Source organism: Hibiscus syriacus, unplaced genomic scaffold (genome assembly GCF_006381635.1).
Source record: "Hibiscus syriacus cultivar Baekdansim isolate YM2019G1 unplaced genomic scaffold, ASM638163v2 tig00112285_pilon, whole genome shotgun sequence".
Taxonomy (NCBI): domain Eukaryota; kingdom Viridiplantae; phylum Streptophyta; class Magnoliopsida; order Malvales; family Malvaceae; genus Hibiscus; species Hibiscus syriacus.
Window position 1 is genome coordinate 2,740,617 of NW_024063293.1, and position 72,089 is coordinate 2,812,705.

At 32.3% G+C, this 72,089-nt stretch overlaps 1 protein-coding gene and 1 pseudogene across 3 annotated transcripts; both read left to right on the top strand.

Moving 5' to 3' along the window:
• The first annotated feature begins 22,375 nt into the window (after positions 1-22,375).
• On the top strand, positions 22,376-28,458 carry LOC120177174 (annotated as a pseudogene).
• On the top strand, positions 27,451-55,692 carry LOC120177175 (serine/threonine-protein kinase 19-like). Of its 3 annotated transcripts, XR_005521389.1 has the most exons (11): positions 27,451-27,455; positions 32,674-32,675; positions 51,201-51,226; positions 51,325-51,398; positions 51,598-51,678; positions 52,299-52,391; positions 52,616-52,735; positions 54,001-54,072; positions 54,512-54,589; positions 55,101-55,365; positions 55,447-55,688. XR_005521389.1 is itself a non-coding variant. In XM_039183397.1 (9 exons), exons 1-8 carry the CDS (start codon positions 51,145-51,147, stop codon positions 55,290-55,292), a joined length of 792 nt encoding a protein of 263 aa, XP_039039328.1. In that variant the 5' UTR covers positions 51,087-51,144; the 3' UTR covers positions 55,293-55,322; positions 55,447-55,692. The 3 variants fall into 3 exon arrangements, 1 of the variants encoding a protein (XP_039039328.1); XM_039183397.1 differs by lacking the exons at positions 27,451-27,455; positions 32,674-32,675 and having other exon boundaries at positions 51,087-51,226; positions 55,101-55,322; positions 55,447-55,692; XR_005521388.1 differs by lacking the exons at positions 27,451-27,455; positions 32,674-32,675 and having other exon boundaries at positions 51,088-51,226; positions 55,447-55,691.
• The last annotated feature ends 16,397 nt before the right edge of the window (positions 55,693-72,089 follow it).

Sequence of the window (72,089 nt, forward strand, 5' to 3'; positions counted from 1 at the left end):
GAAAATTAACATTTTTTTTATTTCGAAAATTTTAAAAAAAATTGGAAAATTCTTGTGTTTTTGATGAAATTAGTTGTAACATTTAGTTTTTAATCACTAAACAATCAATGCCCGATCACTATTTTAACCTAGAACTAATTAAAACTAATACTATGTTCAAAATCAATGTAATAGAGAGTTTAGAAAAAATTTACCTTGAAAGATGAAGATTGAGGGGATTTTGATGTTGTTTGCACGATTTTAATGATTCCAACAGGTTTAGAAGATGATATTTGAAGCAAATTCCGATTAATATCGTTGATTTGAGGCAAAAATGGAGATTTGAGAGATTTAGAGGTGAAGAACGGCGGAAGAAGAAGAAAATGAGGGTTTTGGGGTTTTTGGGGGTGTTCTGCCCGATTTAACAGAACCCCAGGGGGTATCGATTCCCCTGTGGGGGGAATCGGTTCCCCTTCAAAGGGGGAATCGGTTCCCTCATGGGGGCATCGATTCCCTCTGTACCAAAATGCTAAAATCTGACTTTTAAGCACATAAAATGCTAAATTAATCTTTTCTAGTGGTATAGGCAACTCATATATTGAAAAATAATCATGTTCAAACAATTAAATTAATCTTTAAACATTATTTGAACATAAAATTAATTTTCACTTAGAATCATAAACTCCCCCTAACTAATAGCAAGAATGCAATCAAAAATTATTATTATAAGCATTTTTCAGTATTTATTAAAAGTTCTAAATTATTTTAAACACTAAGTGAAGATAGGTTAGTTAAACCTAATTCTCTTCTAAGTGTCCAAAACCTTTCCTTGTCTAAGGGTTTTGTAAAGATATCCGCTAATTGATGCAAAGTATCAACATATTCTAGAACTACATCTTCCTTAGTGACATGGTCTCTAATGAAGTGATGTCTTATTTCAATGTGCTTAGTTCTAGAGTGTTGGATGGGATTTTTAGTGAGACAAATAGCACTAGTATTGTCACACTTGATAGGAATGGTACCTACTTCAATTCCATAATCAAAAAGTTGTTGTTTCATCCATAAAACTTGTGCACAACAACTACCGGCTGAAATGTATTCTGCTTCAGTGGTAGATAATGCCACACAATTTTGTTTCTTTAAAAACCAAGAAATCAGCATATTTCCAAGGAATTGGCAAGTACCGAAGGTGCTTTTCCTATCTAATTTGCATCCTCCATAATCCGCATCAGAAAAGACATGCAAGCTAAAGCTAGAGTCTCTAGGATACCAAAGTCCTAAACTAGGAGTGTCCTTAAGGTATCTAAAGATTCTCTTAACAGCTAGTAAATGTGATTCTTTAGGACATGATTGAAACCTAGCACACAAGCAAACACTAAACATAATATCCGGTCTACTTGCGGTTAGATAAAGCAAAGAGCCAATCATTGACCTATATAATTTAACATCTACACATTTACCTCATTCATCTAAGTCAAGCTTTGTTGAAGAGCTCATTGGAGTGTTATGAGGTTTCCCATTTTCCAGTCCAAACTTCTTGAGCATATCTTTGACGTACTTAGCTTGATTAATGAAGATGCCATCTTTTCTTTGCTTGATTTGGAGTCCCAAGAAAAATGAGAGCTCCCCCATCATGCTCATCTCAAACTCACTTTGCATTAGCTTAGAAAATTCTTGGCAAAGAACATCATTAGTAGAACCAAATATTATATCATCAACGTAAATTTGAACTACTAATAAATCTTTACATTTTCTCTTTAAAAACAATGTAGTGTAAACCTTTCCTTTTAAAAAACCTTTTTCAATTAAAAAATTTGACAATCTTTCATACCAAGCTCTAGGAGCTTGTTTTAAACCATAAAGAGCTTTTGTCAATTTTAAAACATGATCCGGAAAATTTGAATCTTCAAAACCTGGAGGTTGTTCCACGTACACTTCTTCTTTTATAAAACCATTTAAAAATGCACTTTTAACATCCATTTGATATAATTTAAATTCATTGAAACATGCAAATGCTAATAACATTCTAATTGCTTCTATCCTAGCTACGGGAGCGTATGTTTCATCATAGTCTATGCCCTCTTCTTGAGTATAGCCTTGAGCAACAAGTCTAGCCTTGTTCCTCACTATATTACCACTTTCATCAAGTTTATTTCTAAAAACCCATCTAGTACCTACAGTAGATTTATTACTAGGCCTTTCAACTAATGTCCATACTTTACTTCTCTCAAATTGATTTAATTCTTCTTGCATAGCCATAATCCAATGTTCATCTTTTAATGCTTCTTTGATGTTCTTAGGCTCTACGCATGAAATAAATGCAACATAATTACAGATATTTCTAAGAGAAGATCGAGTAGTTACCCCTTTTGATGGATCACCTATAATTTCACCATCCTTGACATAGTTATACTCTCTTGGAAAAGATACTTCCCTTTCTTCACTGGTTGAATTCTCGAGGGGATCATGAGTTTCCTCATCTTTTGTTTCTTCCTTTGATGATGATTCTCCAACGTCATGTCTAACGTCATTTGCTTGTATAATACCTACATCATCATTAACAGAAGAATCCTTCCTCGGAATGGGATTATCATCGAAAACAACATGTATAGACTCTTCTACAACTAAAGTTCTTTTATTAAATACACGATAAGCTTTAGAATTTAAGGAATAACCCATAAAAATTCTTTCATCACTTTTAGCATCAAATTTGCCAAGGTTTTCTTTACTGTTGTTTAAAACAAAACATTTATATCCAAAATGATGAAAATAGCTAATGTTAGGCTTTTTATTTTTGAGAATTTCATATGGAGTTTTCTTTAAAATTGGCCTAATCATTACTCGATTTACAACATAACAAGCGGTATTTGTGGCTTCCGCCCAAAAATATTTTGGCAAATTATTTTTACAAAGCATGGTTCTAGCCATTTCTTCTAAAGTTCGATTTTTCCTCTCAACAACTCCATTTTGTTGAGGGGTTCTAGGTGCTGAAAAATTATGGCTAATACCATTAGAATTACAAAACTCAATAAATCCAAGATTTTCAAATTCAGTTCCATGATCACTTCTAACACTAGTGATAGAGTAACCTTTTTCATTTTGGATTATTTTTGAAAATGTGATGAAATTTTCTAATGCTTCATCTTTAGTACTTAAGAATAGAACCCAAGTGTATCTAGAATAGTCATCTACCAAGACAAATGCATATTGTTTTCCTCCCAAGCTAGTAGTTCTAGTTGGCCCAAAAAGATCTAAATGGATCAATTGTAATACTCTACTAGTTGATACATCATTAATAGATTTAAAAGAAACTCGTTTTTGTTTTCCTTTAGCACAAGCATCACAGATTTTATCATTATCAAATTTAAGCTTAGGCAACCCTCTTACTAAGTCTCCTTGAATTAACCGTTGTAAAACACTCATACTAGCATGACCTAGTCTCCTATGCGATAACCATCATGCTCATCCTTAGCAACTAGGCATAAATTAGTCATATCAATAGAATCTAAATGCACCATGTAAATGTTTCCTATTCTATGACCAACAAGTATAATCCGATTAGATGCAATGTCAATGACTTTACAACCATTAATTTCAAATAAGACATTGAATCCTTTATCGCATAATTGAATAATACTCAATAGATTATGCTTTAATCCATTCACATATAAAACATTCTTAATTTGTATGGAAGAGGTATTACCTATTGTACCAATACCTTCAATGTGACCTTTTGAATTGTCTCCAAAAGTCACTTCTCCTCCATTTTTGGCGTTAAGCTCAATGAACCGGCTTTTATCTCCGGTCATATGTCTTGAGCATCCACTATCAAGGTACCATGAATTTGAATTTGTTTCCCGTGCCTTGTAGCAATGCTCCTTTCCCTACAAACATAGATTAATTTTTGATTTTTGGTACCCAAATTCTTTTGGGTCCATATTCATTAGTTTCCAAAATCCTAGTCCCCTTAGGTATCCATTTGTGTAGGATATTTTTATCTTTAGTAGTAATGAGTTCTTTAGGAACCCACATACTTCTAATGATTTTTCCATTAGAGGTTCTTTGGGGACCCCTATGATTGTAGTTTCTAAAACTTTTTCTAACAAAGTTGGATTTTGAATTTCCACCTTTTTCAAAATGTTTTGTTCCAACTTTATCAAAAGAAGTTTTAAGATCATCAATTTTCTTTTGATGATCATCATTGATCTTTGAAAGTAAATTTTGCAAATCTAAATTTTTCTTTTCAAACTCTTCTAGTTTGATTTGCAAATCTTTGATTTTACTTTCAAGATCGTTGTTGGTTTTGGATATGAGTTTGTTTTCATTTTTCAATTTTGAAACATTATTTTTATATTTTAAAAACAATTTCTCATAATCCAAAGCCAACCCATTGTACTCCTCAAATAACTCATCATAAGATAAATCATCAAAATCGGATGAGTTAGAGGTTACCTTAGAATCTTCCCCGAATGCCATCAAGCACAAGTTTGCTACTTCTTGTTCCTCTTCATCGGAACTTTCTTCATCGCTCCATGTAGCCACATGAGCCTTGTGCTTATTCTTTGATTGACCCTTTTTCTTCAATTATGGGCAATCATATTTGACATGCCCCGGCTTTTTGCATTCATAGCAAATGATTGGGTCCTTCTCTTTTGGTTCATTTTTGAGACCTTCGTTCCGTTTGAATTTTCTTCCTTGGTAAGGTCTCATCATTTTTCTGAACCGTTTGGCAAACAATGCAATTTCCTCATCATCATCATTATTAGAATCACTCTCATCTTTTGTGGATTTGAGAGCAACTCCAATATTTTTCTTCTTCTCCTTTTCCTTTGGTGTCTCTTCAACTTTATCAAGGTCCACCTCATCTTCAAGCATCATCTCATGAGTGAGGAGTGAACCGATAAGTTCTTCAAGAGTTAAGGACGATAGGTCCTTAGACTCGATGATTGCCGTCTTCTTTGATTGCCATGATTTTGGGAGGGAGTAGACTAACTTCCTCACAAGCTTTTCATTTGAGATGATCTCTCCATATTATTTGAGACCATTGACAATCGTTGAAAATCTATCCGTCATAGCTTTGATGTCTTCATTTGGTTTCATCCTGAAATTTTCATAGTTATGCGTTAGAATACTAATTTTTGATTTCTTTACCTCATCTGTACCTTCATGTGTGACTTGAAGCTTGTCCCATATTTCTTTGGCGGTTGTACACGATGAAACTCTTCCGTATTCATCTGGTCCAAGAGCACAAAAAATAATATGGATGGCTTTGGAGTTGAGCTGGAACATTCTTGTCTCTCATTCACTCCACAACCTTGGATGAGTGAGAGGTTTGATGTATCCTTCTTCTACAGCATTCCATGCTCCCATGTCACTTGCTTGAATGAAGTACATCATTCTATTCTTCCAATAGGCATAGTTAGCTCCATTGAAGAAATGAGGCTTGTTGACGGGCATCGAATCGAGACCGGAGTCGAAGTTTGAAGCGGAGGCCATTGATGACTTTAATAATCGATATAACTCTTCCCGAATCGACTCAAGAGGTGATTAAACCTTCAAATGAGTTAGGCTCTGTACCAATTGTTGAGTTAATCGATCGACGGAATCGGCCAAGAGGGGTTGAATTGGCAATTAAAAATTTCGTGGAAGCTTTTGCAGAAAAATTGAAAGTAATTGCACAGCGATTTACAGTGGTTCAACTTTCTCAAACAAAGTCTACGTCCACTACCTTAGCTATCCACACTAAGGATTTTCCAACAAATTCACTATTTTGTTCTTTCTTTTGAGGCCAAAGAGATAACCTTACAAAATCCCTCAAGAGTATACCCCAACTCTTGAGAACACTCTTTTTCCCAAAGAGAAGATTACAAATTTGCAAACTTACAAGAAAACCTCACAAGGTAAGATGTTTGCACAATTCTAGAACAAGAAAAGAACACTCAAAGATAATTACAAATGAGCACAAATGGTGTTCTTGAAAGCAAAATGAATATTGAAAGGAAAATTGGCTTGATTTGCACAAACTTGGTGTCTGATGCTTTCTCTCTTGTTTCTCTATGATTTCTTGTTGATCAAGGGCTTCAGAACTTGTTTAAATACACCTTGAATCACTTCTGAACGTTGGGGATAATTAATGAAGATAATATAGCCATTTTAGTGTGAAAACAATTAATAAAACAGCTTGGAGCGTGGGGGGGAATCGGTTCTCCCTCATAGGGAATCGGTTCCCTAAGTGTAAAATTCAAATATTTCGACCGTTGAACAGGGGGGGAATCGGTACCCCCTATGGGGGAATCGGTTCCCTCCGAGCATTCTGGAAATCTCGGAGCCAAACCGTTCAGGGGGGAATCGGTACCCCTTTGGGGGGGAATCGGTTCCCTCTGAGCAATCTTGAATTTTTGGCTTTGAAATGGTTCGAAATACTTTGAAAGATTATTTTGAAATTGTTTTAAGATTAAAACTTAATTTTACACTTAAGTAAGGATTAAAAATGATTTTTGAAATATTTTGAGTAATGTTTTGATATTCGAATAATTATATCGAATATACTTAGAAAATCATTTTGGAAAATCTTAAAATTCATTTAACTTAATTTGTTATATCGAAATATCAAAATGTTTTCAACAGAAGTGACGATACTCTCATGGTAGTATTGATATTGTCTATTTGTTTTAAATGTGTTCAGATTCTAGTAGACATGTTTGGTACTGATACTCAAAGGAGTATCGATAATACTTTGTATAGTAGTATTGATACCATGACCTTAGTACCGATACTCCAAGCCCAACGGTTAAAAAACAACTAGTTTTTATTAGTGCAATATCGATACTCCAAGCCCAAATACCGATACTCCCTAGTATGAGCAGTTTTCCAAAACATATTCAATGGCTAGAAATTGTCACAAACACATTCCAACATATAAAATGAAGTTAAAGACACTTAAAGAAGGTTACACAACACTTATCCAAGCATTGATCTCAAGAGAAAAACTTTCCTCTTTATTCTTCATTTTCTCTTGTAAATAATGTGTTTTTAGAAAGCTTAATTTGTAAACACCTTCCTTTGAGAGGTTTCTTTTTTATATTTTTTTATCCTTTTGAAAAAGAGGTTGGTTTCTAGTTTAGCCAATGAAAACTAGGGAACTGTAAAAGGTTACTCTTGAGCCTAGAAAAAGAAAAAAAATATTAGTGAATTTGTTAGAAATCCTTAGTTTGAAGCTAAGGTAGTGGATGTAAACTTCATTGAGGAAGTTGAACCACTTTAAATACTTGTGTAAATTTTCTATTATTTCTCTCCATACTCTAATTTTTTTATTTAACAAATTCACCCACTATTGGCATATTTTCGGTTAATCGATAAAGCATCATAAATCTCAATAATTGGTATCAGAGCAGGTTACAAATTGATGATTTAACAAACTTGTGAAGATCCTTGAAGCTCTCTATCAATTCTCGACACAATCGATCAGATGACTTCAACATTTGGCATATACTACCTTGAAGACTCACACTCCATTCATTGTCCTCCTTAATTCAATGGTGACAACTACTCCTATTAGAATAATATGATGATGTTGTTCATCCAAGTCACCACCTTGCAGTTTGGGATGCCATCGTCGACGGTTCTCATGTTCCTCCAAGAAGTTGTCCAACTAAATGCCAAAGCCATACACATCCTCTTTTGTGCTCTTGGCCGGGATGAATATAGAGTATCTTCATGCTCTAATGCTAAGGAGATTTGGGATAAGTTGGAGGTTACTCATGAAGGAACAACCTAAGTGAAGAAATCCAAGATTTGTATTCTCACTCTCAACTATGAGAACTTCAAGATGAAACCCGATAAAGACATTAAGACGATGTCTGATCGGTTCACTTCAATCATAAACGAGTTGAATAACTTTGGGAAGGTTTATCCCAATAAAGAAGCAATGAGAAAGATGTTTGCCTCATTTCCTATATCATGGGAAGGCAAAGCAACTGCCATTGAAGAAGCCAATGACTTGGAGTTGTACGCCTTTGATGACCTAATCGGGTTTTTACTCATTCATCAAGTGAAACTCCAAAAGAAGAAGAAAGAAGAACAAGAGAAGAACGAGAATAATAAGGAAGTGTGAATCGCCTTTAAATCAAGACTCAAGTGAAGAGGTGGATGAAGATAAAGAGATGATCAAGCTCTTCAAAAGATTCACAAAATTCATGTCTTCTAAAGGAAAAGAAATAAAACATGAATCGATTAAGAAGAATGGTCCCCTGGTGTGCTTTGAGTGCCAAAGAATAGGACATGTCAAATATGAATGTTCTCTTCTAAAGAAGAAGGGATCAAGCAAAAATAAGACATTTGTGGCAACTTGGAGTGATAAAGACAACTTTGATGATGAATTAGCCAACTTATGTCTCATGGCCATCAAAAAGATTCAAGGGTAACTTCTAGCTCTTGTGAATTAAATTATTATTCATTTAAAGAGTTACAAGATGCCTATGATGAATTATATTTGGAATGTGAAACCATGAATTCCAAATATAATAAATTAATTTCAAAATTTAAAGTTGAAAATGATTTTCTTTTGAAAGCAAAAATAGATTTTGAAAAACAAAAATGAAATTTTAAAAAATGATTTTGAGATTTCAAAATTCAAAATCAATGATTTAGAAAAAGAAAATATTGATTTAAAAGTTAATCTTAAATATTTAACAAAAGAAAAAGAAATAATTTCTCAAAACAATTCATCATGCTTAAAAATGGAAAAATGTTCACATTGTCATTTTCATGGTCTCTTGGAACATACTTGTCCTTTAAAACTTAGCAAACATTTTAAAATTAGAAAGTATGGGTTCATAAGGGAACAAGAGATTTTTTCACTAACTTTCAAGGATCCAAAACAATTTGGATGCCCAAAGCTATATAAATGTCTCTTGTAGGTGTGTGGGAGCAATGATGTCACAAGTGAAGAAATTCAAATGCTCTTACCACACAATATGAGGAATGGGTAACCTCTAAGCTTAATGTTTTTGTATATTGGTTGCCTATTTTGTTTTATTAATGCATGAGTTTTGAAATATATGATTATATGTTGTTTTCCATCTCATGAATGTTAAAATGTGCTATGGTGAACATTTTAAAGTTTTAATAATTTTTTATTTTAGTTCACCATAATATTGTTTTGGTTAAATTTGCTTTTAATGTTTTGATTTTACAAAATTTTACTTTTGACCTTAAATTTAAATGTTTATGCATGTGGTTTTATTGCAAATGATGTCTCTCTAACAATTGATATCAATTTTTCAAATGCATAACATTTTTGGATTTATTTATGCATATGAACTTTAAATGTCTAATGTTAATAATGCATAAAGTAGTATAGACTTGGATTTATTGAATTTCATGTGTTACTGACATGTTTTCTCATCTTTGTTGAATTCAATGGTTTTAAGTGTCAAGCTTTTAAAGTCATTTTTTCAATGCATTTGTTCAGGGGGATCTTTTGAATTTTTTTTTCAAATGGTCTTTATGTTAAAATTTTTACTTACTCTCCATTATTGTTCTTGAACTTAAATGTTTGAATTATTTTTATATAACCAAAAGGTGGAGAAGTATATGTTTGAAAAATTCAATTTCAAGAATGAAAAGGGAGAGCTTTAATATCCTTCCAACATATTACTCTTTTTCATTAAATGTTTTATTAAGGTGAAGTTTTGCTAAAACCAATTTTCAATTGTTTTGTTATATCAAAAAGGGGGAGATAATTGAACTTATTTTGATATAACAATTTTGAGGACAAACATGTTTTTAGACTAAATTGAATTTATTCAAAGTTTTCAAAAAAATAATTCAAAGCCCATAAAACTTGAGTTTGAACACAAAAATGATTTTCTAGAAAAGAAGGATCGATATTGCTCTTACAGTATCGATACCACATGAACAGTATCGATACTATTCTTGTAGTATCGATACCCAAGGTAAGGGAAGTATCAATACTCTCATGGTTGTATCGATATTGCCCATTTGTTTTAAATGTGTTTAGATTCCAGTAGGCATTTTTGGTACCGATACTCAAAGGAGTATCGATACTACTTTGTATAGTAGTATCGATACCATGTCCTCAGTATCGATACTCCTAGACCAACGGTTGAAAAGCAACTAGTTTTTATTAGTACAATATCGATACTCCAAGCCCGAGTATAGATACTCTCTGGTCTGGGTAGTTTTATTTTGAAGCAATTTAGTCCCCAACGAATCTAAAATATCTTTAACGACTAGAAAAGGTAACAAACACATTCCAACATATAAAATGAAGTTCAAGACACTTGAAGAAGGTTACACAACACCTATTTAAGCATTGATCATTAAGAGAAAAGATTTCATTCTTTATTCTTCATTTTCTCTTGTAAATAGTGTGTTTTTAGTGAGCTTAATTTGTAAACACCTTTCTTTGAGAGGTTTCTTGTTTATATTCTTTTTATCCTTTTGAAAAAGGGGTCGGTTTCTAGTTTAACCATTTAAAACTAGGGAGTTGTAAAAGGTTACTCTTGAGCCTAGAAAAAGAAAGAACAAATTAGTGAATTTGTTAGAATCCTTAGTGTGGAGCTAAGGTAGTGGATATAAACTTCATTGAGGAAGTTGAACCACTCTAAATACTTGTGCAAATTTTCTATCATTTGTCTCCATACTCCTAATTTTTTTATTTAACCAATTCACCCCCTTCTTGGAACTTTTTCAGTTGATCGATAGAGTATCATAAATCTCAACACGAATGTTTATCAAGGAATTTTCTAAAGAAGAACAACTGCTTTCTAATTTATTACAAAACGACAAGATATTTGACTTTAGTCTAGAATGCAAAAAGACCTTCAATTTCTTAAAGAAAGATTGATTTCAGCTCCCATTGTTCAACCGCCTAACTGGGATTACCAATTTAAAATCATGTGTGACGCAAGCGATGGGAGCGTAGGAGTTGTGTTTTAACACCCCAATTAAATTTGGATTTTAAATTAGTTTTATTTATATTATTTCGGGGTCTTATTCGTAAGACTTTAAAAACGTAAGGCCATTTTTGATAACCTTGAAAGTTAGGGACCTAGCTCAAGATTTAGCACTTTCTTGTCTGAAAAAAGGGAAAAGAGTGGTTAACACGTTTGAAACTGTGTCCTATAGAAAGCATGGGTGCTCATGACATAACAATTAAGCTAGGGCACTGTGTTTGATTTTTTTTAAATAACATATCTTTTAAATCAAACAGTTGGGATTTTAAATTTCCAAAATTATTCCCCAAAATCAATTCGAATCAAATCACTAACCCCCAAATTTTATTTTGATTTCATCACAGACCATCGATTCACTACCGTTGTCTGGTCGTCGTGACGTACATCGCCACCACCGATGTGTTCATCATCGACTCATGTTTAAAACCCTTTAACCCCTCGCCATAAATTGACACCATTAACCTTGAATTGATGTTTGAAGCTTCGACGAAAGCCCACCGTTCGTCTTATTTTTTCATGGATTTTGATCGATATTGACGCTATTTCATTACACTGCCGCCACTATTGGACTCCTCGTTGAGTTCTGGTAAGAACCCAACCTTTTTGCTCCTCACCGTGGCCTCGTCATCAAATCCACCATTGACTGTCGTGGGTAAGCTTCGAAACACTTTTTCAATTGTTTTCATCCTTTTTTTGGCTGGATATTTGGACTATTTTGAGTTGCTTGTGTTGAGGGAATACTCAGGGAGTGATTGGTTGCCTTAACAGCCTCCATTTCTATCACACGTGTCGCGCGTGGAGCTTGCCTTCCAGTTGAGTTTTCTAGAAACTAAGTTAACTCGGACTAAGTCAACTCAGACCGAGTCAACCAAACCGAACTGAGTCAACCAAACTGAACTGAGTCAACCCGAGCCATTGGCCTTCTGGACCATTGAACTGATCGTTAATCGTTGACTTTGACCAGCGTTAACCGTTAACTTTGACTAAAAAGTCAAATTTTTTAAAAAAGTCTTATTATATGTTTTTTGACGTCCTGAGTCCAAATCCGAAGTCTGTTTCACCAAATTCAAACCCAATAAGCTATTTTTTAGCATTTTATCTTTTGATTCAAATAATTTTCCCAACTAAGTTTCATTTCTGACGTAATTGTTTGCATTGAATCCGAGATTTTATGGGATGTCAAATTCAAGTTTTAGGTAGATCGAATGGTGTTTAATTGGTCGATCGATATGACTAAAAAATTGTGGTAATGCTTTACTGCCATATTCATGCTTTATGGTACATGTTTGGTAATTGATGGATGCATGATTTAAAATGTTTGGTCTAGTAGATCCCGATTAATATTCTTAAATTCATACTGAATACAAGGTAAAGATAGTAAAATAAATAAGACTCGATTGACCCATGTAAGGAACTAGAAGACTAATAAAAAATAATTTCAAGTTTAGTGATTAATTTGTAATTTGATTAGCCTCAGAATCCTTAAAATTTTGATTATTCTCGTGGAAGGTTTTAATGTTGGAAATGCTAGGTTAGAAAATTATGAAAATATCCTTATGATATACGCCAGAAGATAAATTTACTAGAAGTAATACATATGAAAAAAAATTGAATGAAATGACTAAAATACCCTTGGAATAAAAAGAGACCCAAATTTCCCTTGACATTGGAAATGACCTGAAACTCCATTCTCGACTTGATAGAACTATGAAATCGTCGGTTAAATTCATGATCTGATTAGAAAAAATTTTGGTAATTGATTCTTAGCCTTCGAGATTGCAACTTATTGGGATATTCTGATTTCAGATTAATTATCTGAAAACCAATTTATTGGATGTACTGAATGTATATAAACTATTTGAAATGACCAAAATACCATTGGACCCAAAATAACCTAAATACCCTTATGTCCTATAATTAAGTGGGTGGCATTGGATGAATTTTGGGAACATCGACAAACCTAAGTGGTGTACCACCTTCTTAAGGTTGAAACGCAACCCAAACACGTCGGACATTCTGGAATACTTCTACAATACAGAAATAAAATAAATATTATCGGAATACCTGCTCATCTCCTTGAGGTCCGATCAATGATGATTTTGAAGTTGATTAGTTCAATTAGTACAATCAACATTAAGAGGTGAATATTTGTGAAATATCTCGATCTATATGATTGGCAAGTATAGCAATGCTGGGAGCCGTTTAGTTCAATTTGACTCGGAATCTTGATAACTCGATATAAATCATGAATAATATAAATTACTATTTTACCCGTATTGGGTTAACATATTGAGAATTCTTCAAGAATCAAAATGTCTAAATTGCCTTTGATGGTCTGAATAATGGAGTCACACCTGTGATATATGAAGTTAAAATAATTATGATGTAAAAGTTCCTGAATATCTTTCTAACACACTGAAATTCTAAATGGCCCCGAAATATCTTATTAGAGATGTTATTAATCAAACCCTTCTTATAGAGATCTCGTTTCCTAAATCCAATCAAATTGTAGAAGTTTGTGTTTCCTTTCTTGATAATCACAACGTGCCTCTGAAAAATATATGAATCCTCTAATATGTTCCTTAAGCACATGAATATTTTCTCTGTTTTTAAAATTATGACTATGATATCTAAAATAAAAGCTTGATATATGATCTTTGTTTTCTGATACAAAATATATCTGTCACCTGATCTTTGAAACTACTAGTACTGTCTGAAACTATTTTACTAGGGTATTTCTGGGTAGGTGTTTAGAGTTTTTAAGTTTAGCTAGCTAGTAAATCATTTATGTTCTGATCATTTTTATTGGACTCCTATACTCATCGAGTATAGGGTAAGTCTTTATGAATGCAATTCTGGGGGACTGCATTTTGGTGTACGAATACTGGGTTTTTTAAAAAAATGTATTTTACTGAAATAAATGTAGGTCTCATTTTGTATGTATATTGGACTCTGTAACTTGTTTTGAAATTGTGCATAATTGGATTCTGAATTTAATTTGTGAATGTTTTCTGAACTAATATAATATATTTATAAATTATTTTATGATTTGAAATTATTTAACAAATTTTTTTTATTTTCTGAATTTTTATTGTGGGTCACTCCGATAGTCCTAATGTGACACCTTGGATCGGATCAGACCACCCGTATTGATTTGTGGGGTGTTACAGTGTTGGGTCAAAAGATCAGAAAAAACCATATGTCATAGCCTATGCATCTAAAACTTTAGATGCAGTTCAGCGAAACTATTCGACTACGGAAAAAGAACTTTTTGCTATAAAAAAATTATTTCTTATATTCTAGAAACAATTTTTTTTCTGATCATGCAACTTTAAAATATTTACTAAGTAAAAAGGAGGCAAAACCGTGCTTAATTATATGGATTTTACTCTTTCAGGAGTTTAATAAGGAAATTAAAGACAAGAACTGTGAGAATTAGTTATTACCCATCATGGTAGGTGATGCACCGATAAAAGAGAAATTCCCTAAATAGCATTTATATTTGGCACATGGTGTACTCTCATGGTATACAAATATGGTAAATTACTTAGTCACAAGAGTACTATCTTCAGATCTACCATATTCCGAGGTAAGTTGAATTAAACGTGAATCTCGATTCTACATATGGGATGATCCATACCTATGGAAACACTGTTCCTACAAGATAATTCATTGATGTGTAGCAAAAAGTGTGGTAAATTATATACTTAAATTTTGTCATTCTTATTCTCGTGGAGGCTATTTTGGTCCGAAGTGAACTGTATATAAAGTATTAGAATGTGGATTTTTCTAGCATACTATTTTTTGTGACACTTATGTTTTTTGTAAATCTTGTGAAAAATGTCAACGTGCAGGTAATTTAAGTAAAATAAAAAGAAAATGCTCCTTAACCCAATTCCTATTTGTGAAATTTTTTATGTATGAGAAATTGATTAAATGAGACCTTTCGTTTAATCTTTTGGCAATTGTTATATTGTTCTCACTATTGATTATGTATCTAAATAGGTAAAAGATAGAGCTACTCGTAATAATGATGCTAAAACCACTGTCTATTTTTTAAAAGTTTTTATTTTTCTGAGTTTTGCACATCGAGGGAGATAATCAATGATCGTGGGACACATTTTGTTAATCGAATCGTTGAAGCATTCATGAAGAAATATGGAGTTACATAGAGAATTAACACATCTTACTATCCTTAGAAGAATGGTCAAGCGTAAGTCTCAAATCATGAAATGAAATCAATTCTCGATAAGATCATGAAGCCAAAGTGAAAAGATTAGAGCTTGAAGTTAATTGATGATTAATGGTCATATCACACCGCTTATAAAGGTCTCATCGACATGTTCCTGTACCATTTAGTCTTCGATAAACCATATCATTTATTGGTTGAATTAGAATACAAAGCTTATTGGATTAATAAAGAATGCAACATGGAGATGGATACAGTCAGTGAAACTCTAAAACTTCATATTCAAGAGCTTGAAGAAATACAAAGGAACACTTATGATAATGCCCGGATCTACCAAGATAAGACAAAAGAATTTCATGACCAACAAGTTTCTTTTAAATCTTTTTCTATTGGGAAAAAGGTGTGGCTTTTTAATTCTTAGCTGAAAATTTTTGCAGGAAAATTACGAATGAAGTGGCTAGGACCTTTTGTCGTGACTTAAGTTTTTCCACATGACGCAATTGAAATTCAAGATGATTCGGGAACTTGTTTTAAGGTTAATGGTCATCGATTGAAGCCTTTCTATGAGAATCACCAAGTTTGTGTGATCTAAGAAATCATTCTGGAAGAACATGTAGTCTGAACCAGGTCGTTGAGCTAACAACGTTAAACAAAGACGCTCTAATGGGAGGCAATCCATTTTTTTAAAATTATTTTATTTTGTTTTTGTTATTTAGTTTTCTTTATATTTTGTTAGTTATACCGGGTATTTTCTGATCCATATTAGAATTATGAACATACCGTTGATTCGAATAAATGCCACTATTTCTATACCACCAAATAACCCATCGACACTAGACATGGGGAGTATTTATATCCCTTCTCCTTTACTTCTTTTTTTATTTCGTATTGGGGAAATACTCTTTAAGATAGGGGGAGTGGAATTGAATCAAATTTTCCTTTGTGTGTTAATATGTTTGAATTTTGGTATGCTTTAGTTCAAATTTGCTGAATTTTGTGTTAATATCTTGAGTTTCGTTGAATATCTTAGAATGCCATGAAAGTTTTGAACATATATTTGTTTGGATTGAAATAAATGAAAGTGGATAGTGTGATTAGTGTTTTTGAAATACTACAATGACATATCATGAGTTTGTTCATTGAAAATGCAATTGACTTAATGCTAAATACACATTTTTAGTAAGATTTGAGCCTATTGAGCAATTCCTTATATTCTTGCTCATTTTTCTTGTCTTGAGTATGTCAAACTTAGCATATATATTTGAGAACTTGCTTGTGAATACATGTTGAGACTATAATTTGGATTTGATGCTTTAAAATGATAGGGACAATTAGGTTCACCTATTTCTCATACTTTAAAAAAATGTCTACCCATTTATTTTGCATTAGTTAGCCACTTTGAGCCATTTTCCCTTTTCTTTGTTTTACCAAACTTTAAACCTGAAGCCTTTGATTTTATCTCTCTTTTGCTACTTTTTTCGAGACAAGAGAACAAGTTTTTCCATTAAAAATGTTCCAAAAAAATTAAAAAAGTTCTTGAAAAAAATTAAAAAAAAGAAAAAGAAAAATGAGAAAAAAATGAGAAAAAGGAGAAAAATGTGAAGAAAAAGAAAAAAGTGGTTGAAGTTTGGATGTTAAAATTCTTTTGTTTAATTGAGTTTTGTTTGATATTATTTTGTGGATCCGATCTTATAAGCATCTATTGTATTGACTATTAAGCCTATATTTTTGCCTTTATCATGCCCTTACTTAAGTCTCATTACAATCCTTGATAGACCCTTTGATTTTAGCATCATATTCATATATAGTGGTAGATATTTGATTCAATTTCAAGCCTATGGTAATATTGTGTTATGTTATGAATTTGAGAGTTGATTACACCCTAAACACCTTGAGAGTATTGAGTGAATCTATGTGAGGGTGTTAAGTCTTGTCACATTTGAAATTAATGAATTAATGGGATGTTATGATTTTGTCATAAATTTATCATATTCATACTCTTCTACTTAATTGTTGTTTTGGTTCAAATATTTGATGTGGACTTGACTTTATTGGTATTCTGAGATGTAAAGGGAGATGATGGAAGGTAAATGGAAAAGTCAATATGTTGAAGTAAGGTATGCTTGATGACAAGCATTGAATAAGTGAGGGGGAATTTGATGAGTACTTAATATTGTATATATTTGTTGTTATTTACTCCTTATTTTTTATAGAATATTACTGATTTATCTTTATTTTGAGTTTATTTTGGACAGGACTACAATACTTAAATATTTATTTTTATCTTTTGTGATAAACCTTGTAGATTTAGGATTTTTAGTTTGATTATTTTATTATTATTTTATTTAGGAGATTAAATCTAATTGAATTGGGTGGCCAAAACGAAACAAAAATTTAAGTTTAGTGATGATTTTAAAAATAAAAATAGTTGACTAACTAAAATAGAACCACATGAATAATTGAGTTACTAAATATATAATTTACCCAAATGTTTTTTAACTAAGTTTAAAAGAGATAAATAAGATAACGATTTAAACTTTAGATGACAGAATATCTCGAAAAATATTTTAAGGGTAACTCAATATAAACAATATAGTTTCGGAGGCAATAGTGCATTTAAGCCATGAGAGTATTGCCTGTTAGTGAGTTGAAGTATCCAAAGTTGAGGAGAGAGAAATTTTCAGAAATGTAACCCCCTCAGACCGATAAGGGTAACCTTATCCGATCTGGAGTGTCACATTAGGGCCACAGGAGCGACCCACTGTAAAAATAGCAGAAAATTTAAAACTTTTATCAAAACATGTAACTTATAAAATCATTTATCAGTATTCAAAAATAAAACAGATTTTCAGACTCGTATATAAAATAAAATACAATTACATGCCCCTAATCACATGTACCATACTCTGTAAGCAACGCCGGAAGAACTCCCTTATTGATGTCGATAGTTGCACTGGTACAATTCTTTTAACCTGCAATGTTGAGTAATAGAGTGAGCTTCGGAAAGCCCAGTAATACAGAACTACCAGATGATGCTGATGAACGTGCAGATACAGATAAACATATTTTCCTTATTGGTTCAGATATTTACAGATCTTTATGTTGAGCAGAGATCCTACGGATATTTCAGGTGGTAACGGACAATGAGCTTTCGTTTCAGAGAAATATTTCGGATGACTGAGTTCAGGAGATCAGAATATGTTATCTAGTGTGTTCCCGTAAAACCAGTAAAAAGATACATATCTTTTAAAACATATATATATATACCCCCATCCGTTCACATCATAATTGTGTAGGTTCCCCAGAACCATACACCCAACCGCACATGCCATTTAGACCCTGAGCACAAAGCCGAGGAATCTGCAAATAATCTTCCTCCAACAATAAACCCCCAGATAAAACATTTCTCTGTCGGTAAACGGAGATATCAAAAATCAAAACATAATTCAGATCAGATATCAGAACAGATTTCAGATCAGATGTCAAAACAGAATTCAAATCAGAAATCAGATAAAATATTCATATAAGTAGGGAAACACACCAGAGTTTTCAGATATTATTTAGAGATACAGGATAATCTTATCGGCCAGAGAAACACAAATCTTCAGTTTACCGATAGAATGCCGGAAATTAGAATCACTATTGGAAGAGTTCAATAACTGACAGAATCATCAGTTATTCAGAATATGACTTGAGCTGGTAAGGAAGAAATGAAGATCCAGGACCTTTACAATCTATGTTGATTACTCGGTTTATCGAACAACTCCAGATAAATAGCTCCCAGAACTAATATTTATCAACTTGTTAAATCATTTTCCTTCCAGGGTATTTACTCTTTAATACCACAAATTCTTGTTCATATATCATTTTTGAAATTAACGTTGAATAAATCTTCCAATGTCTTTATTTCATGTTCACGCTTCCACCATATCATGAAATACTGATGTACTTGATTAATTTGTTCATAACCCATTGTAATTGTACACTACGTAAACTCATCAGAGTTTCCAGACTTATCCAAATCACTTACTAAATCCTCAGTTATTGAGGTTACCTATTTCATTTAGCAATCATCTCCATTCCATTTACTTCAGGATTTTCCAGAGTAATTCAAACGTTCCTGAATTTCAGATACATGTTGTACTTCCATTCCATTCAATTTGGTCTTCGTGGTTGATTTGTCGAACAAACGTCCAATTCTTAGTACTGAATACAATCTAGAGCTGAGCTGAATACTTCCAAAATTTATCATCGAGCCAAACTTGAGAAGACGAACACATGTTCCAGTAATATCTATGTCATTCAGGTATTGATATAGTTTTAGGGTTGATCTACTCACTTAAATTATTTTCTATTACCTTTAAAGGTAGTCCAATACCTATGCTTACTTGGATTCCTTAATTAATCCAAGACATTTACTTAGTTTAGACCATAAGGTTATTTTGTAAATTTTTGTATTCAGTTTTATTCCATTCATTTCAGAGCTCGAGGATATCTAATCATTCCTAAGCTTGGTGATATTCTTGGGTCATTTTCATTACAGGGGTATTTTGGTCATTTTACAGATCTACAGTATTTCAATCTTTTCCTTCCATCCGGTCTTATTATTTAATTAAATTTTATCATTTACTTTAGTCATTCCGAACAATTCTGACAGCAGAATACCCCCGATAAATTACTCTTCAAGTATTTACTCATTATTCAAATATTTTCGGGTCAAGTGCCTTCTCGGATATTACAAACGGAATATCAAGAATTTTTCTGCACTAAGTCAGGATCTTATCAATCAAATTCGTACTTAATCGAATTAAGTATGAATCCTCAAAGTACTTTCTCATTCAGAGTCAACTCGGACTATTTTGCATTTCAAGGTCATTTTCGTAATTTCTTAACCAGATAATTTCGATATTAACACTTAACGAAAATAATATAATATAGAGATCTTATGATTAATTTCTTCCTCGAACATTCTTTAATCTTGAATGATTCCTTAAAAGACTTCTAGTATCTAGTATAAACCTTTTTAGTGTTAAAAACCGGTTATCCAAAATATCCAAGTAAAACTAACATTTCTTATGTACCTCAATATTTTTTTTATCAGATCAATATGTTTGTAAAAACCTCTTATCCAACTTCCATATTCCAATATTGTCTTTTTATAACACAATGGTATTTTCGTAATTTTACCCTACTGGAGTATTCTCATAATTTCTCATCCAAATACTTTTAACATTTAACCTTTGATGAAATAAATTATAAGTTATAGATCCAGGTTGATTTCTTTATCACTAAGCACATAACTTGTAATTTAATTCTAACAATCCCTTAATTTCTTATAAAAGTCATCTGGACCATAATCAATTACTGAACCTCTTTACCGTATTCAGATCGAGTGTAGAACTTCATTAATTACACATATGAGACCAAACATTTCCATTCATGCATTTACCAATACCAACATGTTCTATAAAGCATAAAGAGGTAGTAAAGTATTACCTCGATTTCCGTGCAATACTGATCGACCATAAAAATTCCATTCGAATGTCTTTGATCTTCAATTCAACTTCCAATAATTCCTCATATACATATCAACATAAATTATATCAGAAACGGAGCTTAATTGCGATAAACGGATCGAATCGGGTGATAAATCAGTGAAAACAGCTTACCGGGTTCGAATTTGGCGAAACGGACTTCGGATTCGGATTCAGGACGTCGAAAGCATAAAATATGACTTTTCGGAAATTTGGAATTTTCGGTCAAAATCTAAGTCAACGGGTATGACCGGTAAGTTCGAGGTCTTCGGGTTCGACTTTCGAGAAACGGACAGCGGAATCGGATTTGGAACGTCGAAAACTATCAAGATAAGTATACTTGGTCGAAGTCAAAGGTCGTTTAATACCCGGTCAAAGCCAGTCAAAGTTTTGGTCAACATTAGTCGTCAACAGTCGACTATTTTACACAAATAGCACCCAAACAGAAATTAATTCCCAGAATAGCACCAAAACCGAATTATTTACCAAAATAGCACCAAAACCGAATTATTTACCATAATAGCACCAAAACCGAATTATTTACCAAAATAGCACCAAAATCGAATTATTTACCAGAATAGTACCAAAACCGAATTATTTATCAGAATAACACCAATTTCGAATTATTTCCCAAAATATCACCACGAATTATTTCCATGCTACGGTTTCGGGGTCCTAAAAATCACGGAAAAATTTCTAAAAATTATTTTAAGCGGTTTCGAAATACTTACAAAGCTCGGTTCAAATTTTTGAACGGCGGAGAGTTTGATTCCGAAACGTCGGAAACTTTGACTTTTACACCCCTCCACTCGCCGGGACAACGGAGAAACGGAAAACACCGGCGGACTCGGAACGATGCAAGGAACACGATGGTGCGGGAGATGTCGTAAACGGATCATCGGATCGTCGTGAATCGATGAAAACTCAACAAAAACTGAGTTATTACCGACGATACTTTCGACAGAAATTAACGACGAACGGAGATGATTCACGATGAAAGGTTTGAGGGGTTTTGTTCCTCGGTTGACAACGAACACGATGGTAATTTCAGCTCGTCGATCGGAGGTCGGACGGTGAGTAGATCAGAGTTGAAAGGAGGGTAGTTGGAGAGGAAAATCTGGAAAAAAAATGCATCTGCGCACGGGGGAGAAGAAGAGATTTATAATTCAACATATATAAAAAATGGGTAAACCAATAGTTTAGCCACTGAACTTCCTGAACTTCATAAAACGGTCTGTCAACTTTGAAACTTTACAATTTAATCATCAATTTCTGTCCAAAATTCCAATTAAATTCACCACTTTATAATTTCTTAAATTTAACCCCTAAATTGGGGTGTTACAAGAAACATGAGTATAAACAAATTCTCCGGCAGCTAACAAATCTCGGTAGTATGTGACCATGGTGTACATTGCACTGAAACCATTTTTCAATGAGTACAATTGCGATGGTTACAGCATTGTTTGCCAAGAGACAGGAAGCCCATTGTAGTCACCAAGATCCAGAGCTCTGCCCAAGCCTCATTTTCATTAACAACTTACTCTAAATCTGAAACTGTTGGGCCTAGGCTTAAATGTCCAGGGACAAACTCCATAAATTCAACTTAACACATGGACCAATTGGGTAATTTCACCCTTTCATTTCAACTGCTTGCTTTATTTCCATAGCTAGTACAAGTCCTAACTCACTGCACTCAATCACTTTGCGCACAGCGAAGACTTTAAACGGAAAATACAATGCCGACGAATTTACATTTCGTATGTTTCCCGTTTTTCTTGATCTAAAGCCATAGAGTTTCCATATTAAATTCTTTCCAATTTTCAGATCCTACTAACAGTTTTAATATTTGCGTCAATGAATATCAGTTTTTGAGGCTATTGACTGAGTGAGTGTCGGGGTTTAATTGCAGGAAATGGCCAGCAGTCTTAGTCTCGTTGGATTTGCGGTTCTCTTACTCTTTCTATCGATCTGTGAAGCTGCTTCAATTTTTCATCCGATCTCCGATTTTCATCGATCTGCCGCTCTTGAGCTCTTCAGTCCCGACCATGGATCCTTCAAGAGGTTTCCTTGACCCTTGTTTATATTGTAACTACATTTATCCATTCATTGGTTTGTTGGTTAAGAAAAGAAATTAGGAGATAATGGGGAATTAATACCGTTGAAAGTCAAACTTATGTTTATTTCCCTTCCAGTCTGAGTGTCTATCATCATATTTGATGTGATTGATCTCACCAGTTTAGAAGAGACATATGAAGCACTAAGAACATTTGACGTTCTTGGAATTCAAAAGAAGCCTAATGTAACCGCCACAGCTTGCCGTTCAATTTCACAAGCTGTTGGGTCATCATCGTCAACCCCAAAGGATCTTTTCTATGCTTTAAAAGCAAATAGTGTGGCGAAATGCAAGATGAACGATAAAGCTTTTGAGGTATTTAATAGAATTAACAATTTGGCACACTAAATTGTCATTGAAAATATCTTAACTTTTTTTAAATCCTGGCTCTTAAATTTTGTTTTTATTCCTTTGCAAAAGGACATTATAACAAGACTTAATGCTGCTGTCAATGATGCAAGTTCATTGCTTGACTTCCACTATTCAGTAGGAGGTTTGGTGCTTGCCAAGGTAATAAATGAGTGCATGATACTGGTTATCATGATGAATCCAATGTAATAAATATTAGGTGTTTTCTAGAATGCACTATACCTGCTTTGTTTGCTATGTTGATCCATGGACCTTATTTATCCAGATTCTATAGCATTTTACTTGTTTCTGTTTCCCCCCTTACATTCTAATACATTTTTTGTCAATGCTGGATCAGAGTTCCAAAGCTGACGTTCATCTTGCTAATGCTGATGAAATTTTCCGCTCAGTGAAGGTTTGCTATTATTACTAGATTTAATTTTGTGGAGAGTTTTCATATAGAGCTTACTCTCTCCAGATCTATCCAGGCAGGTTAAGGCCTATCATTTTGGAGGGACTACTTGAACTTGATGGTATAGAGAGATTTGTGTTTGTTGAGGACTTATTACTTGAACTGCCACAACTTCTAATCTTATTTTTATGTTAACTTTTTTTTACTTCAGCCAACTTCTATAACTTGATTTTATAGCATATATGTTTTTCATGAATGGTTGATTTTATGTAACAAATTGTTTCCAGGCTTTCAGCCAGAGTGATGGCAAGTGGCGCTATAGTTCAAATAATCCTGAATCCAGTGCATTTGCTGCTGGTAAAGATTTTTCTAGCTTCTATAATTTTTTTTGAGACAATTTCCTGCACAACCATCATTTAGCAATTTTTTTTAAGACAATGTCTTCATAAATGTTATTTACCTTCTTTTTTTCATTTATCAATTGTTCAATTCAGTTGTGAGATAGTTATTTGTCAAGACGTGTCATCTTTTTGCAGGAATAGCACTTGAAACACTTGCAGGAGTTGTTTCATTGTCATCTTCTGAACTTGACCAATCTTTGGTAAGTAGTCCATGTTGTTTGCTTTTATTTGGTCCTGGTCTGACCAATTTATGAATCTGAATTGTTAATCAGCTCGAATGTATGATGAAATGTTCTCTTGTTAAACTTCATGTGTTGTAATTTATTTATTTATTTATTTTGTGTGTGTGTGTGTGTGTAGTCAACTGCTGGTTTTTAGCCATATATGTTTTGCGGTTTCTGAATTGATTATTTTCTGCCCCTAATTCATGTGTGATATCTAGCTAATAGATGTGGATCTTAATCAATGTTTGTTTAAGGCAATCTAAGGATTATTACCAGATATTCAATCATTTTTTAATTTTATCATTAAATTATCTTGTTAAGAAAAAAGTGGTTATCCCTCTTGTGGCCATGAGGGCCTTGTTGGAACTCTTGTAAGGAAAAATGGATTCCTTCTTGTAAGCATAGAACTACCTTGTTTTTGTGTAGCTATGAGCACTTCCTTAAAACTCTCTAAGCCATCTAGTTAAATTCCGTAAACCATATTAAGCTGAAGAGGGGATGTTTTGAATTCACGAATAACGCAAAACTCGTCAAGTGAGCTTAAAATAATCTGCATTTCTATGATTTTTTTTTGTTTTCATTTCATTACTTCAGTTAGCCATATGATGGTGTCTTTTGATAGTGCATTGTCTCTGCTCAAGTGAGCAAGGTTTGCTTTCATTATTTTTGTTGCTTATGTATGTCATTGTTAGTTTGCGCATTCCGTTTTATATGTCTGGTTACTGTTGGGCAGGTCAGTACTCTAAATAATGATATAAGCAAGCTTTTCGACAGTATTGAGAAATATGGTATGTATATTTTCTTCTCTTTTTTTCAAACTCCTTTTATGTTATTTTTTATTGGTTCTACTTTTCTTCAATTTTTATCCTACTTCCATTCATGATTTATCTACAAAAAAAGAATAGTTTTACCAATTTCTTTTTCAATTATTTTTCCCATCCTTTTTATTGTCTCTTATTTTTCAGACGATGAGGCTCTTTACTTTGATGATATGCTTTTTATGGACATGACCATCAAAGTCCCTTAGCAACCACCTCGTCTGTTGTTAGAGGACTAACAGCATTTGCAGCAGTGAGTTATGGAAGTCTTACTGTTTGTTGGGAGAGTTCACTCATATTGCACTTTTAGCCTTTTCTCTTCTTCTCCTATTTTTTTGGGGAGTCTGTTGTAATCCTTCTGGTTTATTTCTGCAGCTTCCAGGCAACAAGATACTCAGATTGGCTAACTTCTTCCTTGGTATTGGAGTTCCTGGTGATGCCAAAGATTTATTCAACCAAATAGACTCCTTAGCTTGTTTGGAAAGCAACAGGCAAGGTTTTCCTTTGGCCCTTCTAATGTATTTGTATTTATTTTATATAAAATTGGATGACGGTATTATATTTCCTAGACCTTAAATTCATAATGTCAATAGCTTCTTACAACAGTGTTATGGCAACCTTTTTCTTTGGTTTGTGTAATAAAGCTCTGGAGCTTAATGGATCTTAAATTTCACACTTTCCATGCAGGGTTTCCATCCCACTGATCCTATCAATTCCATCTACAGTGCTTTCATTGACCCAAAAGGACTCACTCCAGGTTTGTCCAAAGTTAAAATCCTTGACATGAATACTTAAGTTATTCTAAAGTGGTAGAGACCTATCATCCAAAGACTGGTGGTATTAACATTAGTGGCATTCTATTTTGCTTCACTACACTAATTTTTAGATCCTGAGTGTCTCATATGATGTAGTGTATGCTGACAACTGTTGGCCTTTTTTTAAAAAAAAATTATCAAAAAAGGATTTTTCCCACGTGATGCATATCTGCGGTGGATTAACTTGCTTTTCTCTCCTATATTCATTTGTATGCATAAGCCTCTTTGTACCAAATTTGGATTCATTAAATCTGGTTTTAGGGTTTTGTTACTCCTGTTTTTACTCTTTTGTTTGAATATAACAGGTTAAAGTCAACACTGTGCTTGGTTCAAATGTACCACCTCTTACTGTGAAGCTTGTGGGAGCTTTTACTTCTGTTTCAAAGGATGCATCTGTAGTTGAAAGCCAGGTTTATTGTTTTATCAAGCCGTTTTCATTTTGCTGGGCGTAATTTCTTCTGTACACAAGTTATACTTTTGCATTCCTTTTGTTTAATTTGATTCAATGTCTACAAATATTATAAATATAGGAACTTGAGTTTGATGCTGGAACTGGGCTACATAACTTGAACGACTTGCCAAAGAGTATAGATGTTGGAAGTTACACATTTGTTTTTGAGGTATTGTGGTTGTAATCAGATTCTTTGGTTTATAGTTTAAGCTTTGTGTTCATCCGTGTTTTCCTTACACGTGAAATTGAATTTTGTAGATTGTGCTCCATAAACCTGAGGATGAAAAGGTTTATGTCACGGGAGGCCAAAAGAAAATACCAATATTTGTCACAGGACTTATCAAAATTGAAAATGCAGAAACCGCTATACTTGTCAGTGATCTTGGGAGCATAGAAACACAGAAAAAGTATGTTATCTGTCTCCTTTGCTTATCTTTTGTTGGTTTTGTACTGATAATCGATAACTGTCATGGGTACTGATAAAGTGTGTTAACTGACAACTCTTTTACATGTTCACCTCTATTATGTTTGATTTCTTTTCAAATGACGTCTGACATTTGTTTTTTTTATGGTCTTACACCATATATTATAGGCTAGATTTAGCTGGACAAAGTGCTATATCATTATCAGCAAACCATCTCCAAAAGCTACGTGTATCCTTTAAATTGACATCTCCTCGTGGACTTGCTTTTAAGCCACATCAGGTTCATACTTGTCTTCATTTTTAATCAATGGTATTCTTTCTGGCAGTTTATTGATAAGTTTGGCGGTTTGCAGGTATTGCTCAAATTGAGACATGAAAGCAAGGTTGAGCACCTCTTTGTGGTTGGAAACTCTGGAGAACAGTTTGAAATAATTCTAGTTAAGTATCGGTTCTTTCATAGTTGAAATTTTAGGCTGTGTGACAGATTAAATTATTGTTAGTATCTAGAATAATTAGTGATTTCTTTATTCCACTCAGAAATGAGACATCCGTTACCTTATACTATTATCATAAAGTATTCTTCCACTAGCTAAGCTTATGCTACAGTTATTTAAGATTTGACAATAGTATTCAGATGGAAAATATTTTGTTTATGTTTTTTTATTATATATTAATCTTACCTGGCTTGTCTTGTAGAATTTTCTTATGCTGGTTGAGAAGTTCTTCTATCTCTCAGGTAGATATGACATTGAGCTCACCGTTGGTGATGTTGTTATGGTAAGTGTTGCTTTTGCTTTATAAAATTCTCAATTTGTATGCTTTCAAGAATATATTACAATAACATATATCTTTTTTTTTCAGGAGAACTCTTTATTAAGAGCCATTGGGCATATTGAGTTGGATCTACCAGAACCAACTGAGAAGGCACCCCGCCCTCCTCCACAACCTGTTGATCCTTACTCAAGATATGTGCCCAAAGCAGAGATAACTCACATCTTCAGGGCTCTCGAAAAGCGTCCTCAGAAGGAGCTTTCTCTTGCTTTCCTGGGTCTTACCTTGCTTCCATTACTTGGATTCTTGTTCGGGGTTAGTAGCTTTATATTTTGATTCAATCATAATTTTAGACTGTATAATTATAGTTAAAGATGCATATGTGCATATGTAAATGTAAGTATATTTACTTCAATAATGTGCTAATGCTATTATTTGGACTTTTTGATGGTTCTTGAATAGCTATATCAATTGGGGGTGAATTTGAAGAACTTTCCTACCAATACTGTTTCTGCGACATTTGCCATTCTCTTCCATGTAGGCATCGGAGCAGTTCTGTTACTCTATGTGTTTTTCTGGTTGAAGGTTAGTTCTTCTTCGTCTTAAACAATCTGAGCACGAGTCAATTGTCATTGTTTGTGTATGATTCCATCATTAACTGGTATGCATGGTTGTGGGTGCAGTTGGATCTTTTCCAAACACTGAAACTACTTGGTTTGTTGGGAGTTTTCCTTGTGTTTGTTGGCCATAGAACCCTTTCCTATTTGGCTGCTACATCTGCCAAGCTTAAATCTGCCTGAGTTGATTGAAGAATAATTTGAATTCCTTTGCAAGCGTTGTTTGATGCACAGCCAAAAAATGGGTTCTTTCTCTTCTGCTTAGCCAGATTTTTCTTGGGACACTTTTAATTCAAAATTTTGCTCGGCTCGGCTCGGCTCATTTTCTCAAATCTTTTTTTACGAATCCCTTTGTAATTATTGATACGCCAAAGGAAGAAAAAAAGGCACTCCCGATATAAATATTGTGTTTTATTTTGCTGCGGCAACACCAAAATGGCTTTTGACACTCGAGTCTTTGCTAATTTAATTAAAAAAATCTTTGCTAGCTTAAAATTAGAATCAACAATGTCGGGTCAGGTCACGAAAGATAAAAGAATACGAGCCCATACCCATACCCTACCCTCAGTTCTGCATACCGAAATCTTCGAAAGTATTCATTTTATTGGTTGAATCTATCAATTTATAAATATTTCTTATAATTCAAAACCTGGTATCAATATTAAGGTCATTATAAAATTTTGGATGAACTCTTGTTATAAGTTATAACCCTCTAACACGGACACAGTCCTTCAAACCAACGTGATCTGCACTTTTAATGTACAACTTCTGGTATTGCCCTCCTTGATCACGTGTGCTGGAAAAGATGTCTACATTTTAATGTATGTTTCTTAGTGTTTTTAACAAGGGAACAGCAACTGAGACTTCAAGCTGACCATGTCAACACAATTGTGTCTCTGGATAAACTAGACTTGGATGAATCTTTCATGGACTTGTAGAGCCAATACCTTTTCTTAAATCACCATTATTTCGTCAGCACTTTTGGAATATTTTTCTTCAAGTACCTATGTCCAAAGCAAATCCTTTCATAGACTTGAAGATAAAAACTAGACACACATTTCAGAGACGTGGTCGTATGATATGAGTTGTATTTGATCCTCACACTTAAATCCGAGTAGCATATATCTATCTACATTAAAATTTTTGATGATGTTAGAATTGCCTTCTGAAAATCCTACTAGCCTCTGATGCTTTGTTCTGAAGCAATAACAAATATAGGGGTCACTGACAAAGGAAATCTATCGAGAAAAGTAAAGTGTTGCTCCCTCTATTCTCATTGGCTGATCAAATTTCATCATGAAATATCCAACAACATATGCCATGAAAAGTAATGCTTTTCTGTTTCCAAAGTAAAGCATCAATGAAATGAGTTAAATCTTCCCTCTATTTCCATTGGCTGATCAAACTTCATCATGAAATATCCAACAACATATGCCATGAAAAGTGTGACTTTAGGCCAGGATTCTCACCAGTCTTTCTCCCGGTGCTGCATCGGGTGTATCGAGCTCCATCACTGACAAAGCAACGCACCCCATGTATGAAGGAACACAGGTGACTGAGGTTAGCAGTAATAAAAAAAACTCAATTTTCTTGACGGTGTTTTTTGTCAATGCAAAAGCTAGATAGAATTCTACCACAAAGTCAATGAAAAATTCCTCTTGTTTTTATGTTTCCAACCAAGCTGAAGAGAGCACTGTCCCGTTGAGCCATGTGACTGAGGTTAGCAGCATTTTTAAGTTTAGCGGCGCCGGCAGAACTTAGGGAGTTGATTTTAGGATTGTGAGTGATGATCGAAAGTTTTGGGGAGTCAAACTCAGTCACCGATTTAAAACGCTGTATTAGTATTTTGTTAATTCCAGTAACGATCATTAACCGTAAGTAATTAATTTATTATAAATCGATAATATTAGTGATCAATTTGTTACTTTTTGAAATTTTAATAAAAAATTATTCAAATATTAGTGATCATTTGTATATTTTATCCTAAATTTATCTTTCATTAATAATTAATTCATTAATGATTATATCTAAAATCATTGATTATCTATCATATAATTATTGATTATTACTCTTCAATCAAATCAAATAAATCATCTTTAAAGGTTGTCATGTAAACATTTCTAACAATATCATAATATGTAATCTAAAAGCATTCTCCCCAAATTAATAAAGAGCTCTAAGATTTTTTTTCTTTTTAAAATAATGTGACTATAAAATTAGTATACGTTCAAAAATCATTAATAATAATCATATATTTATTTTATAGATATATTTACTCGAGTTCTTAAAATAATACTTTAATTTGTGGGTTTAAATTCATCATTGTCCCCTAAAGTATATCATTTGTACCAAGATGTCCCTAAAGTATTTTTCAGAACATTTTGTCCCCTGGAGTTTAAATTGTTACCTCATTTGCCCCAAACTATTAATCATGTTAAAAATAGTAAGGGTAAATTACAAATATAGTCACTCAATTATTTTCATGAATTTGTTTTGGTCACCCAATTATTTTCTTTTCAAAATCATTATTGAACTTGAGTTTTTGTTCCGTTTTGGCCACCCAATTTGATTCAAAAAATTTAAAATTTTAATATATAAGAATTTATTTATATCACATATTTTTTATTCGATGCATAATTTAATTTATAATAATAAATGTATTTATATTTTCATTTACTTCTCATACATATGAACGACAATGCCTATTAAAGATAAAAAAAAATATGGGTAAACTACATAAATGAAGGCATAATTAAGGGTCGAGTCAAGAAATGACCACCATTTTCAAATTTGCATCAATATGACCATTGAACTATTTAAATGATTTCAATATAGTCACCCACAGTTAACATTTAACGGAAATATTTGCGATGAGTTTTGACACCGAAAGAAATCTAACTTGGGTCCTAAGGGAAACCTACATATGCCTTAACCACTAAGCTAATTCTCACACTTGTTATTGAGGTAATACATATATTATATAACTTGTACAAGTTTAAGCAAAAAAATTAAAATAACTTAATTGAATTTAAACCCAAAATGAATTAGTAACTAAACAAGAAGAATAGGCTAAATCTAAAATTTAAGAATCAATTATAAGTGAGAACTTACATCTAGGCCAATTGAGAATATGACAACACTTAAATCACTAAAATAAATCTAATAGTTTATTTATAATTGATTTAAGATTTTAATATTTTTAAACTAAATTTATTGTTTTTACATTTATTTTTTAATGATTATATATATATGAAATCATTAAAAATAATTTATTATTTAAATTATAATCATAAAAAAAATATTTAAGATTCAAAACATAAATTTATCTTTTGATTTTAAATTGTGCTCGTGAGTTCGAGTATGTTAAATAAATTTTTTATTTTATTTTAAATATAATTTCATAAATATAATCATTAAAAATAAATATAAATCAAATTTAATTTAAAAATATTAAAATCTTAAATTAATTAATAATAATATATTAGATTTTTTAGCAATTTAAGCGTTAACAAGTTTGAGAATTGGCTCAACGATTAATTTTAAAATCTAGGGGATTTAATCTATAAATTTAATACATGATTGTAATAAAAGATTTTAAAGTTAATGCTCAAATTAAGGCATTAGACGAATTAAAAATAGAATCAAGATCAAATTGCATTTAATGAAAATCCAAGGAAACAAATCATATACAAGTAGTGACCAAAATGGAAGAAAACATAGTAGGATGTCAGCGCCATGAATACATAACTTTACAAGGACCCAGCCTAATTATACCAATTTTGTTAACTGTCACATAAACACTCTCGTTAAATGTTAACGACAAGTGGTTATATTGAAACTATTTAAATAGTCCAGTGGTCATATTAACACAAATTTTAAAATGGTGGTCATTTCATGACTCGACCCTTAGTTATGTGGTCATTTATGTACTTTACCCAAAAATGTTGGGATTTATGATGCTCTATCGATCAACCGAAAAAGTGCCAAGTGGGGGTGAATTGACAAATTAAAAAGTTGTTGGAAGCTTTTGAAAGAAGTAAGAAATTGACACAATGATTATAGAGTGGTTTAACTCCCTTAATGAAGTTTACATTCACTACCTTAGCTTCCCAACTAAGGATTTCAACAAATTCACTAATTTGTTCTAACCTTTTAGGACAAGGTGTAACCTTACACAACACTAAGAATTATACCCCAAAGTCTTAAGTGTTCAACCATTCCTAAGAAGAAATTACAAATATCAAATTAGGAAACCTCACTAGGAATGTGTTTGCACATTTCAAGAACAAGGAAAAACACTCAACAAAATGAAACAAATGAGTGCAAAAGTGTTCTTTGAAAGCAAAAAAGAATATTGAAGAATGTTGACTTGATTTTGGCTCAAATTGATTACTTTAGCTTTCTCTATGATCTCTTGTCTTCACATATGACTTAGAATCTTGTTTTTACTTCATTCAATTCTAGTCATTTGGGTTACTGTGGGAGTTAATAAAGTTGTTGGGAAGAATTTTCCTGCAATAAATGTTGCCTAGATGCCTTGAGTATCGGTACTCGGGCTTGGAGTATCGGTACTACCTACATTAAATACAAAAATATAGTCGTTGGTAAGAGAGGAGTATCGGTACTCCACCTAGAGTACCGATACTTGTATCAACACTCATAGAGTATCAGTACAAAAATAGCCTACTGAAATCGAGTTTGCCAAAAACATAAAAGGGATATCGGTATCAATATCGATACTTCAGTTTATTTTTACACATCACTATGGTACGACATGAACAATACCAGTACTGTTCTTGAAGTATCGATACTACAATGTTAAAATTGATTTTTGAATCGATTAAGATCCAAAACCCTTTGTAAAAATGTTTGAAAAATATTTCCAATATATAACTTGAATTTTTCAAATGAGTAAGAAGTAATTATGAAGTTTTTAACTTAAAAAATGGTTTCTATATTTGAATGGTAGAATCAAATATAAGTTTAAAAATCGAATTAAAAATAACCTTCAATTTTCTTTAAACTTATTTACTTTTGTTATATCAAAATCACAAAGCATGGTTCAACAATCTCCCCTTTTTTTATATAAAAAAAACTTTTGAAAAATTGTAAGATTTTTTTTAAGATTTTCTTGAAAATAACTACTCCCCTTACTCTAACATTTCTCCCTTTTTGTTAAATCAAAAGGTTTAAAAAATAAGATATAAATAAAATTTGTGAAGATCAAACTTACCAAATGAGTTTAGTCAACATAAATAATATTCTTAAAGAAATATACATGGTTATAAAACATAATGTCTCAAATATCAAATATTAGAAACCATATCAAGCATCCAAAATGACTTAAATATCACATATAAACATCCATGTGCATAAAAATCCAAAGGCATAACAAAAGTATGAAATTAAACATCCACAACCGAAAGATAAAAAAATCTAACCAAGTCTAAATGCAATGTCGAACATGAGCACAAAATAAACAATCAATAAAAGAAGAGCGATCAGGCATCCGACAAAGAAAGATCATGATCCGAAGATAGAGTGCAAAAGGAAGCAAAGTCACGAAAAAGAGCATCAACCTATCTTTCACCATGTCAAATCTAGCATGAAGATCACGTCAGGAGTCTACATACATCACCTTCAAAGATAACTGCTGAGCATCAATCTCAGACAATTGAGACTCTAAGGTAGCAAACCTCATGTCCATTATCTCTATGAATGTCTGGAAGTAAGGTGAAATCGCACTCGCTATAACACCCCCAACCCGTACCCGACCCGGATCCGAGTTTGAGGTGTCACATTGACTTTTCAAAACATTTACTTGTATAAAATAGTGAGTAATTTAAAACTTTTATACTTATAACTTATTCAAAAGATTTCCAGAACTATTCCGAGCTTAAATGTTTTTGCAAAATTTTTCAGAGCATATACAATTCAAAACATTAATTACAAGCCAACTATTTTCAATGTACATAATACATCTAATTCAATACATCTTTTCTGATCTGATCTCCGGTAAGAAGTAACTGACATGTCTTGCTCCACTTTGCTCTTTACTCTTCTCACTTCTGTAACCTACGTATGAAACAATCACACGCTAAGTCTATGACTTAGTGAGGCAAATAAGCATATAATATAAACTATAGCTTGTAATCATGCATGACCAATTACTACTATCACTCATACCCTTATTCATGTAACAAATCCCTATAACATCTATGCAATATATCATTACATGTAAGAACATATACACACACATATACTCACCACCCATCATTTCCATCATTAGCCTTATTTCGTTATCAATATTATTGTCGTTTATATCACTTAATACATATCCTCTTATACCTAGCCTTTTAACCAACATTTGACTCATTTAATCATACAATCCACATATCATCATATAAATTATATAATACATTCATAGCACAAAAGAATACAAGTCACATGTACTATATGTTTGTTGTTATTTCTTTATTAGCCCATGTACACATGTGAGAATTATGGATGTGTGAGTCTATGGAGGTTGTGCACTAATGTTGTCACCATAGCTCGTATAAATGCACCGAAGTGCCACATAGAATTACACCGAAGAGCCGCATAGAATTGCACCGAAGTGTCATATAAAATGTCCCTAAGGACCACGCAGAAAATTCCTTAAGAATCATATACATATACAAAGGATCAAGTATGTGTCTCAAAAGACATCACACGTGTTCCAAGGAATACATATATGTCCCGAAGGACCGCGTAGACCCTCGACTCTTGGCATGCCAACTATACCTCTAGCTCTCAAGACACATAACATGGGCATTGTCATTTCACATATTCATATAAACACATAGTTCACTTACGCTTAGAACATTTTCATATGATTCACATTTACATGTCACATAGCTTATATACTTTCTCACGTAGTCACAAAGATCCATGTCATATAACATATATCGAAAGTGCATATAATCACGTATATCATATCATATAACTTAGATAATTTCTCAGGTATTCATGTAAACATACATATCATATCTTGTTCACATATGATCATATATACTTCATATAACACATAGAAACACCTAGAACACTTTCACATAACTTATATAAATTTTCAGAGTCCTTTCATATTACTTGATAACATATATCATATATGTATATAATAACTTATATCATATCATCTACCTTATACTCCATTTCTTTGTATTCCCTTAGATTATATAAATTATGTTGTATTTCTAAACATATATCATTTAATAGTATTTTTATTTATGTATTAATTTAATCTATTTACTTAATTCAATTTCATATATTGATTATAATATTTTCATATAGCTCCATAGATATTTAGCATATAACTTATCTTACATATTTGTAACATCCCTTTATATTCAAGTTTCCTAATTGATATACTATTCGCATTCCCTTCTATAACTCAATCTTATTTAGTTCCCTTAACTCTCATTAAATCAAAAATCTCTATTATACTAATTCTCATAATGGATCATACCACTATGTACTTGTCCAACTCATGTTTACCTAGTTCCTATCACTTCTCATGAACTCATTTTCATCATATTTTCCTATTATTACATATTTTATCTCATAACCATGTATTCACATAGTCTTATATTTCATTATCATATGACTTATATTTGTTCTCCTATGACTCTTCATAAACATCTATTTTCATTTCCATACATCTCATGACTTATCTTTTATATTCCTATAATTCATAACTTGTTTTATATTCTCTCATTAACACTTAATAGTGTTTTTACATAAACCACATAGCACGTACAAAAAATATTAATTCATATAATCAAACATACATACACTTCATATTGTTAACATACTTATAATCAAGACTTAATAAGCTATTACTATAGGAAATAGACTTATCACAAGTCCAATTTCCATATAATCTTATACAAATAAGATGCACTCACCTTGGCCTCACTAAGTTCCAATCCACTTTTATGATTTCCTCTCTTTCGATCGAATCTTAACTCGATAATCGTTTCAGAACTTGTTCATGTTTGATATCTACATAATATACATTGATACATATCAGTATCCCATTGATATACTCTAATCTATCATTTCTTAGACCAAAAGAAATGTCTATTTCAATTTCCCCTTGAAGTGCATCGATGCATTATACAGTGCATCGATGCATTCTTTAACATGTGCATCTATGCACTACCCATGCATCGATACATAAATTACCTTCGATGTTTTCATTTTAAGGGGATGCATCGATGCACTCCTTATGCATCGATGCACCAATTGCATTCGATGTTCATTTATTTGAGAGTGCATCGATGCACACAACCCATAAATGATACTTTGAGCACGAAAATCCCTTCTTTATTCTCTCAACTCTTCATATTTCATCCCTTTTTCTATTCTTAACTCTTATACACCTATTTAAACTAATCTATACTCATTTATTTCATCTTAAACCCCAAAATCCTATCCTCCTTATGAAATTCAAGAATTATACCAACTTTGCAGCATGATTTAATTCCACTTCTAACACTTCATATGTCTTAACTAGATTGATGACAAGTCAAATTTATCTTCAAATTCAACTTATCAACTCTATTTAAATATTTCATTCCAAAACTCATTCTCTTTAATATTTTGTAACTTCTTCATCTTTTGATTTTAAGATAACTTAAGCTTTCCTTAAGCTTAGTTATCACCTAATGATCAAAATCCAACCATAAAATCAACAAATAAACAACTAAATAGAAACTCACCTTTGCTCAGCACGTTGGAGAAGAAGAAAGCAAGAAGAAGAAAAGTTTTCCAGATACTCTCCCCCAACGTGTTTATCTCTTCTTAAAGAGATAAAAAAAATCTTTTATGACAAATGACCATTTTGCCCTTTAATTCCTTTAATAATTACTAACAACTTTATGGAAATATTCCCAAATAAATCATTGAACTATTCAACTATTTTACTTTGACCAAAAAATTCTGAAATATTTCAATTTGGTCACTAACCCGGTATTGAGGATGTTACAAATCTCCTCTCCTTTAAAGAAAATTCGTCCTTGGATTTTTCACTGTACATCTTGATAAGAACATATCTTCTAATGTTCTCATGTTGCTTTTTCAACTTATTCCTTCGTAATTTATAATCAGTGATTTACCTTCAATTTCCAAAGAATCCAATCTTTATATATCTTTCCCACTCTTTAAATTTTTACATTTTCCTTTGACCTTCCTAAAATCCATATAATGTTACTCATCCCGTAGACACTAACCAAACTCTTATTTCAATTAATTTCTCTATATCAAATTAATTATTCATAAATCACCATCTTCTTGTCTCGTAGATCATATCATTTATTTCCTTAACTTATTAAACCTTATTTCCTTTTTCATTTAATTTCCTTATCCCTTTACTCATTCACAAATAAAAACCTCATTGTAACATATATCATATCTTTTCTTCAGACTCTCATGCTCTTTTTATATCTCTTATACTTATCTCTACTTATCGATCTTCATCGCATCTTCGTAACTCTTATAATCCATATGAATTGCCCAAAATTCTTGTTCGTATACAAAATCCTTATCTTATTTTACATACTCAGAATATCTTTCCAAATCCAATTCCACGTTATACTTTGATAATACATCTAATTAATAACAACTATTCAATCTAGGGCACAAGCCCTGATTAAACAATCATATACATCCAACCTTTCATCATTTCTTAATCCTTGTCTGTACTTCAATACACATGATCTTTTCATATTACTTTACGCACTTTTCTCATTTCTATATCAACTTATAATCGATACTTCTTGTATAACTCTTATCATATCTAATGCTGTAACTCTATCCTTTTCTTTCCTTATTCCATTACTTTCCATAAATCAAAATATCCTTATAACATCGATCATGTCTTTTCTTTCATACTCCCTTACTTCCCCTCAAACATAAGAATCATTATTTCCTTCACTATATCATATTCATATAATCAACACAATTTTCATCATGTAATCTTGTTAGCCAACACTAACTCTTTCTTCTAAAGTACCAACCCTTATCATATTCACACTCTTGCTTATACTCAATACTACCCCTTTGTTCAAATCCATAACTCTGATTTCATTCATCTTATAAAAATATCACTGATGCACTTATTCTTAAACTCTTCTACCAATGATAACCACCTCACTTGATCTTCTAACGCTCTTATGGTGACACTTGTTCACCATATTCTATCTTATCCACAAAATAACAAAATATTCCATATTACTTTTCCAATTCAAAACAATGAATACCGTATATCACTATTCTGATTTGATTTCAAATTCCTGAAATCATCATTTGAGCTTACGAGGCATTTCCTGATGTGTCCACTCTTCATCCTGCCTGACCAGGGCATGTGAATAGCTATAATAATCAGGAATATCACCTTTCACTTTATTTCGGAATTATCATAATCATACTTCTATTATAACTTAGCAATCTAATTCTATTAGGAAGACAACACACTCCTTACACTATCAGATCAGAAATTTTCACTTTATGTTGGCATGTACACATTTTTAAAACTCATTTGACTTCGATTTAAGCCTAGAATCGGATAAACCTTAGCTTTGATATCATTAAATGTAGCACCCCCAACCCATACCCGACCCGAATCCGAGTCTGAGGTGTCACATTGACTTTTCAAAACATTTACTTGTATAAAATAGTGAGTAATTTAAAACTTTTATACCTGTAACTTATTCAAAAGATTTCCAGAACTATTCCGAGCTTAAATGTTTTTGCAAAATCGTTTAGAGCATATACAATTCAAAATATTAATTACATGCCAACTATTTTCAATGTACATAATACATCTAATTCAATACATCTTTTCTGATCTGATCTCCGGTAAGAAGTAACTGACCTGTCTTGCTCCACTTTGCTCTTTACTCTTCTCACTTCTGTAACCTACGTGTGAAACAATCACACGCTAAGTCTATTACTTAGTGAGGCAAATAAGCATATTATATAAACTATAGCTTGTAATCATGCATGACCAATTACTCTATCACTCATACCCTTATTCATGTAACAAATCCCTATAACATCTATGCAATATATCATTACATGTAAGAACATATACACACACATATACTCATCACCCATCATTTCCATCATTAGCCTTATTTCGTTATCAATATTATTGTCGTTTATATCACTTAATATATATCCTCAAATACCTAACCTTTTAACCAACATTTGACTCATTTAATCATACAATCCACATATCATCATATAAATCATATAATATCATTCATAACATAAAAGAATACAAGTCACATGTACTATATGTTTGTTGTTATTTCTTTATTAGCCCATGTACACATGTGAGAACTATGGATATGTGAGTCTATGGAGGTTGTGCACAAATGTTGTCACCGCAGCTCATATAAATGCACCGAAGTGCTACGTAGAATTGCACCGAAGTGCCGCGTAGAATTGCACCGAAGTGCCATATAAAATGTCCCTAAGGACCACGTAGAAAATTCCTTAAGAATCATATACATATACAAAGGATCAAGTATGTGTCTCAAAAGACATCACACATGTTCCAAGGAATACATATATGTCCCGAAGGACCGCGTAGACCCTCGACTCTTGGCATGCCAACTATACCTCTAGCTCTCAAGACACATAACATGAGCATTGTCATTTCACATATTCATATATACACATAGTTCACTTACGCGTAGAACATTTTCATATGATTCACATTTACATGTCACATAGCTTATATACTTTCTCACGTAGTCACAAAGATCCAAGTCATATAACATATATCGAAAGTGAGTATAATCACGTATATCATATCATATATCTTAGATAATTTCTCAGGTATTCATGTAAACATACATATCATATCTTGTTCACATATGATCATATATACTTCATATAACACATAGAAACACCTAGAACACTTTCACATAGCTTATATAAATTTTCAGAGTCCTTTCATATTACTTGATAACATATATCATATATGTATATAATAACTTATATCATATCATCTACCTTATACTCCATTTCTTTGTATTCCCTTAGAGTATATAAATTATGTCGTATTTCTAAACATATATCATTTAATAGTATTTTTATTTATGTATTAATTTAATCTATTTACTTAATTCAATTTCATATATTGATTATAATATTTTCATATAGCTCCATTGATATTTATCATATAACTTATCTTACATATTTGTAACATCCCTTTATATTCAAGTTTCCTAATTGATATACTATTCGAATTCCCTTCTATAACTCAATCTTATTTAGTTCCCTTAACTCTCATTAAATAAAAAATCTCTATTATACTAATTCTCATAATGGATCATACCACTATGTACTTGTCCAACTCATGTTTACCTAGTTCCTATCACTTCTCATGAACTCACTTTCATCATATTTTCCTATTATTACATATTTTATCTCATAACCATGTATTCACATAGTCTCATATTTCATTATCATATGACTTATATTTGTTCTCTTATGACTCTTCATAAATATCTATTTTCATTTCTATACATCTCTTGACTTTCTTCTATATTCCTATAATTCATAACTTATTTTATATTCTCTCATTAACACTTAATAGTGTTTTTACATAAACCACATAGCACATACAAAAACATATCAATTCATATAATCAAACATACATACACTCCATATTGTTAACATACTTATAATCAAGACTTAATAAGATATTACTATAGGAAATAGACTTATCACAAGTCCAATTTCCATATAATCTTATACAAATAAGATGCACTCACCTTGGCCTCACTAAGTTCCAATCCACTTTTATGATTTCCTCTCTTTCGATCGAATCTTAACTCAATATTCGTTTCGGAACTTGTTATGTTCGATATCTACATAATCATACATTGATATATATCAGTATCCCATTGATATACTTTAATTTATCATTTCTTAGACCAAAAGAAATGTGTATTTCAATTTCCCCTTAAAGTGCATCGATGCATTCTACATTGCATCGATGCTTTCTTTAACATGTGCATCGATGCACTACCCATGCATCGATACACAAATTACCTTCGATGTTTTCATTTTAAGGGGATGCATCGATGCACATTGAAGCTGCATCGATGCACACAACCTAGAAATGATACTTTGAACACGAAAATCCCTTCTTTATTCTCTCAACTCTTCATATTTCATCCCTTTTTTATTCTTAACTCTTATACATCTATTTAAACTAATATATACTCATTTATTTCATCTTAAACCCCAAAATCCTATCCTCCTTATGAGATTCAAGAATTATACCAACTTTGCAACATGATTTAATTCCACTTCTAACACTTCATATGTCTTAACTAGATTGATGAAAAGTCAAATTTATCTTCAAATTCAACTTATCAATTCTATTTCAAGATTTCATTCAAAAACTCCTTCTCTTTAATCTTTTGTAACTTCTTCATCTTTTGATTTTAAGATAACTTAAGTTTTCCTTAAGCTTAGTTATCACCTAATGATCAAAACCCAACCATAAAATCAACAAATAATCAACTAAATAGAAACTCACCTTTGCTCAGCACGTTGGAGAAGAAGAAAGCAAGAAGAAGAAGAGTTTTCCAGATACTCTCCCCCCAACGTGTTTATCTCTTCTTAAAGAGATAAAACAAATCTTTTATGACAAATGACCATTTTGCCCTTTAATTCCTTTAATAATTACTAACAACTTTCTGGAAACATTTCCAAATAAATCATTAAACTATTCAACTATTTTACTTTGACCAACAAATTCTAAAATATTTCAATTTGGTCACTAACCCGGTATTAAGGATGTTACACTTGCATCCTCACTGCAAACTAAAGGGGGATCGACAAGAACATGGTTTGTTCGATCATCGACATCTCGTATCAGATCATCGCCATAAGACTGAGGTGCATCAGAGGTAGAGCCTGCAGCTTGCTTCTCTTTTCTTGTCCACGTCATTCCAATCTTTTCCTATCCCGATTTACGAAGAAATTTAATATCAAGGTAGGAGATTAAGGGAATAACGGGATCTAGAGAGACATTTATACCGACTTTGACAAAGATGTAGCTAAGAAGACAACCATAAACAAGGGTATCAAATTTCTTAGATTGGAAGTTGTTGATGGGGTTGACAAGATCACTAAAGATAATTTGTGAAAATATTATTTGTTTATAGCAATGAATCCACCAAATATCAACGGTACGAAGGGTGGAGAATTTACCACCGGATGGTCGAAACCTCCAAGCAATAATGAGGTGCAAAAAGTGCTTATAAATGTCTAGGGTATTGACAGTATGGCCAACATTATAAGGGGAGTCAACAATATATCTTTTATTGTCTATACCCTTAACTTCTAGACCTAAGTCTCGGGCTATGGAAGTGACATCTATGTGAAGTTATTGCCCCACGATATAGAATCGAATACTAATAGTGGCATTTAGAGTTTGATCAACAACACAAACAACATTTGAATAGAAAATATGAACAAGTTATTGAAAGACAACGGGTTTGATTTCGAAGGTGTTATATAGTTTCCAATATTAGAGTTGCGGAAGGTATTTGAAATTAAGCTTGGTCATGGTGGAAAGAGAAGGCAAACACTCACCCCTAAGTGGTAAAGACTCAAAGAATTACGAATAACAATGCAAAAGATTTTGGCGACCAGATTCATTAAAGAATGAGTTTTGAATAGTAAACTCGTTTGGATTTGGAATGGGATTGGGATTATGATTTGGAGGTGGATTAAGAGGAGGAGGGTGGGATCGGGAAGAACGAGCTCACTTAGACATATTGGCAAAAACGGGATAGGTCAACCTACAAAAGGAAGCAATATACACAAGTACACTAACATTACTTCCCAAAACTCAAAAGAGTCCACAATATTCAAGGTATTTAAGATTAAAGGAGAATCGAAAAATAACAATGAACTTAACAATATATATATATATAAATGGGTATAAGTAAAAAATATGTAGAAATATATATAGCTACATATGAATATGTAGAACAACAATAAACATTTAAATTTTTGTATTATATTATAAACATGATCTCTAATGAAATTATGTCTAATTTCAATGTGTTTGGTTCTAGAATGTTGGATGGGATTTTTGGTGAGACAAATAACAATAATATTGTTACACTTGATAATAATAGTACATACATCAATTCCGTAGTCTATTAGTTGTTGTTTCATCCATAAAACTTGAGCACAACAACTATTGGCCAAAATGTATTCCACCTCAGTGGTTAATAATGCTACACTATTTTGTTTCTTTGAAAACCATGAAACCAACATACTTCCTAAGAATTGGCAAGTAATGAAGGTGTTTTTCCTATCTAATTTACAACCTCCATAATCCACATCTGAGAAGGCATACAAGCTGAAGTTAGAGTCTCTATGATACCAAAGTCATATACTAGGAGCATCTCTAAGGTATCTAAAGATTCTCTTAATGGATTGTAAATATGATTCCTTAGGAGACGATTGAAATCTAGTACATAAGAAAACACTAAACTTGATGCCTGGTCTAATTGTGATAAAATAAAGCAATGATCCAATCATAGACTTATAAAGTTTAACATCTACACACTTACTTTCCTCATCATTGTCAAGCTTTATAGATGAGCTCATAGGAGTGGCTTGGGGTTTTACATCCTCTAATCAAAACTTCTTGAGCATATATTTGATGTAATTTTCTTAATTGATAAAGATGTCATATTTCCTTTGCTTGATTTGGAGTCCCAAGAAAAATGAGAGCTCATCCATCATGCTAATCTCAAACTCACCTTGCATTAACTTAGCAAATTCTTGGCAAATATTATTATTAATAGATCCAAAAATAATATCATCAACACTACTAATAAATCCTTATATTTTTTTATAAATAAAGTAGTGTCAGCCTTCCCTTTTGAAAAACATTTTTTAACAATAAAATTTGACAATCTTTCATACCAAGCTCGAGAAGCTTGTTTTAAACCATACAAAGCTTTTGTCTATTTAAAACAAGATTTGGAAATTTTGAATCCTTAAGTCCTGGAGGTTGTTCCACCTATAATTCTTTTATAAAACTATTTAGAAAAGAAATTTTAACATCATTTTGATATAAAAAACCTATGATAACATGCAAATGCTAATAACATCATAATTACCTTCATCCTAGCTACGAGAGCATAAGTTTCATCAAAATCTTTTCCTTCTTCTTGAATATATACTTAAACAACTAGTCTAGCTTTATTTCTCACTATGTTACCACTCTCATCTAATTTGTTTATATAAACCCATTTAGTACATATAATAGACGCCTTTCAACTAATGTACATACTTTACTTCTCTCAAATTGATTTAACTCTTCTTGCAAAGCCATAATCCAATGTTCATCATTTAATGCTTCTTTGACATTCGTAGACTCTATGCATGAGATAAATGCAAAAAAATTATAAATGTTCTTAAGAGAAGATCTAGTTGTTACCCCTTTGGATGGATCACCACAAATTTCACCATCTTTAACATAGCTACTCACTTGAGCATGAGATCTCCCTTTCTTCTAGAGTTAGATTCTTGAGGTCATCTTGAGTTTTCTCATTCTTTATTTCGTTCAATGATGATTCACCAACTTCATTTGGATTTAATATACCTATATCATCATCAATACAAAAACCCTTCCTCGGAATGAGATTATCATCGAAAACAACATGTATGAACTCTTCTACCACTAGAGTTCTTTTTATTAAAGACTCGATAAGCTTTAAAATTTGAAGAATAACCAAGAAAATTCCTTCATCATTTTTTGCATCAAATTAACCAAGATTGTCTTTTCCATTATTTAATACAAAACACTTGTATCAAAAAAGATGAAAATAAATAATGCTAGACTTTTTATTTTTGAAAAGTTCATATGAAGTTTTCTTTAAAATAGACATAATCATTACTCTATTAATCACATAACAAGTGGTATTTGTGGCTTTCTCCCAAAAATACTTTGGCAAATTGTTTTCACAAAGCATGATCCTAGCTATTTCTTCTAAAGTTCTATTTTTCCTCTCAACAACTCTATTTTGTTGAGGGGTTCTAGGGGTCGAAAAATTATGGCTAATTCCATTAGAATTACAGATTTCATCAAAACCAAGATTTTGAAATTCAGTTCCATGGTCACTCCTAACACTTGAAATTGAGTAACCTTTTTCATTTTGATTTATTTTAGAGAAAGTAATGAAACTTTCTAAAGATTCATCTTTTGTACTTAAAGAAAATAACACAAGTGAATCTAGAATAGTAATCTACCAAGATAAATGAATATTGTTTTCCACCCAAGCTAGTAGTTCTAATAGGCCCAAAAAGATCTATATGAATCAACTGTAATACTCTACTATATGATACATCATTAATAGGTTTAAAAGAAGATCTTTTGTGTTTGCCCTTAGCACATGCATCACAAATCTTATCAAGATCAAATTTTATCTTAGGCAAACCTCGTACTAGATTATCTTGAACAAGTTTTTGTAAAATACTCATGCTAGTATGTCCAAGTTTTATATGTCATAACCAACAATCATGTTCATCCTTAGCAACCAAGCATACATTAGAAATATCAATATTATCTAAATGCACCATATAGATAATTCATATCCTATAACCAACAAGCATAATCCTATTTGATGCAATGTCCATAATTTTGCAACCATTCGACTCAAATAAGACATTGTATCATTATCACATAATTGACTAATACTAAGTAGATTATGCTTCAACCCATTCACATACAAAACATTTTCAATAAGAATGGAAGAGTTGTTACCAATAGAACCAATTCCTTTAATGTGACCTTTTGAGTTGTCACCAAAGGTTACTCCTCCTCCACTTTTAGCTTTAAACTCCAACAACAGTCTCTTATCACCGGTCATGTGTCTTGAGTATCCACTATCAAGGTACCATGAATTTGAACTTTTGCTTTGTGCCTTGTAGCAATGCTTCACCTACAAACATAAATTAAGTTTTGATTTTTGGTGCCTAAGTTCTTTTGGGTCCATTAACATTAGTTCCCAATATTCTTGTCCATTTAGGAACCATATACTTCTAATAACTTCTCTATTTGAGGTTTTTTGGGGACCTCTATATTTGTAATAATTAAAGTTATTTTTAACATAATTGGGTTTTGAATGTTCACCTTTTCCAAATCTTTTTGTCCCAACATAGTTAAAAGAAGCCTTAAGATGATCATGAACTCTTGAAAGTAAGTTATGCAAGTATTGATTTTTCTTTTAAACTCTTCAAGTTTGACTTGCATATATTTGATTTGACTTTCAAGTTCAAGATTAGTCTTAGAAAGTAGAGCATTTTCATCTTTCAATTTTGAAATATTTTTCTTGTGCTTAGAAATCATGCTCTCATATTCTAAGGCTAATTCATCATAAGCCTCTTGTAATTCATCAAAAGAATAATCAATTGAAATAGATGAATTAGTGATGAATTAGAGGTTACCTTGGAATCATTTTCTATTTCCATGAGACACAAGTTGGCTACTTCATTCTCTTCATTATTGGAGGACTCATCATCATTCCATGTAGCTACATGTGCCTTGTGTTTCTTCTTGGAGGATCACTTCTTCTTCAATTGTGGGCATTCAAACTTGAAATGCCCAGGCTTTTTGTACTCATAGCAAATAATAGAATCCTTCTCCTTTGATTCATTTTTGAAGACCTTCTTTCTTTGGAATATACTTGCTTTGTTGGACCTCATGAACCTCTTGAATCTTTTGGCAAACATTGCCATTTCTTCATCTTTATCATTTTCGTTTGAGTCACTTTCTTCTTTAGTGGACTTGAGAGCAACACCAACGTTTTTTTCTTTTCAATTTCCTTATTTTTCTCATCTTTGTTTCTTATTCTTCTTCTTCTTCTTCATTCACCATCATCTCATGAATAAGCAAAGACCTAATGAGCAATCTAGATTGAGGGTCTTTAGGTTCTTTACTTCAACAATGGTGGTCTTCTTGGATTGCCATGACTTAGGAAGACTATAGATCATCTTCCTAACAAGTTTCTCATTAGGAATGGCTTCTCTAAAGCCTTTGAAACCATTGACAATAACTGAAAATCGATCGTTCATTCTCTTAATATTCGGTCTCATCTTGAAGTTTTCATAATTATGATTGAGAAAACTAATATTAGTTTATCTTACCTCATTTGTTCCTTTATGAGTAATTTCAAGTTTGTCCCAAATCTCCTTGGCATTGGAACAAGATGAAACTCTCCCATATTCATCGGGGTCAAGTGCACAAATAAAATGTGCATTTCCTTTGCATTGAATTGGAACACTTTCCTTTCTTCTTCACTCCATTCTGTCATAACTCTAGTTGGAGTAGAATGCCCACTCAATATGATGCCCCAAGCTCCCAAATCATTTAATTGGATGAAAAGCATCATCATATTCTTCCAATAGGCATAGTTGGCTCCATTAAAGTAAGAAGGCTAGTTGATAGGTTGAGAATCATCGGTGGCCTCGAAGCTTGATGTAGTGGTCATGGATGACTTGTTTGATGACTTGTTTGATGACTTGACTCTTCTAGGATCTTCTCAAGAGGTGGAAAAACCTTCTAATGAGTATAAATCTGATACCAATTGTTAATCAATCAATCAAGGAAAATGGCCAAGAGGGGGTGAATTGGCTAAATAAAAAAGTTGTTGGAAGCTTTTGAAAGAAGTAAGAAATTGATATAAGGATTTAGAGTGGTTCAACTCCCTTAATGAAGTTTACATCCCCTACCTTAGCTTCCCAACTAAGGATTTCAACAAATTTACTAATTTGTTCTAACCTTTTATAATAAGGTGTAACCTTACACAACACTAAAATCATTTTTTTTGTTCAAATTCAAAATTTATGGATTTTGAATTATTTTTGAAAACTTTGAATAAATTCAATTTAGTCCAAAAACATTTTTACCCTTAAAATTGTTATATCAAAATAGGTTCAACAAAAAAGATTGAATTTGGTTATGTACTTTACGGAAAACGAGCACAATTTTATTAACTAATCGTAATAAACTAATTACTTTTCAAGTTTGGCTAATCCAGGGCAATTTCTGAGATTGTACAAAAAGGTAGTTTTCATTACAAATTAACCTTCCCAATAGACAAGTTGGGAAATAAAATATGTAACTTTATAGTCTGAAGCTCCAGTAGATATGAGCTTCAAAATGTTATACCCAGTGAGGGGATGAAGGCCATTCATCATTTAGAATAACAAAACTTCATACTAATATTCTCATCTTAGACAACCATATTTGCACATTACCGTTAATATAGACATGATTTCATCCTTGAGTAGTGAACATCATCTCCAACATTGACTACATCCTTTACTTCTGCAATAACTATAGTATCCTTGTGGTTCCCAAGCATATGCTGACCAAATATAGCTGAACTACTGGTAATGGAACTGAACTAGAAGAAGACATGATGAACTGAAGAGAAGAAGCGAGCCTTGGATCTAGGTAAGGGTTGTTGAAGAGACTGTTGATGCTGCCGAAATATTCATATTTTTATTTATTAAAGATATTTATGATATTTTAATTTAATATTAATGTTTTTATTGAAATTTTAAATATGTATAATTTAATATGTTATTTATTATTTATGTAATAATATTATTTATTATTAAAAATTAAATTTATATGTCGAGTAAAAATATGCGATATAATTAATTCTTATATATAATATATTAAAAAATAAATTAAATCGAATTGGGTTACCAAATTGGAACAAAAATTTAAGTTTAGTGATGATTTTGGGGTTAACTACACACTTATGTTTATGTTTTGTCCACTTTTGGTCAATATTTTCAAAAAAATATAAGATATGATCACTTTTGTTTTTATTTAATTAATATATGGTCACTTTCGTTTTTATTTAATTAAGATGTAGTCATCACGAGTTAACTGTTGTTAACAACTAATATAATATGTGACGTGATAGTTGGTATAATCACACATTCGATCCCTGTTATTTACATATTCTCTTAATTTAATCACACATTTAAATAAATTTTAACATAAAATATATATATGTTTAAGTGAAAAATAAAAATAAAATATTTTTAAATTAAGTTAATAATAAAATATATTTAATAAGTTAATATAAAATATTTTTAAGTTAATATATATATAAATATATACAACATGTTGTATACTTTAAACCAAGCAATGGTCTTGGCTTAACGGTTGGATACATGTTTGGTTTCTTAAGTGACTAAGGTTTGAATTTTTTTTGCCCCAATTTGCTTTCTTTTGTTTTCTTTCATCTAGAAGGTGACACATGTCACTCTTTGATTGGTGGAAATAAATATATTAAATTAAAATAAAGTTAGTCCTCTAACTAAATGGTGACACGTGGCTTGACATGTAATATCATTCGATTGAAGGATTAAATTTATTAAAAGTAAGACTAAATTAACAAGGACCAAATGTATGATTATATCAAAATATTTAACGGGATGGCCACATCTTAATTAAATAAAAACGAAAATGATCATATCTTATGTTTTTTGAAATCAGTGACCAAAAGTGAGTAAAACACAAACATAAGTGATCATTTATGTAGTTAACTGGATGGTTTTGTAAACGAAGATAATTAGGTGACCAAAACAAAATCGTAAAAATAATTGAGTGACTAAATATATAATTTACCTTTATTATTTTGAATGGAGCTAACTATTTAAAACAAACTAGATAAAAATTTAAACTTCAAGAGGTAAAATGAAAAATACCTTAAGGTGCTAATGAAATAGTTAAAGGGTGCCTTTAAGCCTAATTTGTGATATATTTTCTTTAGTTCAAATGGAATTACGTAAAATGCATGATTATCAAAAACAGATCGGATTGGTCGGTTCAACCGATAGAATCATGAACTGATGGTCTATCCGATCCGGTTACCTCACAAAATCGGGCTGACAATGAACCAGTTGAAAACCGGTAGAATCGGCTGAAAACTAATAAAATCGGGGTGAACTGGCTAAAAACCGTCAAAACTGGTTTGAGCCGCCGGTTTACTTTTTTTCTTTTAAAAAAAAATTAAACTAAACGACGCCGTTTATTCAACGAGCCAAGTCAAATTCGAGTATTGCTGAGCTCGACACGAACTCGAAAACTTTAAAAGTAAGCTCAACTCGACTCAAAAACTCACGAGCTAAAATTTATCAAGTTCAACTCGAACTCGAAATATAATATTAAAACTTGAACTCAAAATATAATATTAAAACTTGAACTCGAAAAGGCTCGAACTCAAAAAAAAATTAGAAGCTCGATTGAAGCTTAAAATTTGAGCTCAATTGAAGCGAAAGAATAGTTCGCTCTGTGCTCACCAAAAGACTCCATGATTTTGAATGTCAAATTACCTCTATTATTTATAGAAGTAAGTTGGGATGCTCTTCTATGTTTCTTAGCCATGTAAGATTGTTTTGTTCTCATATTTTTATTATTTAAACTTTTGGGATGCTCTTCTATGTTTCTTAGCCATGTGAGATTGTTTTTTTTAAAAAATTAAACCAAATGACATCATTTGTTATGATTTTTTTAAGCCCCAATTTTTTTTTTTATTATAGTTATATAATTATATTTATTATTTAATATGTTTTACCTTAAATATTATGTTGTAGTTGATTTAAATCATTTTGTTTCACTTGATTTTATGATTTTTAATTTATATATGTTATGACTTGTGATATTTTTATACCTTTTAATATTATAAACTTAAAAAAATGTTACATATATATTAATATTGCTTTGAATATTATGTAAAATTTAAAAAAATATTATTTTATATAAAATTCGGTTTAACTGTGATTGAACCCAATTAACTTAGTAAATCAGTACTTTCACCGGTTCAATGTATGATATTGTTTTAAAAACATTGGTAAAATGTTTCTTCCACGTTGATTACTATCCTGAGAAAGTTCCAAACCTGAGAGGGTGGGTGCGGCGCCAAATTCCCAATTCCCGTCGGTTGAGGGTTCACTTAAAGATGGACAAAGGAAAGAAACGCAGAAGAGAAGACGAAGAGATCGAGGCCGTTGACAGCGACGCTAATCATTCTTATTCTCTCGGTAAAAGTTTGGCGCTTCCAACAAAAATATTGCTTTCTATTTTTTTCCTTTCCTGTTTTAGCGAATGCTCATCATGAATCCTTTCTAATTTCGCGCAGAGCAAAATCTTAGCTTTAGCGACACTTTGGTGGCGCTTCGTATGATGCGAGTTCAGTTTCCTCAGATTGACAAGGTTAGCTATCTTCTCTCAAAATTTCTACCTTTTTCTTCTAAAACCTATTTATTTAGCATTTCTCTATTAAAAAAACCTTTTCCTTTTTCGAATTGCAATGTGTAATTTTATTCATTTTTAGATGCTTCTACATCTACTTTCATTTAAACCTTAAATTGATAAAGCTAAAGTGTTTCATTTGATTTGGTTATGTTTCAAGGTGTCGATTCAACCTTTTATTTTACAGTCACAATTGTATAGCAGTGTAAAGGACAGAACACAAGTGGATAGGGAGCTAGAGGTTTGGTTCCTTAACCTTCAAATTTAGAATATTACATCATATGTAGAATTGTTCCTGATCTATTGTTCAATGGTACGTTTGGCCAAAAAAGTGTTCTATTAATTGAATAATGGGAGTGGCATTTTTTGGTGGGTTGGATTTAATTAATGTGCAATTTGAAGTTATGTGTTATGCAAGTTATTTTGATTAGTTGTGTTATTCTTGCACATTTTATGCAGAAGGCTCACATGCTATATTCTAGTTTAAGGGCTTTATCCCGAGATGTCTTGTATTTTGATTTTCTTCGATTCTCTAGGGTGTTGCCACATGTTTTCCAGGTTAGAACCATCTGGCTGTTGCAGATTATAGCTAGACGTGCATGTTTTATGATGAACACATCATCTGGTTCTTGGTAAAGTAAATATTTGGGACATGTTTTATGACTGAAGGTGATAAGAAAAGCATCTAACTATCTAGTTAGATAGTTCCTAGTTCTTGCAGGGGGAGCAAGTACATGTTCTAGTTTGTTAGGAGTTTTCTTTGATTGTAATATTTCCTGCAACTCTCTCTCTCTGCTGAACTGATTTGTAGAATAACCTTCTCACTTAGTCCCATGTGATTTCTATAACGATTTTCTGCAGTCTCTAAGGAGGGATAAAGTAGTGCGCATTTTCAAACTAAATACGGGGCAAGATGATCATGGTATAATGTTTTTAGATGATTATCTAAAACAGGTTGGTTATTGATGTCTGTAAATTCATAAATGATGAGATGTTTAGTTTGCAACTTTAGTTTCCATTAGTTCAAAGTGATTGACTGTTACTTATAATCTGGCTGACTTTGATTTATGTATTAGGCTTTATAGTGCATGGCACTCTTTGTGAGGGATGTTTGTGTTGTTCCAAGCTTACTAAGTAGGCTTCATTTTGACAGATTTCTGTCTGTAATATTTTTGCAGGTAGAGCATGTTGTCAAAAGAATGGAAGGAAAGAAACAAGGCAATCTTGAAGTTTTTAAGTGGTTCAAAGTGCATGTTATTGAGTCCAAGCTGGAACCTAGCATTGGACATCAAGAACTTGTGAGTTGTCAAAACGCCAATGAATTGTGTTGTTTATTTATTATTTTATTCTGTTTTTTTTTTTTTAATTTTTTATAAGAGTTGGAGGTCTTGAGATAGATATAACTTTGTGCTTATATCAGAAGATATCATCTAATCTTTTATGAATGTGGGTTAAATTTATTTATTATTTTATTGTGCTTGAGATTGATATAACCTGGGGTTTAAAAAGTCACCTAGGGCACGCCTATGCACAAAGCGATGATGGGCACAAGAAAAATCACCTCTAAAGCTAGAGGCGGAGCGAGGCACAGGAAGCTCAAATGTGAGCTCTCTTTTTAGGCATTTGGGAAGGCACCAAAGCGCACCGCCTCTGCCGCTTTGCTGTTCTCTGGTTTTTGGTTTTCCCTTCTCGGCTTTTGCTTTCTTTAAATAGTTACTATTTTATAAATAAAAATATTGAATATATATAAATAAGGAATATACAAATATAATTATAATTATTTAAGAATTATTTTTATAATTATAATGAATTTTTATAATTAGAATATTTAAAAAATTATTTACACAATTAACATTTTTCATCTAAATATTTATTATACTGAATTTTCTTATATCAATTTTAAAAAAAATCATTAGAATTCATTACTTATAATGAGATACGATATAAAATATCAACTAAATCAAAATTTGTATAACTTTTTAAATAAAATAATAAAAAATCTAGTATTTTATTTTTAAATTAATTATTATGTTCACATATTATAAAATAATTAATTTAATTAAAAAATCAAAATACGTAACTAACATTATTTTATATATTAAATTCTTTATACTTAAACATATAATTATTAATTTAATAGTGTCACCCTAAGTCTGTGTTTATGTATTTTGGAAACTAAGGTTTTGAAAACAAACAATAGTGAACATAGTGTGTGAAGGAGATTAAGTACTTTAGGAGTGCATCAATGGGTAATGTGTATGGATATGTACCAGACTTGATTTATAATTTTTTTAGCACAAACAGTGCGCCTCACATACAAAAGGCGTGCGCCTTGCGTCTAGGCTCCAGGGACCCTTTGCGCTTCAGTGCGCCTTGCGCACTTAAAAACCAAGGATATAACTTCGTATATCATGAATTCATGTTACTCTAGAAGATGTCATCTAGTCTTTTATGAATGTCTCCCTGTTTGTTTCAAAAAATTTCTTTGCAGAAAAAATTACCATTTTCATATGCATGCATGCATGACTCTATACTTTCTTGGCTTTGCTTATCTTTGCTACAGTATGCACTCTTATCTCTAGGGGGACGGGTGAAAGATGAGCACATATCCCTCCTAATCAATGCTGGCCTTCTTGTAAGTGAAATTTCGTTCTGCTGAATTTGTCATATTGTTTTAGTTTTTTGAAATTCTATCCTTGGATACTTCAATATTATATGAATATTTCACTGTGGCATATCATAAAAAGGATTGTAGATGTTTAATTGAGTAATTATATCAAAATACAGTTACATCCTATATTTGAGTGGCATCTGGATGAGTTTATTAGAATGCATGAATTTAAACATGTCTCTGCCCGTGAAAATGTTTTGTTATTCATATTGGTATTTAGTCGAATGCATATTGGCCCTTTTCTTTTCCTTTTAGTTTCCCATCATATGGTACTTATGCAATTCCATTTCCCTCTTAGTTTTCATTTCCACTTTTTTGTATAATTGCAATATTGCATTAAATTAGACATGCTCGATTTCTTCTTGAGTCTATACCTATTCGAAGAAGAACATTTCCCTTTCAGACTCGCCAGTTGATTGACCCAAGTATGTACTGGTTTGCAATTCCAAATATTGGTTCAATACTAAAAGGCCTCTCCCAGGTAAGTTATTTCTTTCAGTTAATTTTTCTGCTCTAACTGGTGGGATTTTAATATATGATGATATATTTTGCAGAGAAAGGGTTCATGTGCTGATTACTTTTGTGGAAGTTCTGATCATTTTTGTGAATCAGTAGCTTGGAAATACACACACACACTATTGGAACTATATACAAAATTACAAATTTTCTGGTTATAAATAGGAGTAGAAAATAAATTTTAGATGGAATCCCATTGGTTCCTTTATTTTATTTCAGTTTTTAAAATTTTTGGTTTGGGATGAACTTACAAAATTGGATTAAATGTGGCCTTGAGTTGAGTATAATATATATAGATGCACAACCTCCAAAACTTTTGAACACTTAGCTATTCATTGAGTTCTTTGAATAATTTAGATGCTGCTTTGACTTAGCTAAGTCTGAAGCTTTTAGATTTTACAATATATATCAAAATTTTAAGCCCTTTATTCTGTCAGTGTTGCATTTACAATGTTCTTATTTTGCTTGGAATGCAGGGAAGGAAGGAACTCTTCTCTCTTTTAAATCGTAGGAGATATAAAGAGATGATGTTGGCTTCTTTGGAGAAGAAGCGCCTTAGATTGTCTCCTCTTGATATGAGGTTTCACCTACGTGACTTGATTGGATCGGGTCATATTAAAACAGTCCATACACCGACTGGTATAGTTGTTCGGGTTTCAAAGGATTAGATCTCAGGAAGATACTACAAGCAGTGACAGGTGGATTATTTTGCCTCTCTTTTGGCTCAGTCTTGAATATCAGGTTTAGTTACTAAGTTACTGGAGTCATTAGCTTTTAATGCTTTATATAATCTGTCAATTGAATGATGATTTTTTTAATCAGGTTGATGGAACAACTGCGGACAATTTTCATTCGATCGTGTGAGTGTCTATTCTTCTAAATCTTTTACTGTTCAAAACAAATTCAAGAGAGAAACTACATGCTAGTTTTTTAACCATTAAGACCGTTGGAGTGACTAGTTTATTGACGGTTTTCTTTAAAAAGCCGGAAATGTGACTTCTCTTGGTATTAAATGATTCAGTTTGACCTTGTAATATTATCTATACACACTTGCGCTTGAGATTTGAATTGATGAGGTAAGGGATTAATATCAAATTAAAAGCTTGGGATGAAAAATCATAAGGTTTTTGACAATGGTGCAGCTGCCACTGAGTTCAATATTAAAAGATTGATGCTGCTGTAACATTCATTAAGTTTAAATTTATCTTTGATCTCGATGTAGCAAGAAGGAAATATTTTCTTTTCCTTGCAAACCTACTTAAAGAAAAAGAGTCCTTAGAGATTTGTTTGGACACAAATACTAACATGGCTGGTATGCCTTGACTTAGAATTTTAAGCAGTTGATGACATTTAGCATGTGAGGAAAAAAATTAGTTGAACTGCGTGTCATGAGCATTTGCTCAAAATCTATCACAAATAAATGCATTCCTCAGGACCTTTGTTGATAGGGGGTTGTATTTTATTCAATGAAAACTTTGCTTATCTTATACTTCCATTCCCTCTTTTCTTTCCAATATTTATTCTTGTAGAATGAGTTTGCTAGTATCACTATCTGATTTTTGGGTCCATGAAGTTGTAGAGTGTTCAACAATAGCCGATAGGAGTTTGTCATATTTGCATCGAGTTCTCATAAATGTGAGATTTTTCAGAAGAACCATAATCCTATTTGAGTGAGATACTTTTTTCTTTTAGCCATAAGGTGAAAAAGCTTTCATCAGGTACTTTTATTGGCTATTTGTGTCTATTGCAAAGCCAATTGTTAGGTTTACTTTGTACAATTCATTTGATTCAATTGCTCAATTTTTTTTAATATGCATGCATATATGTATATCATATTAGACGGTGTTTTCTTGGTTGTTTACATAAATATTAGATGCTAGGCTTAAATGCACCATTACATTACACATACCATTTGTATCGAGTTACCTCTAAAGTATTTTTCGAGACATTTTATCTCCTGAAGTTTAAACCGTTATCGCATTTACCCAAACAATCAACTCGTTAGAAATAAAATTTGATGACCAATTAAGATACAAATCAATTAAAAACTGAAATGATTGATATCCCTAAAATAGCCCTCTTCCCTACACCACCCCCACCGTCAAATTCTCCATTTCCCCTGCATCCCTTTTTTCCTTCTTCCCTCTGTACAGCAGCCCTCTCTTACTCAGGTTCTTCATCAAGCTCTTCCTTTTCCCCCACTCACATTACCCATAAAACTCACCCAGCAGAGAGAAGAGGGAGGGGGAAGGGGAGAGAAAGGGTAAGGGGAAGCAAATTGGACATGATGTTTCGTCGGAGGAACAGCGGTAAGCAAAAGATTTCGTCGGGACATGATGTTTCTTCCAATGACTACGACATTGCTACTTCGTGATAACATCAGTTTTCAACTTTACTGTTTTGGCCAGTGGGTGGGATGTTGATCGTCACGGTCGGTAGTTCCAAATCGACAACATCTATCAATGCTGAAGTTGTCGGAAGATTAGTTTTGACTGGTTTCACTCGAGGATTGCAAAGAAACGAAACGAAGGAAACTACTATAGTTTTACTATTGATATCAATTCCATTAATGGATTACCTGTGTAGATGTGATTTACCATGTCAGTGATTTTTTTAAAAAAAAAAAAGAAAATCCAATTTTTGTTTTTGATTCTTCTGCTGAATTTTGATTTGGGTTTTGTTGAATCCAATGATTCTCTCATCTGTTTTAAAATGGCTCCGAGTTCATCAAACTATTCCTTTTTAAATATAACAACTTGAAACCCAATATCAATGGAGATGCTTGTGACATTGAAGATGCTTCCACTTTCCCTATGGTTTAGTCCAGATTCCAATGTGCAATGAAAGAGTGGTGAGGGTTTTAGCCTTTCAAATTCAATCTTTCCCAGTGTTTATTGATCTGTTTTTGAATTTATTCATGGTGTTTTTCCCCAGGTATTTGCGCAATCAACTCGACTTAGTTTTGAAATTAATGGAGTTGGAAGTTTTGAGATAAAACGGGGGCTGGAGTCTGGTTTTGAGATTGAGATGGGGAGGTGGTGGAGGGGAAGAGGTGTTTTTCTGGCATGTTATTTCTTTTATTTTTTTAATTAATTTTCATTTATTTAGATAAAGAAAACACAAATTAAAGGATGATGCGGTGTGTTTTGATTGGTCATTAATTATTTTTAACGGATAATGTTTTAAATTTTATAGGATAAAATGTCTCGAAAAATACTTTAAGGAGCAATTTGATACAAATAGTATATTATAGGGGCAATGGTACATTTAAGTCTATGCTAACATTGAATGCGTATATACACCTTGTGAAAAGTTTTTCATTTACCATATCTCCCGTCTTGAAACTGGTTTCATAATGTTAAGACCAAGAGCATTTATCAAAGAACACTTCAATAATGGTAGGTACGAATTATTAGTTAGCATAATTTATTTTCAGCGTTTACTTTTTTAAAGGAGAAAAAGTTGAGTTTAAAAGGCCATGTTCGAAAGTACATGATTTGCAAGTGATTCAGCGTTCTCCTTATTATTAATATTGTGCGGGGAGAAAAAAACTTATGTCCTGATCAGAAATTGAATTACATACTATTCCTGTTATAGAAACGTAAGGAGTTCTGATTGTAGATGAATGCTGGAAGAATGTTAAAGGTGCCCAGCCCCAAAAGTATGGGTAAATTAGCATATCCGGTCACTCTCCTCTCCTCTGCCTGCCGAATTTTAAACCCTTAAGCCCATTTTGTCCCACACAAATACAATCATGGTTATATTGACGTATTGTTTTCAAGATAAAGAGTTTTGCTTCACTATTAGATTGATCAAATAAATAAAACATAATATGATTCATTGCATAGATCATACAATTTCCTACAATATATTAATATATAACGGGGTTTTGGGAATCATCATCAAATAAAAATAAAACTCCTTGTGATAAAAAAATAATTAAAAATAAAATCCATGTATCATTACCATTACTATGCTGCTAATGACTTTGACTTCCCAAAACATGGAATGTGTTCTTTTTTATAGTTTTATACGTGGAATGTGTAACAAGTATGTACTATTACTTTTAACAATTAACAGGACTTTTGGAATTCATACTGGAATAAAAAAAACAAATTTATGAATTGGCGCGGCGTTTTAAAAATTAGATTACATGATTTAAATAAACAAAGTTTGTTGATGTCTAGGGATTTGGATTGAGGTCTTCATACAGGTTAGTATTGCCAAAGAGTTTTCGAGCTGTATATCTAGTAATTGAATTAATTACAGATTACAGATTACGTAACTTATATCCTTTAATTACATTTTACGTGATATAAAATTTATTTATGAATAGGTTAAGGTGATTACAAAGTTATTTTTGTTCAATTTTTTTACCCATTGATAATATAAACATCATATATAAACACAGTTGAGGATCCCTATAGGAAACAACACTCTTTGAATCTATTAAAAGCTATCTAATTTAAGAAAATATGTTAAAATTGACATTTTCTAGTGAAATGACCAACTAATGGTTCTAATTTCCGATTTCTATCCAAATTATTCATCATGATCATTTATATTACTGTTTATACTTTATTGTTCGATTATAACTCCCGAGTCCAATCACTTTTAATTTAGAAATTCAAGACATCAGACGATGGAGATTAGTTTAATTAAATATATAATCACAAAACTTCATCCATTTTTAGTAAATTTTTCCTGTACTATAGTTAGGAAAGAGCTTAGGCTAACAGATCCCAGTTAGGCGGATAAGCTTTCCTGAAGACTGTTTAAAAGAGTTTGTTTTTAAGATTCTTTATCTGTATTGATCACAAAGAATATGTATATACTCTAAAAAGTTCTTTTAAAAGAATACTTAAATAGCAATAACCAAATTATCTCGGTGGTTAGAGGAATGATTTTTATTCCTAGAGGATCACGGGCTCGAACACTTTAGTTTAGTCCAAAAAAAAAAAAGAATAGTGGAAAATTTAATGCATTGTTAGTATATTTTATATGTCATTAATGAATCATATGTTAACATGCTATTAAAAGGAATTTAAATTTAAAATGTTCTAATAAATTATCAATATGTGATCGTTTACTATGCATAAACCCTAGTTGGTATAGTTTAAACCAACTTAACCATGCATTTCCAAAATTCAGATGATCAAATCTTTAGAGTCAATGAAGGTACAGGTTTAATTAGCAGCAGTTTGATTAAACACTCAAGGTTTTTGATGACTAATCTAATCTGATAGGATAAATTCATAAGCTACCTGCCAAAAACACACATCAATCACGTGCCATAGAAAATTTCTAAAAAATGGGGCAATCTTGAGCTAATAATTTGGTTTTGGATTAGGGTTCGGGTGTGGATCCCAGGGTTAAATCCAAAGTGCAATCAATTCATTATTTTACTTGGAATTTCAAAGATTGATTGATATTCTTTGAATAACACATCTAAATTTGAATAAGCCTGTGAAAGAATATATTGGATATCCATATATGTCCAAATTTCCATCTCTCTATCGATCATAGTATTCTTTTGTTCATTTTACAAATGTAATAATAGGTGAACAATAGCTCTAACAATTAATATGCTATAATTCACCAACTATATATCATCCATTCCCTCAAATCTAGGGGTTTTTTTCCTTCCAGAAATGATGATTGGGGTTTCATAGTAGGGTTCTTGATATTATACAAATCTGGGTCTTTCTCAATAATTTTGAGGAAAAATTAAAAAAAAAACAATAAAAAACATTCATGTATTAGGGTTGTGCCAGAATATCATCACCCTTTTTCCTATGTGTTTCTTCTTATTCTTCTTTAGCTTCCATGGATGTCTCTCTCGATGTGTCTGCATTTGGGTGCACAAAATTGAAAGAAAATTTGGACACTAGGACGAATTACCTGAGGGCCTTTCTGTACACACGCTTTGTCATTAAAATCATTCATTAAAGGTAAGAAACCAAATGAGGTCATTGTAATTTTGAAAAAAAATCAATGTGGTTCTTGTATTGTTTTTTTTTCAATGACCCTTTAACTCAAAAATAAAGTCAATGTGATCCTTTTGACCAATATTTTAGTTGTTGACTGTTATAGTACTGACGTGGTGGTCTATGTTGCTGACGTAGTAGTACATACGTCATGTTTGAGTTACCAATTTAATCTATCTGCCATATCATTTGATACGTTATCAACCACCATGGACTACCACGCTAGCGCCACAACAGTCAACGACAATAAATATTAATTAAATGATCACATTAAATTTATTTTTTTAAATCGAAGGGGCACGTTAAAAAAAAATAATACAAAGAGGAGTCAAAGAAGTTAATGACATTGGAAGGTACCTGGGAGTTCCCCTCCTCCATAAACGGGTCACTGTAGCCACCTACTCGCAAATCATTCAGAAGGTTCGTGATCGTTTGTCCGGCTGGAAAGTCAAATCGTTGTCTTTGGCGGGTAGAATGATACTTGCCAAATTAGCCCTAGCTACCATACCTTTCTATGCCATGCATACCACCTTACTGTCGGTCAACACGTGCAAAGAACTGGAGAAACTGATAAGAAAATTTGTTTGGGGTGAAACTTAGGATGGACAAAAGATACATCTAGTTATGTGGGATACATTTTGTAAACAAATCAAACAAGGGGGGATGGGCTTCAAACATATGCGAAATCAAAACCTTGCGTTCCTCATGAAGATTGCGTACAAGCTTGTTACCGAATCGAATAAGATGTGGGTAATTCTTCGTACTAGATATAAGGTTAACGCCTTACTTCCAGAAGGACTTGACCAAAAGAAGTGCTCACACCGTTGGAGAGGATTGAAAACCATTTGGAAAACGTTTGGAGAAAACATTAACCAGACATTAGGAGATGGTAAAACAGTGTGTTTCTGGAAAGATGATTGGATAAAAGATGTGGGACCCCTAAAACTGCAATGCTCACAACAAGAAGAAGCAGAAAGTGATAACTCGAAGGTAAGGGATTATGTTAATGAGGAAGGTGAATGGGACTGGAACAAATTCAAGGAGTTGATCCCAGGAAACATACTAGATATTATTGCATTAATCCCTCCTCCGAGAGAACCTGGATGAAGACAAAATTGGTTGGAAACGACCGCATAATAGGAAATTCATTATCAAATCAGCCTACAAAGCCGTATAAGATGAAGAAGAAGAACCTTATCAAATTATTCGGACCACCATTGCCTAGAATTAAAAGCTTTCTTTAGTTAGATTGTTAAGAGAAACTTCATACGAATAAAGAACGCGCCCGGAGACATCTGTCTATAGAAACAAGATTGACGCCAGACAGAATAGTGATTATCCTGTAGACTAGCTCCGACAGACGATTCACAAGAGAAAATTCGCCCAAAAACCAGAGAAAAAAAGTCTCTAGGGTTTAATAAAATATTATAAAATCAAAAACCATCCAAAAAGCAGTCCACAAGCCGGACTGTTATAGCAAAAAAATCGTCTTTATTCGAATTTTGCCAAAAATAGCAAAATCCCGAAAATCACTCTAAATTGAATTTCGAAATAAAATAAGCAATCTCCCAAAAATCCGGTCTAAATCGGATTTAAATTGACTTCCTAATTAACAATCGAAATATTACCATAAATAGTAAAAAATAACTAAATCTAATAATTCGGAGGGGAAAACGGCAGAATTTGAGGTTGAAAAAAAGGCCACATGGAGCACAGCTCATGTGGAGAGCGTGCGCGTCGAAAAGAGCTTTCCGGATTGGGGTCTTATGCGCGATTCTGACACCTGTAGCCAAAGTTATGGCCAAAAGACTGAAACATACTCAAAACGACCCCAATGAGGAACATGTCATAATCAATTCCCGCCTTTGCGCTGATCTGCCAACTTATGGTATCTCAGCGCCATCAACATGCAATCTGACAGCTCAGCATCATCTGTCTCGGATCCCCCTGCAGGAATTGCGATGAAGATATAGAGGATGTTAGCCATGTCCTCAAAACTTGCCTACTCCCTAAAACCTTTGGAAAAAATCTGATCAAACCAGAGAAGCTAGAAGAGTTCTGGACGTGCAATATGAAGGACTGGTTTCAGAAGAACATGTGAAGCACAAATTATCCAAAGGATAAAATTAGTGATTGGGACACCTTGGTCAGTACAATTATGTGGAATCTCTGGGAGCGAAGAAATATAATTATTTTTTTACCCTTCATTCTTGGAGCGTGAGACCTTGTTGGACAAGAGTAATAGATTGACCCAGCAGATTATCAAAACCAAGGATACCAGAATCGAGAACATGTATGTGCCTTGCAGAACGAATAAAGAAACAATGAATTTGTCCATGTTAGAATGGTTTCGTGTTAATACAAATGGCGCCCGAAATTTGAATATTGGAGAAGCTACCTGTGGAGGGATTATAAGAGAAAATAAAGAGTGTCGGAAATAAAAATTGCAAAAGGAAATCATTAATATTGATAGGAAATTAATAAAGTAATAAAAAAGTAAATTCGAACAATCGTGTCGTGGTATAAACCACAACCTTAGAATCGTATTTTGCCTCGATGTGTGTAATCACTGCTATAGGCGGTAGTCCCCCGAGGTTAGCATGAATCTCAGAAAATCCATACACCTGAATTTTCAGAGTGAACAATGGTGGAATTGCTCCTCAACAGGAAAATATGAAAGCTTTTGAGAGAGTTTGTAAAAAAGAGGAAAAACTTGAATTGTTGGATGATTTGAAAATGAGAAAATCATCTCTATTTAAGATTAGGGTTAACTCATAACACACAACTAACCTCTTCATCCACCAAAGTCTTCGATGTGTCTACAAATAGTATATACAAAAGTATATACATGTAGTCCACTTTCCTCAGGATTCTAATAAGTGTATTAAAAAAATGACCCAACATTTTTCATAGAAGTTGTCCAATCCTTCTCACTGACATAGGTTATTTCATCAAGTTTATCTTAACATAAACCACCCAAATTCAAGCTAAGAAATAATTAAGAGCTTTTACAACAGCTCATCCTCACAAAAAAGATAAGGTGAATTTCTTCAAGTTCATATTTAATGAACCATGCAAACTCTAGGATAAGAAATCATTAAGAATAAATATTCAACCTCAAAAATCGGTGAATTAAATATATCCTTATCATTAGGAACTCTCAAACTCTTGGATTTGAATTCATTAAGAGTTTTAAAGAAAACTTAACCTTTCAAGCGGTAGGTTCCCCTAGTCCTTCGCGATTAGGACTACCCACTCAACACTAGGTTGTGAACTTATTAAGAATAGATATTCAAACAAAAAAATGGGTAAATTCATCAAGTATTTCTCTCTAATACAACCCAAAGCCTGGGCTATGAATTTATTAAGATCAATTAAACTCGTCATGTGCATGTATGTTATTCGTCATAGGAATATGTAAGAGAATGTACACTATGAGTTTTTCCATGGTTTCGTTTGACCACATTGAACTTAGATAACTAAGTTGGGTATCCACCATGAATTCCAAACCAATGGGCTTTAGACCCATCCCCCTCGACGAATCATGAACCAATTTCTGACTTAACCATTTGGTAAGCGGATCAGCTAGGTTCCTCTTCAACTTCACATATATGGATGGGCATGGGTCGGGTCGGGTCTGGTCGGGTTTTAAAACCACCCGACCTGACCTGAGAAGAAAGGGTCATCCACCCGTGACTCGACCCGACCTGAAGAAATTAGAATTTCACCCGACCCCGACCTGATATACAATTAAAAAACCCGATCCGACCCGACCCGATTTTCTAACCTTTTAGCTGATTGAACTGGATACTATTATTACAATATTTATGCCTCGTCACCATCGCCGGATTCTACGCCAGTCACCAACGAAGACCAGTGATGTCTCGGGGGTAAACTAGAGTTATCCTGTTCTTTTGCATGCATCATTATCGCAGTCATCATGTTCTCCCCGACGCTTATCCCACCCTCTTCAGAGCCAAAAGCCAAAAAAGATGGAAAAGTGAGAAATGACATTTCTCTATATGACATGAAAAAAAGAAAACTAAAGGAGGAGGTGTTTTGGTTCAACGAAAAAAGAGAAGAAAACAACCAAAAAATAAATAGCAAACTACAAAATTTTCGGAGAGAAAATAAAACAGAAAAAATTGAAACGAAACAAAAAAAAGAGGGAAGAAGATTTATATGCTCAAAGTTTCTTCACCACGGGGAGGAGGGTCTCGAACATTCATATTTAAAGGTACTTTCAGGGTTGATTTTCTAGATCTAAGCTTGGGTCTTTATTTTTAGCCATAGAGATCTTGAGATATGGGGTTTAGAGGTAGAAAGTAAAAAAATAATTATGCATTAAATATTTGGGTTGGGTCGGGTAGGATTATTTTAACCCTAATCCCCACTCCGACCCGACTCTGAAAATTTTTATATAAAACCCGTCCTGACCCAACCCGAACCCAAATTTTTTTTAAAAAAATATGACCCGATCGGGTCGGGTCGGGTCAGAACTCGTCGGGTTCGGGTTCCATGCCCATCCTTATTCACATACTCTAAAGAGAGTACTCTGTTCCTTATTAAATTTCTAACTGATTCATGTATAATATGAATGTGTCTCTTCTTACCATTGTAAGCTTGATTTTGAGCCACACATATTGCAACTTGTGAATCACACAACAAGGACACAAAAGGAGTCAATTTTCCCTACAAGGGTATTTTTGCTAATAAGTTTCTGAGTCACTTAGCTTATTGCCCAGCTAAGTCAAGAGCAATGAACTCTGATTCCATGGTAGAGCGAGCGATACAAGTCTTCTTAGCAGAATTCCAAGATATCGCTACGTCACTAAGGTGAAAACATACCCGCTAGTAAAGCTTAATTCATCATTATCAATAACCCAGTTGGTGTCATATTATCCTTCTAATACCGAAGGGTAGCCAACAAAATCGAGTTTCCAATCTATAGTACCTTTAAGATACTTAAGTAAGCGTATAAATGCGGTCCAATGTTCACCACTAGGATTATGAGTATATCTACTCAACCTACTCACAAATAGGAAATATCTGGCCAAGTATAGTTCATTAAGAACATAAGGCTCCCGATGATTTTAGCATTCTCTTGATGGGAAACATTACTTCCTTTATTTTTAAGAAGTCATATAATAGAGTCATAAGGAGTTATGAAACAAGTGATATAAAAACTGTCAAATTTCTTTAACACATTCTCGATATAGTGTGTTTGATTTAAAGAAAATCCCTTATAAGTTTTGGTAACCTTAACTCTTAATATCACATCAACTTCTCTTAAGTTTGTCATCTCAAATTTAGTAGACAATAATTTTTATTTTGTTTTGTTAATGAATTCAATATTAGCACTGAATAACATGTCATCAACATACATACTTATGATGAGACAATTAGTCTCAAACATTTTCAAATACACGTATGCATCTACTTTATTAACAATAAAACCAAAGCTCAAGATGGTTTTGTGAAATTTCTCGTACAACTGCTTTGGAGCTTCTTAAAGGCTATAAAGTGAATTTTTAAGTCTACACACTTTCCCTTCTGAGCCAAGTGCTTCGAAACCTGGTGTTTCTCTAAATAGATCTCCTCGTCTAGATCTCAATTTACAAATGCAGTCTTTACATCCATCTGATGTACGTGCAACTTATGAATATATTCTATCGCAAACAAGGCATAGATTGTTTAGATTTTTGTGACAAGATAGTGTGTATCGAAGAAGTCTATACCAAAATTTTGAACGAATTATTTAACTACTAGTCTTACCTTATATCTCTGGATTAACCCATCTGACCTAAGTTTCTTTCTGAAAACCCAGTTAAAGTTGATTGGTTTGAACCCTATAGGAAAATCTATCAGCTCTCACATGTGATTAGACATTATTGTCTCTAGTTCTTTATTTATTGTAGTTCTCAAGAAACTAGAGTCGATAGAACTTATAGCTTCATCATACGACTTTGGATCCTCATATAATAGGAAAGCCTGAGCTATAGGAACAAAAATAGTGTCTGCATCATTTAATTCATAAATAAAGGAAGTTAAGAAATCTGGACAAAAATTAATGGCTACTCTTTTTCTTTTACTTCTTATAGGCTCTAAATATATCACTAGAGTATCATTGGTAAGAACAAAAGAAGTTAAGGCGCGATTTTCTATTTGAGTTTCAACACCTAATCTAGATTTCTTTAAAGATAAATTATCTTTAAAGAACCAACATTCCTATATTCATAAATAGAGAAATCATACATATACATGAATCTGTATGCGATACTGTTTGAAGCATACCCAATAAAAACTACATCAACAATTTTAGGACCAGTGGCAGACTTCTTGAAGTTAGGCAATCCAACTTTTCCAAACACCCTCACACTTTCAGATATTGAAAATTAGATGCATAACCTTTCTATAATTCTTATAGGGTACAATCTAATTTCTTATGAGGTACTCGATTTAAAATGTGATTTACTGACCAAATGGCTTCCCCTCACATGTTATCAGATAATCCAAAACTTAAAAGTAAAGAGTTCATCATTTCCTTTAAGGTTCTATTTTTCATGTCAACTATCTTATTCTGTTGAGGAAAGTAGGCAACATAGGTTTCACGAATAATAACATTCTTTTCACACACCTCCTTAAGAAATTTAGATCCATATTCACCACCTCTATCAGACTTGAGCCATTTTATTCTCTTATCAAGCTAATCTTCAACTTCTACCTTATAAATAAGAAAGAAGTTCTTACCTTCATCTTTAGTTCTAAGGAGATATAACTTGGTATGTCTTAAAAAGTCATCTACAAAGGTTATACAGTAGTGTTTACCTCCCTTACTTTCAAAGTTAATGAAGTCTGCTAGATCAATATGAATTAGCTCTAACAGTTCAGTCTTTCTACTAGAAATAATTTTGAAAGAAGGTCTAGCATGCTTGGCTTCCACACAAATTTCACATTTGTTAAAGCTATTCTCGCCTAGATTATGAAGTAAATTAACTTTAATGAGTTTCTTTAAATAGTGAATGTTCACATATCCTAATCTAGCATGTCACATATCAAGTGTCTCAACAATATAAGTATAAGTGGTTATTTTATTACTTTCATTAAACTAGGTTTCAATTACAAATAAACCTCATTCAAATAACTTTTCCCTACATAATCACCATTATGGAAAAGTATGAGTTTATATGCTTCGAAAACTAGTTTAATGTATGCCTTATTTAGTAATTCACCAGTAATCATATTTCTATGCAGGGCAGGTACATACAAAACATTACTTAAGTCTAAAGTTTTATCGGAAGTCAGCTTTAGTAAAACATTCCCTTTTCCTAGCACTTCAGAGCTGTTAGAGTTTCCTATGTACACTTGTTCACTATTCTTCATATTCTTGAACTCAGTGAATAGTTCCTATTTGGCGCATGTAACACCCCCAACCCGTATCCGACCCGGATCCGAGTCTGAGGTGTCACATTAACTTTTCAAAACATTTTTCTTTACAAATTGATTAAAATTTAAATTCAAAATTTGAGAAAGTAAATGAATTTCATTAACTAAAATGTTTGGTCTTACAAAACCTATCAAAACATATTTAATATCATTCTCTTAGTACATGCCAACTACAATTAATATAACAATATACATAAATTTACAACTACTTTTCTGATCTGAACTTCATAAAGGAGATGCTGACTTGTTATGCTCCTCTTAGCGTATCTTCTCGCTTTTCCGGAACCTACGTGTGAAACACTCACACGCTAAGTCGATGACTTAGTGAGGCATAAATAAGCTGACTATAACATATCATAACTAATTCCTATTATGCATATTTCATGTAATCATGATAAAGTATAGAATGCATCCAAACATAAATGCATAAATATACATACCATTTCATTTTACCTATTATTATTACTCCTATTTAATATATATTATACTTATTACATTTTTTAGATCATACATATTACATTGTTTTAAACATAATATTGTTTCACACATATTGTTCACAATATTGTTCACACAAGAAACACACATATCATATAATTCTTTTATCATATTCTTTATTAACCCATGTACACATGTGAGAACTATATATATGTGAGTCTATAGAGGTTGTGCACTAATGTTGTCACCACAACTCGTATAATTGCACCAAAGTGCCAAGTAGAATTGTATCGTAGTGCCACGTAGAAATGCACCAAAGTACCATATAAGATGTCCCTAAGGACCACATAGAAAATTCCTTAAGAATCATATACAAATGCTAAGGATCAAGTATGTGTCTCAAAAGACCTCACACATGTTCCAAAGAATACATATATATCCCGAAGAACCGCGTAGACCCTTGACTCTTAGCATGCCAACTATACCTCTAGCTCTCATGACACATAACATGGGCAATAATATTCATATTATTATACATTCACATATTCATATCACATATACACGTAGTCTCATAGCTCTTTCACATAGCTCATTATCAATTTTCATAAGATCACATCCAATCACGTAGTTCATTTCCATATAATTCACATGCGCATATATTCTTTTCCATATAATTACGTAGTCATATAATATTTCATATGACCTCATATATCACATCACATAGATACATATTCAAATACTCATAGTCACATAGCACTTAAATTGTTCCTATTTACAAAATTCATGGTCATATAGCTTCTATCACAAAGTCACTTATCTTATCTCTTATTCTCATATGTTCATATTTATCATATAACACATAACTTTTATTTAATATTTATATCACATTCCTACATCACTAATTCATAATATAGTTTATATCGTATCATCTATCTTGTTCTTTATTTCTGGGTATGCACTGATATTACATAACCTATGTCCTATTTATAAACATATATCTTATATTATAGATGCATATCATCACCTTATATTCAAGTTTCCTGAGTGATATATTATTCCCATTTTATTCTATAATTCAATCTTATCTAATTTTCTTCAATTCTCCATAAGTCCTATAACCCTAATACACTAATTCTCATAATTGATCATATCACTATGTATTGGTCTAACTCATGTTTCTATTATTCATATAACCTTTACACATGTTTACCTAGTTCCTATTGTTCTCAAGAGTTCACATAATCTTATATTTCACTATCATATAACTTATATTTGTTCTCTTATAACTCTTCATATTCATATATTTTCTTTTCCATAAATTCCATAAATCTTATCACATGACTTATCTTTTATACTCATATAATTTCATATCTAGTCTTATATCATCATATAATTTATGTAAAAATATATATTACTTATACTGATCCCTATATCTTATCACACTAACATATATTCATACAAATCATGACACACATATAATAACATATTACTTATACACTCATAGCAAACACATGCTCAGATTCATGAATTCATGCATAATACTATCAGAAATACACTTGTCGAGAGTCTTATTTCCATTAAACATCATATAATATCTAATATGCACTCACTTGGCCTCACTAGTCAATTCGATCTCTTATCTTTCTCTTGATCGATCTTACTTGCCAAATGTTCCGGAATTGCTTTAAGCTCATAATCTACATAAATATACATTTTAAGACAATTATTAGATACACACACCTTGTAATTTGATACTAGAAACTTAAACAAACTTAATAAACCAATATTCACATTTTTCCTTTAGGGGGTATCGATACCTTCATTGCATTATGATATTTTTCGTTTGAGAGGGTATCGGTACCTGTTGAATGGGTACCGATACCCCTAACCCATAAATCACACTTTAAGCACGAAAAATCACCCAAGCTTACTTAATTCTTCTTATATAACCTCCTTTTAGCCCTTTAAATTTAACTACACTTCTTCTAGACAACTTATATCACTATAACTCTCCTTAATATTCAATATTCTATCTTGAATTTAAAAACCAATAATTTTACCAATTTCTCAACATGTTCTAAATTCGTTTCCAATACTTTGAATTTCTTATTTTGAGTGTTGACAAGTCAAATTTAACTTCCAACTTTAATTACTAACTCTTTTCCAAGATTTCAATTATGAACCTCTCATCTTCAATCTCTCATAACTTGATAATCTTTGAGTTTTAAGAAATCTTAAGCTTTCTTTATTCTTTTATATCACTCTAATAATCAAAACCAACTTTAAAACAAAAGAATTAACCAGCTTGAAACCAACTTACCTTATACATGAAGACACGGGAAGAGAGAAGAATATAGCTTCACCATCTCCAGACTCTTCTTGTTCTTTTCTTCTTTCATATCACTTTCCACGTGTTTAATACCCTATATAAAAGGAAATAAAAATATTGCTTGTAAAATGACTATAATACCCTTATTACTTTCAAACTTTATTATTACACCCAACATCAAAATCTTTCAATTAAGTCTCTAAACTTTTAATCTTTTCTAAGATTGGTTACTAAGTTTCCAAAACTTCTATTTTGATGAATGACCTGACTTTTGGGATGTTACAAATCTCCCATCCTTTAAAGAAATTTCGTCTTCGAATTTTCAGCGCACATATCAATAAAAGCATACCTTCTACTGTTCTCATGTTACTTCTCTTACTTAATCTTTCCTGTCACTGTCAAAAACTTGTCTTTCTTTTCTTTAGTTCTTCAACTACCCTTTTCCCTTATTCATTTATATACTGTCACTTATCATATAAACAATAACATCCATTATTATCACTCAACTTCATAAATCCATCTCTAATTACCTTATAATCATAACCAAACCCTTATCCCATCATCATTTGACCAAAAACATAACCTTAAATCTTCTTCAATTGTGATTAAACATATACTTTACTGAATCAAACAATTGATTCACATCACCCTGCACACTTTTCTTGCTTCTATATCAAACTTATCATTTACACTTCTGTATAACCTTTGTCATATTGAATCCTTTAAATTCCATCTTTTTATTTTCTTTATCCATTTATCCTTTCATAATCAAAATCTCCCTATAACATAACTAAACCATATCTTTCGTCCATACTCTCATACTCTTTTTCATATCACTTATACTTATCTCAAATTACCATTCTTCATTGCATTTTCGTAACTTTGATAATCAACTTTACTTATACAGAATTTCATTCTTTATCATCTCTATACTTGTATTTTCCTTCCTCAAAACTCCCTTCCAAACATATAAATACTCATCTCCTTGCTTACATCATATTTATATGATCAAAATATATATAACCACATCCATATCCATATCATACATGATTAACTCAACTTTATCTTTTCTTCCAATCTTATAACTCTATCACATTTACTCTTATAGTTAGTCAATAACAATTGTTCAATCTAGAGCACAAGTGTTGGGATTTTTGGAAGTTCGATTTGACAACCATAACGGTTTGCAAAGAGGGGTCGGAATGGTTTTTGAGTTTAGGGAGTAAGGAGATTGAAAGATAGAGAATTGCACAGCGATTTATAATGGT

Coding starts and splice junctions, on each gene's coding strand:
- LOC120177175 (XM_039183397.1), top strand. CDS start 51,145: ATGGACAAAGGAAAGAAACGCAGAAGAGAAGACGAAGAGATCGAGGCC. Junction 51,227..51,324: donor TAATCATTCTTATTCTCTCG/GTAAAAGTTTGG, acceptor AATTTCGCGCAG/AGCAAAATCTTAGCTTTAGC. Junction 54,073..54,511: donor TAATCAATGCTGGCCTTCTT/GTAAGTGAAATT, acceptor TTTCCCTTTCAG/ACTCGCCAGTTGATTGACCC.